Source organism: Lagenorhynchus albirostris, chromosome 7, assembly GCF_949774975.1.
Source record: "Lagenorhynchus albirostris chromosome 7, mLagAlb1.1, whole genome shotgun sequence".
In the NCBI taxonomy this organism is placed as follows: domain Eukaryota; kingdom Metazoa; phylum Chordata; class Mammalia; order Artiodactyla; family Delphinidae; genus Lagenorhynchus; species Lagenorhynchus albirostris.
The window spans coordinates 96948667-97020755 of NC_083101.1; the positions used below are offsets into that span (position 1 = coordinate 96948667).

Here is a 72089-nt window from a genome sequence, read left to right on the forward strand (position 1 = left end):
TGGCTGTAAATGCTTGGGTTTATTTCTGGGCTCTATAATCTATTCCATTGGTCTATGTGATTGTTTTTATGTCAGTTCCATACTGCTTTGATTACTACAGCTTTGTAATGTAATTTGAAATTAGAAGTGTGTTGTTTCCAACTTTGTTCTTCTTTCTCAAGATTGATGTGGCTATTTGGGTTCTTTTGTTGTTTCATATTAATTTTAGGGTTGTTATTCTATATCTGTGAAAAATGCCATTGGAATTTTGATATAAAGTGTATTAATTTATATATTGCTTTGGGTTGCATGGTCATTTGAAGAATATTAACTCTTCCAATCCATGAACATGTGATATCTTTCCATTTATTTCTATCCTATTCTATTCCATTCATAAATGTTTCATTGTTACTAGTGTACAGATTTTTATCTTCATGGTTAAACTTATTCCTAAGTATTTTATAATTTTTGATGTTATTATAAATGGGATAGTTTTCTTGATTTTCTTTTCAGATAGATTATTGTTGTTTTAAAGAAATACAACAGGTTTTTTTATGCTGATTTTTGTATCCTGCAAATTTCCTAGATTAGTTATTAGTTCTAACATTGTTATGGAGTCTTTAGGGTTTTCTACATATAGAATCATATTATCTGAAAACAGGGATAGGGCTTCCCTGGTGGCGCAGTGGTTGAGAGTCTGCCTGCCGATGCAGGGGACACAGGTTCATGCCCCGGTCCGGGAGGATCCCACATGCCACGGAGCGGCTGGGCCCGTGAGCCATGGCCGCTGAGCCTGCATGTCCAGAGCCTGTGCTCCACAGTGGAAGAGGCCACAACAGTGAGAGGCCCGCATACTGCAAAAAAAAAAAAAAAAAAGGGGGGTCATTTTATTTCTTTCTTTTAAATTTCATTGTCCTTTATTTCTTTTTCTTATCTGGTTGCTCTTGCTAGTATTCCCAGTAGTATGGTGAATAAAAGTGGTGAGAGTGGGCATCCTTGCCTTGTATGCGATCTTACAGCAAAAGCACTTAGTTTTTCTGCATTGATTATGATATTAGCTGTGGACTTTCTCTAAATGGTTTTTATTGTGTTAGGTAAGTTCCTTTACACTTATTTTGTTGAGAGTTTATATTATGTATGGAAGTTGAACTTTGTCAAAAGGCTTTTCTGCATCTATTGAGATGATCATGTGGTTTTCAACTTTTATTCTATCGACACAATTTATAATATTGATTGACTTGCATATGTTCAACCAGCCTTGCATCCTGGTATAAATCCCATTTGGTCATGCTGTATAATCTTCTTGATGTATGGTTGAATTGGGTTTGCTAGTATTGAGGGCTTTTGTATCTATGTTCATCAGAGATATTGGTCTATACAGTTTTTTTCTTGTGGTATCCTTGTCTGGCTTTGTTATCAGGGTAATGCTAACCTCATAGAATGAATTTGAATGAGTTCTTTTCTATTCAGTTTTTTAGAAGGGTTTGAGAAGAATCAATATTAATTTTTTGAATATTTTTTACATGTACCAGTGAGCCATCTGATTATGGGTTCTTCTGTGTTGGGAGGTTTTTGATCACTTCTTCAATTTCCTTATTTGTTATTGATCTATTCATGCTTCCTAGTTCTTGCCAACTTTCTATCTCAGGGACACATGGGATTTCCAACTATCCCATGGGTCCAGTCCAAACAGAGCACAAATATGGTGGTCTCACCTTGTCAGTGGTTTTATTATCATAACAACAGCATGACTATTTCAAGACCTGCTCTAGCCAGAAAAAAAAAATTTAGTGAAGCTGGGGGCACAGAGGTGGGGAAGATATAGGTGAAGGAAAATGGATCTGGAGTGGCACATGAGCTGGGTTCAGTACATTTAACCTATATTTCCACACTTAAAATGTAAATCCCAATCCTCTAAGTTGCTTGCTTCCTTCCTCCCTTTCTTCCTTCCTTCCTCCCTCCCTCCCTCCCTCCCTTCCTTTCTCCTTCTTTCTAGTATTTATTCACATCTCCATTTAAACAGGAAGCAGCTTGATAAGCAATTACAGTGGTTCCCATTCCCAGCCTCCTCCAACATGACACTTTGCTAAGTGTAAAAGTTTATTCAAAGTTTAAGTACCTTGCTAGTCACTAGTAGAAGGTCAACAAATAGTGACTAATTTTCATAGTCATATATTGATTACAAAAACATGTGACTATATAGGCTTTTGATGTACTCATCCTGTGTTCAAGCTCAATGGGGAAAAAAGAGTGAGAGAAAAGACAAAACTATCTAATTGTGTGAAGACTGCTGTCACAGCCTTTATTTGAAAGAAATGACTGTTTAAACTATTACCAAGACTGAACATTAATGAGTCCTATCAAATTTATTACAACTAAGAAAAATGTTTATGGTAAAACATACACAGAAAAGTCTAATAAATTAACTAGAAAAATGATGAAGGAGAGCTGTTATCTTCCAGAAATCTATTATCCAAGTAGATACAGAGTAAGAATTAGAAGATAAGAGATAAATTTTAAAATACCATAATTAAATGGAATATAATAAATCAGCTAAAACTTAAAGAATTTTGTTCTTCGAAGCTATTTTTTTATAATTCATTGTACTTTTCCTTCATATCAAGTACCACAAGTGGAGGTTTCAGTTCAAAATTGATAAGCCCATTTTGAAAGGGGCACACAATAAATATTTTAGGCTTTTCAGGCCACATACAGTCTCTAACACATGTTCTTATTGGTGCATTTCCTTATAGCCCTTTAAAATGTAAAAAACAATCAAACAAATAAAAAAACCTCTATCTCACTGAGTTGTACAATAATAGGTTGCAGGTCAGATTTGGCCAATGGACATTGTTTGCCAAACCCTAATTTTTAGTCCAGTAATATTTAATATAATATACTTAGGGTTAAGTCTTTTAGTTTGATATTTATTTTCCATTTGACTCATCTGTTCTTTATTTCTTTATTCCTCCTTCCCTGACTTCTTTTGCATTAATAGAGTATTTTTAAAAATATTTATTTATTTACTTATTTGACTGCCTCAGGCCTTAGCTGTGGCACACAGGATCTTCATTGCCACATCTTTTTAGTTGCAGCATACGGGATCTAGTTGCCTGACCAGGGACTGAACTTGGGCCCCTTGCATCAGGAGTGTGGACTCTTAGCCACTGGACAACCAGGGAAGTCCCAAGTATTTTTTTTTACCATTCTATTTTATCTCCTCTATTTAGAGTTTTAGCTATATATTTGAATGTTTTTCTTTTAGTGGTTTTCTTATAAATTTCAATATGCATCCTTGACTTTTTATCAACCTCTTAAATTAGTATTTTTATAACTTCTTGAACAATGTGCTAATTTTAATGCTGTTTTTGGTCATTTAAAAACTTCTATTAAATCATATGTTATCTCTAAAAGATATTATTATTTTAAGCAGTCAGTATTTTTTTTTCTATTTACTCACATAGATTTACCTTTTCTTGTACCCTTCCTTTCTTCCTACAGTTCTGTAGTTCCATCCAGGATCAATTTCCTTCAGCCTAAGGAAGTTCCCTTAATATTTCTTGTTAATATGGGTCTACTAATATAAATTCTCTCAGCTTTTTTTAATTTGAAAATATCTTTAGTTAAAGGCTCTTTTTGCTCAGCATTCCAGGTTGTAGGTTTGCCTTTCCTCTTCTCTTTCTTCCTTCCTTCCTTCTTTCCTTTCTTCCTTCATTTTTCAACACTTTAAATATATCTTTCAATTTTCTTCTGTATTCCATAATTTCTCTTGAAAATTCAGGTTTTAGTCCTATGGTTGATTTTTTTTACTGATAATGTGTCTTTTTCTTACCCCTCTAGCTGCATTTAAGATTTCCTCTTTGCGTTATTTTTTAGCAATTGGACTTTGATATGCCTACGTGTGAGTTTCTTTATATTAACCTGCCTCAGAATTCTCAAACTTCTTGCATCTGTAGTGTTTTAAAATGTAGATTTTATTATTCAGATATGTTGAGCCCAACAGAGAGAGGAATGATTGTCATTGAAAAGACAGTTTGTTACTCATAGTTCCCAAGAGGAGGAGACATGCCATGCCATGCAGGGGCCACATGGGAAAACATCAGGTTTGGTCAGGAGGGAAATGAGAGAAAAATATGGACAAGAGCTTTTATGGTGATTTCCATAGCAAGGAATAGGCAAGGTAGGGTAAGAAGAATTAGAAGTAGCTGGTTTAAATAATTTCAGTGGGCTCTACCTCAAAGAGATATCTGCACTATCATGTTTATTGCATCATTATTCATAATAGCCAAGATATGGAAACAACCTAAGTGCTCCATTGATGGATGAATGGATAAAGAAAAGTGGTGTTTATATATACAATGGAATAGTATTCAGCCTTTAAAATGAAGATTCTACCATTTGCAACATGAATAAACTTATAAGATATTATGCTAAGTGAAATAAGCTAAACATAGAAAGAAAAATGCTGTATGACTTCAGTTACATATGGAATCTTAAAAATAAATAAAATAAATAAATAAAAGCAGAGAGTAGAATGATGGTTACCAGGGGCTGGGGGTTAGGGATAATGGGGAGTTATTGTTTAAAGATGACAAAATTTCAGGATAAATAAGTTCTGGATATCTGATGTACAGCATGGTGACTATAGTTAATACTGCATTGTATACTTAGAGTTTGCTCAGAGAATAGATCATAAGTGTTCTCAACACACACACACACACACACACAATGGTAACTATTAAAAGGGATGGTTATATTAATTAGTTTGATTGTAGTAAGCATTTCATAATGTATACGTATATTAAAACATCATTTTGTATATCTTAAATACACATAATTTTTATTTGTCAATTATACCTCAAAAAAGCTAGAAAGAAATAATAAAGAGTTTGCCATTAGTATTTTTTAATGTAAAAATCATACTTAGCTCACGAGGCTATACAAAAACTTATCTTTTATAATCTGATCTGTTGTTCCTATTCTTTTTCCTCTGTGTGCTTCAGTTTGATATTTTCTATTGTTCTTTTTTTTTCAAATTTACTAATTCTGTCATCTGCTTCATCTGAGCTGCTGTTAAATCCATCCAATGAATTCTTAATTTCATACATTTTATTTTAAGTTCTAGAATGTACATTTGACTTTTTTTTATAGTTTACAGTCCTCTGTTAAAATTCTCCATTTTTTCCATTTATTTTGTCCATCTTTTCCCACTGTTCTCTTTAACATTATTAATAAAGGAAGTTAAATTCATTATCTGCTAACACCAACATCTGGATCATCTTTGAGTCTGTACTTATATTGCACATTTTTATTTCTTCCTTGTTGGTCACATTTTGCTGGCCATTGGGATTCTCATAAATTGTTTTTATGTACAGGACATGTTTACAAGACAGCCATAGAAACTGAAGATAACGTTAAGCATCACTGAGAGGGTTTACCTTTCCTCTGTTAAATGGATCCTAATAAAGAAGTGAGTTGAGTTGGTGCAGGGTACATTTTTAGTTAGATAAAGTGTCCACTACTTTGTGCATGCTTCTTAGACATTGTTCTTTCAAGTTCTTAATTAAGAATCTGGCATAAATCTGTCTCTGCAGAAGAGTGCAGGTGATTCTTGTTCTGTCCTTTGGAGATTTAAGTTTGTTTAAAATCCTACCCAGGCAGCTTCAAAATCTAGCAGATGCCACGTGGGGGAGAGTAGCCACATGGGTAATGCAAGACCCTTCTCTCTAGTACTGGAACAAGACAAGAAATTGTCTTCAAAATACTAGTAGATCATGGAGGATTTCACCTTGCCTTTCCACCTCAGTCTTCTCCCAGAGCATGGCACCCCTCCACCTTTGATTGGGAACCTGATAGATCTTTCACAACCTCAGTTCCCTAATTTTTGTCCATCAGGGATTTTGTGTTTACTTTTCTTGTCTTTCAGCTCAAAAAATTCAAAATATGGCAAATATCTTGAGGTGAGGACCTCTTGGGTTCTGTTGAAAGTTTTTCTGTAGTAAGACTTTGTCTCCTAAGCACCATGAGACTTCAGAAGATACTGCTTGCTTCCCAAGCTCCCCAGCCTCCTTGACCCCTCCAGTTCTTATGAAATGTCTCATTTGGAGAAGAGGCCTTGAGTTTGAGATTCTAGTCTGTCACACTAGCTCCCTAGACACCCAAAGTTCTCTTGGCTTTTATTTCACACAAGAAAGGCCCTGATGAATATTGTCTCCTTGACCAAACTCTAGCCAGGTTCCTCTGAGCTCTTTTTTAGCATCATTGTGAAACCACTAGGTGGCATCTCAGAGGGCTCTGAGGAGCTCTGGTCCTTTATGTCTCAGTGCAGAAAGAATTCAGTGAGAGGCAAAGTGATAGATAAGAAGTGATTTATTAGAATAGGATGCTTGGGAGGCTTACAAGCAGACAGGTGAGAAGATGCCATGCCCCAAGAACTTAGCTACAGGCTTATAATCAAAGGAAAAGTGGGGAGGGGGAAAGAACAACTTCCTCCTCATTCTTGCGTAGACATCATGCTTCCATCATCAGCTCGTCCTCCAGGTTGGACAGGGGAGTTTTCTTGTCCTTACTTAGTCAAGCCAGGACTGTCATGGCACTATGGAAAAATTATTTCAGGTCTCAGTGCAATGAAGGTCTTTCACTTTGAAAATTCACCTTTCCATAAATCATTGTTTTTTATGTGTGCAGAGAGCATGTCCTAGGGGTCATTAACTTACTGAGCTCACTGGGCAGGATGTGGGTCTCATGCCACCATTGTTTGATTGTTTTGAGGCATGTCTCATGCTTCTGCTGCATGGTTTTGTTACTAAGCAAGCCTGCTTGCTTTTGTAGTTAAGCAAACCTACTTTCTTAAGTGATTATTAACTTACTGTGGTCTCCCAAAGCCCCCTAAAGTTCCCTCTCTATCTACAATTCCCTAATGGGATTTCTGAGCTATCTGATTATTCTACTGTCCCTATCAATTGGTCATGTTCTCTACAGCACAATTTTAGTAAGAACCCTGCTAAGTCAGTTCATCCAGGATCCCCCACCCTCAATATCTGATCACCCTCAATAACCGATCACCCTCAATATACAATCAGGTTCTTCACTCTTACCATCCTTCAGGTAATGTTTGATTACCCTGACCTACGTTCAGCAAAGATCTCATTAGGTCAGTTTATGTTTCCTCTTAGTAATTTTCCATCCACTGACTTGCACTCTGCTTCTTGGCTATAAATTCCTACTGTTCCTTGTCATATTCTGAGTTGAACCCAATCTCTGTCTCCTAATGCAAAACTCCATAACAGTAGTCCCTATATCCATTGTCAACTTTAAAAAAAGTGCACAACCTAAAAGTTGAGAGCTATGTTTTATTCAGTGGACTTTCTGAGGACCTTAAGCCCAGAGGCAGCTTCTCAGATAGCTCTGAGGGACTGCTCCAAAGAAGTAAGGGAGGAGCCAGGATATATAGGGCTTTTTGCAACAAAGACCAGGTAGTCAGAACATCAAAAGATTACTGTTAATTAGAGAAAACAAGATATCTTAAGAAATTTAGCACTTTTTTATGTATGGGAAGATACAAGAGTCTGGGCTCATTGAAATCATTCCTTTGATATACAGCTTAGCTATCTAGGGCCAGTATCCTGTTTTTTTCCCATTCTCAGTCCCCTCAGGGTGCACTGTTGGGGGTGGCTGTAGTGGCTGATGGATTGGCAGTGGACAGGCCCTTTGTCTCCATCCTTAGTTCCCTCAGGGCTCACTGTCAAGGGTGGCTGCAGTGGCTTGATGGTCGCAACATCCTTTGTTTACTGATATGGCAGACAACATTTTTCATTCACACTATCATGACAGTCCCTTTGAATAAAGTATATCTTACCATTCTTTAACACATGTCTGAATACTTTTAACAGTCCTTTGTCTATATCAAGCCTCATATAGTTATAGAGACTTCGTATGTACATGATTAAATTTTATTTTTTCCTGTTACTCTGTCTCATATCAATTTAGTTCTTAGACCAGCCAGAAGATCCTAGAAGAGTGGAGGAAATATTTTTTCTCCCACACATTATTGAAAATCTATTTAAATGTTAATCTGTGAGGTAGATGTGAAGTAAATAGAATTATAAATCAGAATTGTTGTCTTCAGAAAGGATAAAATCTGATTTTTGCCACATGATTAATACACAGAAATGATATGGTATAGAATAGTATGTAGTCTACCCTAATGTCATATTAAATAGTTTGCCATGCTTGAAGAGTTTTATTGAGGGCTGTAAATGTGAAGGAATGTTACATGAAGAAGGTAACAGTTATCTAAGCCTGTAGTCTGTTGTCCAATAGAAACTGTGAATTAATATTTAGCATGCTGAAGATAACAAAAGGAAATTGTCACACTAGGGGTTTAGTCAGTGCCTTGAGGGGTATCTGGGACCAAGAGATATTGCTAATAAAAGGTACCATTTATTGAGAACTTTTCCCTGGGACATAAAATCTTGCAGGGGAGGGAGGGAGAGGAACACTGAACAATGGGACAATTCAAAATATTGGTATCTGTTGTTGAGAAAACAAATGACTCTACTCTGCATAAAATATCATTCCAGTTCTTTGTTTTCTAAAAAAAAAAAATGTAGGACGACAAAATTCAGTTGTAAGCAAATGTTTCTTCAAAATTATTTCTAATGGTAGATCAGTATATAATGTTTGCATGTAACTACAGAATAATTCTAAGAACAGAATAACATTATTATTACAAATTTTTCTCCATTTCTACCAATTTATTTACATGAAAAGGGATTCCCAATGCTTACACATATAAAATAAAAAGTAAAATTGAAGGTGAACTCTGAATCACTCTAGCAATAACTAACTCATACATATGTAGATTAAATTTTAAAACACCAATCCATGCACTAGAAACTGCTTTTCCAATGAAATTTTATTTCTATATTTTGCTGTTTATTAACATTTGTAATATATTTGCTTAACTCTATAATTATAATGATACCTCAATTCAAAATAAAATTTTATCCTGTGGAGTTTTATTTTCACTAGAAGTTAAGAAAAACTTAATTTCAAAAAATATATGTATTTCACAGAAAATTTTTTATGAAATGTGATCAATAAAATATATAAATCTCTTTCAGAATCCTTTGCTGACTTCTGAATTGCACATGTGTGAGCCAAGATTCCAAACAACCCAGGGATGATAGCTGGTAGGCATAAAAGAGCTATGTAAAAACGGACCCACAGATAATCCAGATGTTGGAATAAGCAGATGAAGACTTTCAAGCAACTATGAAAAACATGTTTAAAAATCTACAGAGAAAGATGGATATATGAGAAAAGAATAAGGAGTATCAGGGAGACAGGAAAACTGTAATAAAGAACTAAATGAAAATTTTAGATCTGAAAAGTCCAGTCTCATATAAAAGAACTGATTAGATGAGATTAATAAAAGATCTTATATAAAGAAGAAAGGATAAGTGAACTTGAAAACGAATTAGTCAAGATCATCCAAAATAAAGCACAGGGAGAAAAGTGATTTAAAATATTTGAGGACTTCCTTGGTGGTCCAGTGGTTAAGGCTCCATGCTTCCAACACAGGGAGCGAGGGTTCATCCCCTGGTCAGGGAACTAAGATCCCACATGCCATGAAGCCAAAAAATAAAAAGGTAAATAAAATATTTGAAATATCTCAGGGTATAGTATCAAGTAGTCTAAAGTAAGTATAAATAGAGTCAAAGAGGAAACATGAGTGGAAACACACAGAAAAAAGTACTTGAATATTAAACAAAAATTTTCTAAATTTGATTAATAGAGCAACTCACATATGCAGAAATTCCAACAAACCCCAATAAGAATAAATACTAACAAAGAAATTGTACTTTGGAACATCATATTCAAACTGCTGAAAACTAAAGATAAAGAAAAAAGATATGTTACATGCACAAGAACAGTGTAATAATGACAGCTTGTTTCTCATCAGAAAGAGTGGAGGGGAAGAGAGGGGAAGAGGAATAATATCTTGAAAATTTTGGAAGGAAATCATCAACTTAGAATCCAACAAAAATATCCTTTAAAATAAAGGTAGGACTTCCCTGGTGGCGCAGTGGTTGAGAGTCCGCCTGCCAATGCAGGGGACACGGGTTCATGCCCCCGTCCGGGAAGATCCCACGTACCACAGAGCAGCTAGGCCCATGAGCCATGGCCCCTGAGCCTGTGTGTCCGGAGCCTGTGCTCTGCAATGGGAGAGGCCACAACAGTGAGAGGCCCACGTACCACAAAAAAAATGTAAAATAAAATAAAATAAAGGCAAAATAAAGATCTTTTAAGATAAACAAGAACAGAGACAATTTGTTGCCAGCAGAAATACACTACAAAACATCGCAAAAAGCAGTTATTCAGATTAAAGAGAAATATTAACAGTTGAAAATTCAGATCTATGAAAACTAATGAAAAACACTGAAAAGAATGATCAATAAAACTTAAAAAGAAAACATAAATGGGCTTTACTAAATTTAAAAACTTGTACTCTGGGACTTCCCTGGTGGCACAGTGGTTAAGAGTCCACCTGCCAATGCAGGGGACACTGGTTTGACCCATGGTCTGGGAAGATCCCACATGCTGCAGAGAAACTAGGCCCATACGCCACAACTACTGAGCCTGTGCTCTACAGCCCACGAGGCACAACTACTGAAGCTCATGTGCCTAGAGCCCATGCTCTGCAACAAGAGAAGACACTGCAATGAGAAGTCCGCACATAGCAACAAAGAGTAGCCCCCTTTTGCTGCAACTAGAGAAAGGCTGTGCTCAGCAATGAAGAAAAAATGCAGGCAAAAAAAACACCAAACCAAACAAAAAAAACTTGTACTCTTAGAAAGACATGGTTAAGTAAATGAAAAATCATATACTGGAAGAAAACATTTGCAAACACATATCTGTAAAGTTTGTTTCTAGAATAATATAAAGATTTGTTAAAACAATAATCAGAAAACAAATGAAATTTGCTTTGAAAAATGGTGTTGAGAAAACTGGATAATCACACTTACCAAAATGAACACAAGATAGAACAGAAAATCTTAGTAGCTTCATGTCTACTAAAGAAAGTTAATTCCTATTTAGGAGAGAAATTATACTAACCTTATACAAATTCCCTTAGAATATAGAAAATGGAACACTCTGGGACTTCCCTGGCAGCCCAGTGGTCAAGACTCTGCACTTCCACTGCAGGGGATGCAGTTTCATCCCTGGTCGGGAAACTAAGATCCCATATGCCGTGTGGCACAGCCAAAACAAGCAAACAAAAAAACAGAAAATGGAACACTTCACAATTCATTCTATCAATATAAGAAAAGAGTACCCTGTTAGCAAAATCTGAAAAGAACTTTACAAGGAAATAAAATTACAGAACAATACTGGTCATAAATATAACTGCAAAAAACACTTTTAAAAATATTACAGCCCAAATGCAACAACATAAAAAAAAATTACATCATTATTAAGTGAGGTTCATTCCCACAAAGCAAGGTTGCTTCAACATTTGAAAATCAAAGTAATTGCTCACATTAAAAGAACAAAGGATAACAGTTTTTCGATTATTTCAGTAAGGGTAGAAAAAGCATTTGACAAAATTTAACATCTAGTTTATAAAATATTAACATACTAGGAATAGAAAGGAAGTTTTTCAATGTGATAAAGGCATCTGTGAAAAATCACAGCTAAAATTATACTTAATGGTGAAATATTGAAAGCTTTTCTCCAAAGACTGGAAATGCAAAGATGTTAGTTCTGTATTGAACGTTTATATTCCACATTTTACTAGACAGCCTAGCCAATGAGATAAGAAAATCAGTAGAAATAAAATGTATGCAAATTTAAAAGCAAAACGTACAGTTACCTTTACATGGAGAACCATAGGCAATCTCCAAAAAATTTAGCAAGATTACAAGATAACAGAGTAATATACAAAAATAAATAAATTTATTAGCTTCTACATCGTGAGAAACAATTGGAAAATGAACATTTTAAATACCATTTACAATAGCTTCAGAACATAAAATTCCTAGAAATATATGTTTAAATGTTTAAAATTGCCACACTTACTACACAGACAGAAAATAAAAAAAAAAAACTAAATGAATACAGATATATCATGTTCATGGATTCAAAGATTTGATATTATTAAGATGTAAGTTTTCCCAAGCTAATGAATATATTCAATATCATACAAGTAAAAATCCCAATATGTTCTTTTGTAGAAATTGACAAGGTAATTCAAGAATTTATGAGGAAAAGCAAAGGATCTACAGTAACAAAAACAATTTCATAAAAGAAAAACAAAAGACAACAAAAGCAAAAATAGATAAGTAGGACTACATCAAACTAAAAAGCATCTGCACAGCAAATAAATCATCAACAAAATAAAAGGGCAGCCTACCAAATGGGAGAAAATATTCGCAAATTGTAAACCTGATAAGAGGTTAATATCCAAATATATAAAGAACTCATTTAAATCAATAGCAAAGTCAATCTGATTTTAAAAATGGGCAGAGGATATGAATAAACATTTTTTCCAAAGAAGACATACTGATAGTCAACAGGTACAAGGAAAGGTGCTCAACATCACTAATCATTCAGGAAATGGAAATCAAAACCACAGTGAGAAACCAACTCACACCTGTTAGGATGGCTATTATCAAAAAGACAAGAAATAACGTGTTGTTACTTGTGAATGTGGAGTAAAAGAAAGCTTGTACACTGTTGTGAGAGTGTTAATTAGTACAACTATTATGGAAAGCAGTATGAACAAATTAAAAATAGAACTGTACCTTCCAGCAATTCCACTTCTGGGTGGAAATCAGAACACTAACTCAAAAAGATATATGTACCCATATGTGCATTACAGCATTATTTACAGTAGCTAAGACATGGAAACAACCTAAATGTCCATCAATGGATGAATAGATAAAAAAGATGTGGTATATAAATATACAATGGAATATTAGCCATGAAAAAATAATGAAATATTGTTATTTGCAGCAACATAGATGGACCTAGAGAATATCATACTAAGTGAGGTGAGTCATACGGAGAAAGACAAATATCATGTGATATCACTTATATGTGGAATCTAAAAAGTGATATAAATGTACTTATTTACAGAACAAAAATAGACTCACAGACATAGAAAACAAACTTATGGTTACCAAAGTGGAATTTGGGGGAGGGATAAATTGAGTATGGAATTAACAGATACACACCACGATATACAAAATAGACAAACAACAGGATTTACTGTATAGCACAGGGAACTCTATTCAGTATCTTGTACTAATCTATAATGAAAAAGAATGTGAAAAACATATACATATAATTGAATCACTTGGCTGTACACATCAAATTAACACAATATTGTAAATCAACTATACTTTAATTAAAAATTTTTTTAAAACTCAGTTTATCAGGGAACAAAAGGCAAAAAATTCTAGTTATAAAATAAATAATCATGGGGATGTAATGTACAGAATGATGATTATAGTAAATAATAGTTTATAATATTTGAACATTGCTAAGAGAGTAAATCTTAAAAGTTCTTATCACAAGAAAATAATGTATATGTAGTGATGGACGTTAACTAGAATTATTGTGGTGATCATTCCACAATACATACAAATATTGAATCCTTATACTGTACACTGAACGTAATATAAAGGTATATGTCAATTATATCTCAGTTAAAAAATATTTTAAAAATCCAAAAGTAAAACAAAAAGTGGGGGTGGGGGAGTGTGGTTAAAAATGGTCTGACAGAAACAGAATTGAAGAAGGAAAAATACAGATAGAGACAAGATAAAAGGGGATTCTAGGGGAAACGTAGAGGTTATGGAGATAAGATTTAAAATAAGGATAAAATAAGATAAAATAAAATAAAATAAGGAGAAAATATGAATGAGACATAAGAAAGTGTTGAAGAAGGAAAAAAGACAAAACTGGGTAATAGAAATTGATGAGACAGAGAGAGAGAGGAACAGAGGGAATACAGATTAAAAGCTTAAATGCAGGGGGGCAAATCAGAAGAATTAAAAGGCTGAAACTACTAAGTATGTTAGGAGATAGAGAAAAATGTTGAAGAAAAAAGATATCTAGAAAAAATGGGGCTTGGAATAAGAAAATTCAGAAATACATTTATTTTTAAAATTAACATATCATGTCTTGTAAGAAGAGTAAAAAAAGACTTTTTGCTGTTATTAAAAAATAATTAGCAAAGCATTGAGGCTTTGAGTCTTAGCTCCGACATGAATAAGTTCTGTGGCAACTGCTTGGTGGCTTGGTTTCCTCATTCATAAAGTGGAAGAGAATATTGGTTTTTTAAGGTCCTTTTAACACTAAAATTCAAAGAAATAAAACAATGAAGCAGAATTTTAAAAAATATGTAAAATTCGTGTCTGGAGTTCATTAAGTTTCTTTTATTGAAATTTAGAGGATGTTTGAAAAGCATTTCAAGAATATGCTCACAGATGCCATTTACAGTCTACACAGCTAGTGTGGTGATCCATGCAGACACACCCATAGACTTGCACATATAATTTAATTTTCTGGCACTGTTCTCTCATTGTACTGTGTATATTCCAATCTCTAAAGAGTCACATTTTCTCACTGGCTATATGCAGAGGATCAAGAAAAACTTTTGGGTCATTTCTGGGGTTTTTTGTCCATGCCGTAGGGCATGCAGGATCTCAGTTCCCTGACCAGAGACTGAACCCATGTCCCCTGCAGTGGAAGCTCAGAGTCTTAACCACTGGACTGCCAGGGAAGTCCCTTTGGGTCATTTCTAAGTTCAGAGTTGGGAATGGGGAATGTAACATATAGAAATGCATGGTTTCTTAACTGGAGATAATCGCAAATTGGGGGTAGGTGAAAGATTGATAAAGAGTCAGGAAGAACAAAGAAGAGACACAAGTTGAAGGAGTCATGGCTGCCCCTGAGTGCATATTTGCAAGTCTTCCAAGAACTTGACCAGCTCCCAAAATAATGGACATCTTTTTCAATTAAAAAAAGTTAGCTTTATCTTTTTCTTTGTTATTATCAATGCCTTTATAGTCAATTGCTCTTGAAATATGGTTGCAGGTAGACTCAGCAGGAAAAGTCAAAAGCATTACCTAAAAACAAAACAAAACAAAACAAAAAAACAAATCTTAAATGTCATGATTTCAAGGCTTACTGTAAAGTTACAATAAAGACAATGTAGTCCTGGCTTAAGTCTAGATAAATACATTTAAGAAATATATGGAGAATCCAGACATATATGGTCAGTTGATTTGCAACAAAGATGCCAAGGTAATTAAATAATGACAGGATACATGATGCTAAATAATGTAATATGCATATGGGAACACTAAAATTTGACCCTTACCTCATAAAAATTAGAGATCATAAACCTTAATAAAAAAGCAAAAACTATAAAACTTATAGGAGAATACATAGTAGAATATCTTTGTAAACTTCTAACTGGCAAAAGAGTTCCTCAAGAAGAAACAATTACAAAGAAAAAAAATAAATTGAACTTCATTGAAATGAAAACATCTGCTCTTCAAAAAAGACTGTTATGAAAATAAAAACGCACACCACAGAATGAGAAGAAATATTTGTAGTAAGTAAATCTGAAAATACTTATCCAGAACTCAATAATAATATCAACAATATGATTTTAAAAGAGGCAAAATACATGCGCAAAAGATATACCTATCATCAACAAGCATGTGAAAAACATGTTCAAAATCATAAATCACCAGAGAATCCTAAAGATGCTACCAGGAAACTACTAGAGCTAAGCAATGAATTCGGTAAATTTGCAGGATACAAAATTAATGCACAGAAATCTCTTGCATTCCTATACACTAATGATGGAAAATCTGAAAGAGAAATTAAGGAAACACTCCCATTTACCACTGCAACAAAAAGAATAAAATACCTTGGAATAAACCTGCCTAAGGAGACAAAAGACCTGTATGCAGAAAACTATAAGACATGGATGAAAGAAATTAAAGATGATACAAAAAGATGGAGAGATATACCATGTTCTTGGATTGGAAGAATCAACATTGTGAAAATGATTCTACTACCCAAAGCAATCTACAGATTTAATGCAATCCCTATCAAACTACCACAGGCATTTTTCACAGAACTAGAACAAAAAAATTTCACAATTTGTATGGAAACACAGAAGGCCTCGAATAGCCAAAGCAATCTTGAGAAAGAAAAACGGAGCTGGAGGATTCAGGCTCCCTGACTTCAGACTATACTACAAAGCTACAGTAATCAAGACAGTATGGTACTGGCACAAAAACAGAAATATACATCAATGGAACAGGATAGAAAGCCCAGAGATAAACCCATGCACCTATGGTCACCTTAGCTTTGATAAAGGAGGCAAGAATATACAGTGGAGAAAAGACAGCCTCTTTAATAAGTGGTGCTGGGAAAACTGGACAGCTACATGTAAAAGAATGAAATTAGAACACTCCCTAACACCATACACAAAAATAAACTCAAAATGGATTAAAGACCTAAATGTAAGGCCAGACACTATAAAACTCTTAGAGGAAAACATAGGCAGAACACTCTCTGACATAAATCACAGCAAGATCCTTTTGGACCCACCTTCTAGAGAAATGGAAATTAAAAAATAAATAAATAAATGGGACCTAATGAAACTTAAAGGCTTTTGCACAACAAAGGAAACCATAAACAAGACCAAAAGACAACCCTCAGAATAGGAAAAAATATTTTCAAATGAAGCAACTGACAAAGGATTATTCTCCAAAATATACAAGCAGCTAATGCAGCTCATTATCAAAAAAACACACAACCCAATCCAAAAATGGGCTGAAGATCTAAATAGACATTTCTCCAAAGAAGATATACAGGTGGCCAACAAACACATGAAAGGATGCTCAACATCACTAATCATTAGAGAAATGCAAATCAGAACTACAACGAGGTATCACCTCACACAAGTCAGAATGGCCATCATCAAAAAATCTACAAACAATAAATGCTGGAAAGCGTGTGGAGAAAAGGGAACCCTCTTGCACTGTTGGTTGGAATGTAAGTTGATACAGCCACTATGGAGAACAGTATGGAGGTTTCTTAAGAAACTAAAAATGGAACTACCATACAAGCCAGCAATCCCGCTACTGGGCATATGCCCTGAGAAAACTGTAATTCAAAAAGAGTCATGTACCACAATGTTCACTGCAGCTCTGTTTACAATAGACTGGACATGGAAGCAATCTAAGTGTCCATCGACAGTTGAATGGATAAAGAAGATGTGGCACATATATACAATAAACTATAACTGAACCATAAAACGGAACAAAACTGAATTACTTGTAGTGAGGCAGATAGGCCTGGAGTCTGTCATACAGAGTGAAGTAAGTCAGAAAGAGAAAAACAAATACCGTGTGCTAACACATATATATGGAATCTAAAAAAAAAAAAAATGGTTCTGAAGAACCTAGGGGCTGGACAGGAATAAAGATGCAGACATAGAGAATGGACTTGAGGACAGGGAGAGGGGAAAGGGTAAGCTGGGACGAAGCGAGAGAGTGGCATGGACATATATACACTACCAAATGTAAAATAGATAGCTAGTGGGAAGCAGCCACATAGCACGGGGAGATCAGCTTGGTACTTTGTGACCACCTAGAGGGGTGGGATAGGGAGGCTGGGAGGGAGGGAGACACAAGAAGGAGGAGATATGGGGATATATGTATATGTATAGCAGATTCACCTTGTTATATAGCAGAAACTAAGACATCATTGTAAAGCAATTATACTCCAATAAAGATGTTTAAAAAAAATCATAAATCACCAAAAAGTACAAAATACTACAACTATGTGGTATCACCATGGACACTTGATCATCTAAAACTGAAAAGACTGACAATATCAAGTGTAGATGAGGATATAGAAGAACTGGAATTCTCATAACTACCTGCTGGGAGTGCAAAATGGTGCAACCATATTCAAAACCAGTTTGGCACTTTCTTATAAACATACAACTTCCCTATGATCTAGCTCTTCTACTTCTAGGCATTTACCCAAGAGAAATTAAAATATACATACACAAAAAGACTTATACAAGAATATTCATAAAAACTTTATGTGTAATAAAAAAAACTGGAAACAATCCAAATGTCTATCAACAGGTGATTAGATAAACAAACGGACTCATATTTATACAATGAAATATTACTCAGCAATAACAAGGAACACATTACTAATATACAAAACAACATGCATAAATCTCAAAAATATTAGGTTGATTGAAAGAGTCATGAAAGAATGCATACTGTTTGATTTCCTTTATATAAAATTCTACAACAGGCAAAATTAAGCTATAGTGATATAAACGTGAACATTTATTCCCTGGGCTGGGAAGGAGGAATGAGGAAACTTTCTAGTGTGATGGAAATATTCTATATCTTGATTTTGGTGGTTGAAACTCATTGGTGAGGAGTGACATCAGCAAAATGGCAGACTAGGAAGCTCTAATTCTTTGCTCCCCCATGGAATCATCAATATATAATCAAAACTTTGCTAAAATAAACTTACACAGGCTCTGGAAAAAGATTAAAAATCTATAGCAATTAAGGAATATTGCCTTCTGGGGTGGACAGGCCAGATCAAGGAGGTATGAATTTGGATTGGTTGGTCTGCATTATCAAAGACATGCTCCCTTTGGTGTCCATTGCTATTTCTAAGAATTGGCTAGCACAAGGAGGGGCAGTCTCTTCCCAGCCAGAAAGGTTTTTTCAGATGTCAAATATCATAATATGTAGAAAATTAAAAATATATATGATGCAGACATCTACTGAACATTTCACCCAATGATTATAAGAATATTCATTCTTCTTAAGTGCACATGGACGATACTACAAGGTAGCCCATATGCCGGACCATAAAACAAGCCTCAGTAAATTTAAAAGGATTTAAAGTATACAAAATATGTACTCTGACCACAATGGGATGAAATTAGAAATCAATAACGTGGAGATTCAATGGATCCAGAATAACCAAACCAATGTTAAAAGAACTGGAATGTTCTTTTAACTAATGTTAAAAGAACAAAGAGAACCCACATTTCCTGATCTCAAACTTACTACAAAATTATGGTAATCAAGACAATGTGGTACAGGCACAAGGATAGAGATATAATTGATGGAATAGAATCAATAATCCAGAAATAAATCTTCACACTTAAGGTCAATTGATTTTTGACAAGGTTGGGAAAAGTCCAGTCTTTTCAACAAATGGTGCTGGGACACTGGATATCCATGGGCAGAAGAATAAACTTGGACCCCTGTTTATCACAGCATACTCAAAAGTAAATTCAAAATGGATTACAGATCTAAATGTAAGCTCTGGGACTTCCCTGGTGGTCCAGTGGTTAAGACTCGGCGCTTCCACTGAGGGGACATAGATTTGATCGCTCGTCGAGGAACTAAGATCCTGCATGTCATGCTGCGCAGCCAAAATGAAAAAAAAAAAAAAAGAATGTTAAGAAAAAAATTTAAAAAAAATAAATGTAAACACAAACTATAAAACTCTTAAAAGGATACAGGGGTAAAGCTTCATGACCTTGAAGTAGGCAATGGTGTCTTAGATATGCTACCGAAAGCACACATTATAAAAGAAAATATACATAAATTGGACTTCAACAAAATTTTTAAAAAAAAGCTTTGTGCATCAAAGAACACCATCAAGAATCTGAGGAGACAATCCACAGAGCTGGGAAAAAAGTGTGTAAAAGAATACAGAAAAAACTTTTACAACTCAATAATAAAAGACAAATAACCCAACTAAAAAATGGATAATAGATCTAAATACACATTTCTCCAAAGAAGATATACAAATGGCCCATACACACACACAAAAGGATGCTCAATATCATCAGCTATTAGGTAAATGTAAATCAAAAGCACAATGCGATATCACTTTGCACCAAATAGGATGCCTGTAATCAGAAAAAGAGATAATAAAAAGTGTTTGTCGGGGCTTCCCTGGTGGCGCAGTGGTTGCGAGTCCGCCTGGCAATGCAGGGGACGCGGGTTCGTGCCTTGGTCCGGGAAGATCCCACATGCCGCGGAGCGGCTGGGCCCGTGAGCCATGGCCACTGAGCCTGCGCGTCCGGAGCCTGTGCTCCGCAACGGGAGAGGCCACAACAGTGAGAGGCCCGCGTACCACAAAAAAAAAAAAAAAAAAAAAAAAAAAGTGTTTGTGAGTATGTGGAGAAATTGGAATCCTCATACATTATTGATTGGAATATAAAATTGTGCAGCTAGCTTGGAAAACAGCCTGGAAGTTCCTCAAATGATTAAACATAGGGTGACCATAGGACTCAGTTATTCTACTCCTAGGTAAAAACATATCCACACAAAAATCTGTATCCACGAATGTTCATAGCAGAATTATCCAAAATAGCCCAAAAGTGAGAACAACCCAAATGTCCATTGACTGATAAATAGATAAATAAAATGTGGCACATCCACACATTGGAATATTATTTGTCATTAAAAGGAATGAAATACTGACATATGATTCAACACGATTACAAAAGACCACAGATATTATATAATTCTACTTTTATTAAATATTCAGAACAGCAAATCTATACAAACAGAAAGTAAATTAGTGGCTGCCTGGGGCTGGGGAGCTTAGGGGAAATTGGGGTCGACTGGTTATAGGTTTAGGGTTTGTTTTTGAGGTAATGAAAATGTTCTAGAACTGATTGCGGTGATGGTTGCAGAACCCTGTGCATATACTAAAAGCCAATTGTACACTTTAAATGGGTGAATTGTATGACATGTGAATAATATCTCAATAAAGCAGTTTTTTTAAAAGAAGGTAGTTGGATAGGTGAGTAGGGGTTGGTTGAATGTAGCAGAATGTCACTGGAATAGGTAGAAAGAGCAATCATTGGAAGGTGGGTAGGACTCCAATATGAGTAGATAGAGGCAACAACAGTTCAGGTGTCAAGTGCTTGTAACATTAATTGTTAATATGTGAGCGTTAGCAATGGTTGTAAGGTGATCACGTGAGCATTTTAATGGGGAAAGAGAGTACTTATAGGGATATTCTGGTCAGTTCTGCTACTAGAAATCCATTTTAGTCTTAATGAATATTGGCTATCAGGAAGGTTTACTTCCTCAAGGTTTACACCAAGGTTTCTCAACCTCAAAACTATTGACATTTGGGGCTGGAAAATTCTCTGTTATGTAGGGTTCTATTAAGATGTTTAGCAGCATCGCTGGCTTCTACCCACTAGGTGACAGTAGCAACTCTCCCCTCCTCCCACTTATGACAATCAAAAATGTCTCCAGACATTGCCAAATGTCACCTGTGGGCAAAAATCACTCCTGGGTGAGAACCACTGATTTATATGTAGTTTGTTATAGGGTAGGGATAAATGGTATACTGGTAACTATTTAACAGCCAGCTCTCTTGAGGGAAAAGCCTTAGTTTGTACTGTTTGCCAATTTTCATTGTGTAAATACTACCTCAGTGGCTTATTTCAAGCTACAAATGTCATCAATCTGCTTGCAAAATTTCTAAAGATAATCAGCTTTAGTGAGCTGATAGAAGCCAGCTTTAGCACTTTACAGATAAGGATCTATAGTGCTTAAGTGAACAGAGTATTCCATCTCTATGAGACGGATGATGTCAATGAGATCCCTGGGGCCAGGGTCCTAGCAACCAGGAATAGGCCCGGAACTCCAACTTTTGTGGTCGCCTCCCCTTCCCGTGTGGATCTTGCCACCTATTCTCAATCTTCTAATCTTGATTAGGATCAAATTCTAATGAGGTTTACTTTCCCTGGAGAAGCTGCCAGAGCTGAAGTTTGAGGTAGAAAAGCCTTCCTTATTCAGGCAAGACTGAACGGATGAGACTGCTTATTTTTTCCTGGCCAGTCAAGCAGACATTTGTTTCAAGACCTCTAGAGAAAGCTGTTAATAATGTAGACTCAAGGTCCTGGCAGATTTATTGCATTGCTATTAGGTAATAAGTCCACTGGGCTGACTTTCTATAGCCTGAAATGGTCCAAAGAATGCCTCTAGGGTAGGGTATGTGCAGTAGGCTTGAGGTGGCTGTGTAGAAATTTACACAAGGCTCAATCAAATTTCTCTGTAGTGATAGGAAATATAGTAATTGATGTGTGAAGGCAGAGAGCAGAGTATTTTTAGAAATAATCCTGAAGGTCAGTTTGTGTGCTGGTTTTCCCAGGTGGTTCTTTGAGAATCAGGCTAGATCCAGGCAAATTCTCAATTCTGAGTATAATGCCTTAGCCTTTACAACCGTGAAGACTGTTCATATGTGACACTTTATACTATTATTAGCCTATTTAAATATCTTGAATGAAAGGTATTGGACAGCATACAAATATTTTTTGATAAAATAGTACTCTAACCTTATCATTGATGACAAAATATTCATGAAAATGGCCATTAGTTTTACACTAAAATATCCATTCAAGTAGGAGAAAAAAATCACCTATAAAATTATATGTTTCTGGGGCTTCCCTGGTGGCGCAGTGGTTGAGAGTCTGCCTGCCGATGTAGAGGACTCGGGTTCGTGCCCCGGTCCGGGAAGATCCCACACGCCGCGGAGCGGCTGGGCTCGTGAGCCAAGGCCGCTGGGCCTGTGCATCCGGAGCCTGTGCTCTGCAACGGGAGGGGCCACAACAGTGAGAGGTCTGCGTACTGCAAAAAAAGAAAAAAAAAAATTATATGTTTCTATGACATATCTAAGTCATATAATAATGGTAAGAAACCATGACCGTGTAAACACAAATGGTTATGACAACGCAAGCTGAGATCTGGATCCTCTTGATTTCATTCTGATTTCCTGTATTTACCTTTACCTTTTATTTGTGAATATCCCACACCACCATATTCAATTCATACATAAACTTCTTTAAGACTTAAGGTTTCAATTGATCCCTTTAATGCTGGCTTTTTTATTTAACTGTTTTGCCAAGGAAAATAGAAAATATGTTTTGAGATAAATGTAAACACATTGCAGTATATGCCAATTTTCACCTTTTAAACTTTTCCTTTCTTCTTCTGTTCAATCATTTGTTTACATGAATGTTTGAGTACCTACTCTGGTACCCAGTTCTCTGCTTGGTATTAAGGAGACAGAGGGTATGAATAAGATTTCATCCCCAACTATGCAAGACCACAATCTCATGCAATAGACAGACTGTAAATAATATCCTATTATATATATATAAATATATATAATATGTAATAATCAAGAAATGAGCACTATTTTGCAACACAAGGAAGTGGCAACAAACCCTCAGAGAGAAATCTGGAAACTCTATGAAGAAAGAGATACTTAATAGTCTGGCAGTTCCTCAGAGACTGAAACACAGAGTTAGTTACCATATGACCCAGCAATCCTACACTTCCAGGTATATCTAAGAGAATTTAAAACATATTGTTCACACAAAAACTTGTACACAAATGTTCATAGCAGCTTTATTCATAGAAACAAAGTGAGAAAAATCCAAATATACATCAACTGATATATGGATAAACTGGGTTACATTCATATAATGGAATATTATTTGGCAATAAAAAGGAATGAAGTATTGACTCATACTTCAACATGGCTTTACCCTGAAAATATTATGTTAAGTGAAGAAAGCTGGTCACAAAAACCACATATTATATGATTCCATATACATGAGATGTTTAGAATAGGTAAATCTATGGAGACAGAAAGTAATCTAGGGCTGGCTCTGGGTGAGGGTGGGGAGGGGAGTGACACCTAATGGGTACAGAGCTTCTTTGAGCATGATTAAAATGTTCTAAAATTGATTATGTTTACACAACTCTGAACATACTAAACACAATATAATTGTACAGCTTAAATGGATGTATTATATATGTGACATATCTTAAAAAAGCTACTGTAATATATTTGTAATATATGATATTAACTATTATACACAGCAAGTGCTATATGAGAGTTAGCTGATATTATTATTTTTTTATTTTATTTTTTATTTTTGGGTGTGCAGCATGGCTTGTGGGATCTGGGATGGAACCCATGCCCCCTGCAGTGGAAGTGCAATCTTAATCACTGGACTGCCAGGGAATTCCCGATTATTATTTTAAATGACAATTAAAACAAGACACCATTTTCCACTTTGTGGTTGGTAGAGATTAAATAGTTCAATAATGCACAGCAATGGCCAGAATGTCCCCAATCACCCAACTCTCCTACACTGTAGGTAGGAATGTAAATTTGTGCAATTTCATTAGAGAACAAGTATCTTTACTTATTAAAATAATAAATAGCCATATTTTTTGACTCAATGTTTTCAAAGAATTTGTCTTTGTTCATTACAACCTGGTTTATATTACCAAAAGACCTAAATAACTATTAATAGATGTCTGGTTTCATAAATGATGGTACAACTTACACAGCCATAAAAAGAAAAAAAAAAGGGGGGGCCTTCATCTCTAAGTCACATTATTAGGTGAAAGAATAAATTGTAGAATAGTGCTTACAGTGTGTTGACATTACTGCAAAAAAGCAAGTTGTGCATGTGTGGATGAATATACACATACATGTACACACATTTACAAACACATTTATGCAGGCAAACACATAGCCTTTTCTAGAAAGATACACATAAAAGGAAACTAGTTGCTCCTGGAGAGAGAGTAGAGGCTTGGAAGTCTGAGGTCAGAGAAAGACTTTTGTTTGACTGTACACACTTTCGTAGTGCTTGAAATTTTGTCTTTTGTGGTTTTACTTTGATCAAGAGTATATTACATTTTTAACTAAAGAGCTAATTAAAAGGAAGAAGAGAAATATATGAGGCCAGCAAAAAGTTCCAGTCAAATGAAGTTATCCTCCATTTCTCTAACCCAGATAGATTTGGCCTAACTAGATTATAGCAAGGAGGATGTGTGTGTGTGTGTGTGCGTGTGCGTGTGTGTGCACGTGCACAGTCAAGTTTCCTAATTACTAAATCTAGTGAAAATTCGAAATAAAAAAATATCCTGCTTTCTCCCCTATTTAGCACTAGATAATCTTTTATTCAGTGTTATTAATTCACCCAACAACTATTGACTAAGAGCTTCCTAACTTCACTGCACAGTTTGATGCTGTGGGAAGTACCACAGAGGTGAAAAGAGCAATAACTTCCTGCCCCTTACATATAATTTAACAAAAGAAACAAGAAAACCCCAAATAACAATATAAGAGCTTAAAGTTAACTCAAGTTAACTCAAGTCAATTCCAAGTCAAACCTCTTAAAATGGCTTTTCTGACACGTTACAGTATCACCAGGAAGTCAGCAGGGGGCACTTCAAACATGTCCACGCTAAGTCAAGCTCAGCTCATTTCCATCTAGGGCTTTGATGCTTTGTCTGAAGGTAAATGTGAAGCCCCCTGCATAAAACATTTGTGGTCTTCCATATTCAAGTCTCATAGAAAGTCTCCTTTGATTTCCTACATGGACTTAAGTTTTTAAGTTTTTTTTTTTTTTTCTCAGAGAAGGGAAAAAAAAACTACTTATAAACAAATATGGATTATAAATCTGTGGGTTATGTATGTGACATTCTTTTTAGTTTTCATGAGCTGTCTTCTAGGAAAGGCCTATATCCTTCTCTGCACTCCCCTGACCTGTTGTAGTTCCTCTGTGACAGAATTTGTCTCTCTGTCATGTTCTGATGTGCCCCCCTCACTGTAAAGCCTTATTCTAGGACATGTCATTGCAATGCATTGTCTTTTTCTTTTTCATTTTGTCTCTCTTTTTAAAAAAATTGATGCTGTGGGAAGGACCACAGAGGTGAAAAGAGCAGTACCTTCCTTCACCTTATGTACAATTTACGTAATCTTTATTTTCTTTCTTATTCAATCTTTTATTTATCTTACGTATCTTTTATTTCTCTTATTAACTTTATTTAGACAAAACTTATTTTAATTATTTTTAAAATAAATTTATATTTATTTATTTATTTTTGGCTGCATTGGGTCTTCATTGCTGCACATGGGCTTTCTCTAGTTGCAGCGAGCAGGGGCTACTCTGCATCGCGGTGCGTAGGCTTCTCATTGCAGTGGCTTCTCTTGTTGTGGAGCATGGGCTCTAGGCGATCAGGCTTCAGTAGTTGTAGCACACGGGCTCACTAGTTGTGGCTTGTGGGATCTAGAGCACAGGCTCAGTAGTTGTGGGGCACAGGCTTAGTTGCTCTGTAGCATGTGGAATCTTCCTGGACCAGGGCTCGAACCCGTGTCCCCTGCATTGGCAGGTGGATTCTTAACCACTGAGCCACAAGGGAAGTCCCTAGACAAATCTTTTAATGTTGATATTATCACATGATTTTTTTATTTCTCTTCATTTTTTTGGTTTGTTTTCTTGTGTGTTTGGAAGAGGGGAGGAGATGAATACCTCCAACTCAAGAAAACTAAAATCCTTAAAATGTATCTGGCTTATTTAACACCATATTTTTGTCATCTGAAGCAGTTCTCCCCCCACCCCACAATTTCTTTGCCGCCAAAGCAAAGAAAGTAACCTGCTCCCTTTATTTAAACCTGGTGGAGGAAGGAGACAGTAGCAAATTGGCAAAATATAACACTTATTTGTACTTTAACTTTTTTAGAACGTAACACCTAACTTTACCAGTGGAGAACTATATTCTGTCTGAGTTTAATCTTCCCTTGAACTGCTACTTGGAATTTCTTCAACATAGCTTTGCTGGGTAATGAGTAAAAGAAGAGGTCTGCAAGACCAACATCTCCACTTATCAACTGCCTCAGTCCCCAGGTTCCAGAGCTACAACCTCAACCTCATCCTCACCCTCACTGTCATATCATCTCTGTTCAGATTCAGATTGGGCTCCTCCCTCGTTTTAATGCTGGGATATAGGTGGGTAGCAGCAGAAAAGACTTCTGTGGCAATATTTAGTAAACATCTTGGTTTTGCTTTTATTAAGGTCAATAGATTTAAATTTTTTATAATTATGATTTTGTATTTATAAATTTTATTTGTATTAGCCATGCTTTTTTCTACATTAAATATAATTTTTTCGTTAGAGACCATATTCACTTCAGTACAGATGCTCTTTTAGAGCCCACTTAGACATTTCATCATACTAATTTAGCAAAACAGCCACAAAATAAAATCTGCACTTAACTATGCATGTAGAAAAAATATCTGCTTCCCAGCCTTTTCTGGTTTGCAATTACAGCAACATTAAAATATCACACATAAAATACATTTTTTGTTCTTCCTTTGGATCTCCAAAAAAAAAAAAATATGATTTGTGGTTACCTTTGTTTAATCTTCCTTGAGTTTCATAGTCCCTCTTCGGTACAGTGGGAATATCATTAAGTTTTGAAATGATTAAATGCAAAAAGGGATGGAAAGCACCCAGCCTGTGCAAATAGCAGATGACAAAAGATAGACAAGAAAGAAAGAAAGGAAGGAAGGAAGGAAGGAAGAAACTTCCTTACATGTGGAGTTCTGGAGTTTCTGGTCGTTTCTTCAGGTACGCCCATTTAACTTTTTACTTACAGTTTTAAGCTTATAACAGGAGCAAATGTCCTACCATAAGAGTACTTGTTTGTTAAACATTTATACAAAGCTTAGTATCTTTTAACCTGAAGCTTTTTAAGTCTGTTACAAGGGAAGTGTCAATCATGGAAAAAGTCAAGGCTCACACTATCCGTGATCAAATAACCTTGCTGAAGTTTGGGCGAGGCACTTCTCTAACGCACATGCAAGTCTGTACTTGGAGATCATGTGAGCCTCTGCAAGAGAACACAGGCATCTGATGCTCTGAGAGCAGCCAATCAAGAGAGTGCCTTGCCACCACACCCACCTGCCCACTGCTTGTCCCCGGGATTGGAGCCAATCTGTCTGCTTTTCTACCACGCTGAGCTGCTATAAGTGAATTCTTCCTGGAAATCTCTACAACTCTGATGGACAAGCAGTGTAACAGTACAGACCACTGCAAAATCTGTTTCATATTTAAAATAAAAATTACTCTAACTCTTGACTGCTCTGATTTTGTGTCTGGTAACCCGGAAAATCATTTTAAACATATAAGCATCACACTTCCCTTTAGCAATTACGTAAAATCTTCTTGCAGTTCTCTGAAAGGCACAGCTGTGCAGATTGGTTTGGTTCTCTTAACAAATGATATTTATGTGTGAAAATAGACTGCTTGTGTATTCTATATAAGATAGTAGACATTTTTGCACTTTTGTTTATATGTTATTTATACCTTGAGCACAGGCAATGCAAATGTACTCATCTTGTGTCATTTTTTAAAATTAGAATTTACTATAGAATTTTTGGAGGACTGCCACATCATAATTATTCATCTGCTGCTTGGTCTGTTCTGCTACTTCTGAAACTCTTCTGAGGGTTTAATTCTTGGCACATTTCAACATTCCTTTACATGTATTGTAGTATAGACTGCATGTGCACGATGTATTGTTTAATATTTGCAATACAAGACAAATTGTGCTGTGATATTTAACACAGTAGCTTAAAGATAGAACTCTATTCTGTAGAATAGCAAACTGAATTATTTGGGCATTATCAGGTATTTTGTTTTTGAGAAAAACTGAAAATATGAGCCTAGTTTAAATTGTATGGCCTTTCATCTTTCTAACATACAAATGTAGATTGTGTGTGTGTCTGTGAGGGAGGAGAGGCAGAGAGAGAGGGAAGGAAGGAGGGATGAGTAGAAGGAAGCATTAAAGGTATTCAGAGAAATAATCCAATATAGACAGTGAATTGGAGGTTTTGGTTTATGAGCCCATTACTCAGATGTAAAGTGGAGAGTATAGAGTTAATTATCCCTCCTGGCTAATTCTATACATTTAAAAAGATATTTGAAAGTATTCTCAGCATTTTGGCAAAAAAATGCAATATCCAAAGTGATTTTATTATTCTTAGTATTTTACTTGCATACCTCAATACATCTTTTTAATAGCTTTATTAAGATATAATTTACATACCATAAAGTTTGCCCATTTAAAATGTCCAAGTCAGGCTTCCCTGGTGGCGCAGTGGTTGGGAGTCCGCCTGCTGATGCAGGGGATATGGGTTCGTGCCCCGGGAAGATCCCACATGCCGCGGAGCGGCTGGGCCCGTGAGCCGTGGCCGCTGAGCCTGCGCGTCTGGAGCCTGTGCTCCGCAATGGGAGAGGCCACAGCAGTGAGAGGCCCGCATACCGCAAAAAATAAATAAATAAAGTGTACAAGTCAATTTTCTTCGTTTATCTACCCAGTTGTATAAACATCACCATAATGTAATTTTAGACATTTTCGTCACCATCTCCCTGAAAACATCTCCATTCTCCTCCCTCCCCTATTCCCCAGCACTAGGCAACTACCAATCTACTCTCTAAGATTTGCCTACTGGTGGATATTTTATATCAATGGAATCATAGGATATGTGTCTTTTGTGACTGGCTTCTTTCATTTAGCATAACAATATAGTTTTAAACTATTTGGCCTCAATATTCTGCCTCTGAGGATAAAATGTAATCTTTGCATTCCTTGATGAGTTTGAGGACTGGGTATAATTTTCGTGAGGCAGAAATTAGAAACTAGTTAGAGCAAGAGGACTTTCCACAGCCACTTGCCATTTTGCCGATGTTAAAATACCAGACTGTGCAAGTTCAAGCTGCAGAACAACGTGCGTTCATGGGTCCTTAGACTGACATTGTCCAGGAGAATTTGGGGGGCGGGGGGATAAACCAAAAACAAAACAAACAAACAAACAAAAAACACTGCAAGTTACAAAAAGGATCCATCAAAAGAGGAGTGGGATTCAGTGTTGACCAAAGGTAGTTTAACAACTTAACTTCCTTTCCTTGGAAAACTGGTGATTCCAGATTATTTCACATAAACCTGTGTTTGGTGCTTGTGCCAGGCACCCAGGAGAGCCAGACCCCTTAGGAAAAGCAAATAGGCCTCACAGAGAAAGTAAAATTTCCTTTCTGCCCTTTCCCCCTCTTCTTGCTGGCAGGGTTGATCCTCATTACAATTTGCTCAACTATTTGGAAGTGAATTTAGGACCCTCCCCCCAGCTTATGATTTTATAGCCAATAGGTGATGAGGTTTATTTGCATATTTCCAATCACATAAGCAGCCGTGGAGTGGAAACAGTGTCAGACTCAATTTCTCCTCCTCCTCTTCCTCCTCCTTCTCCGAGGAAACCTGCCACTTCTAGCTGTCCTGCCTCCTCTTTAAAGGGTGACTTGCCCTGCGCCAGACCGCTGCTCCAGCCTGCTCCCGCCTCAGACTCAGCCGGTCCATCCGTCTGTCCCCGCTCCAGCCGGGTGCCCTGTAACTCCCACAGAGGGACGCGCCCCGAGATGGAGAGCAAAGCCCTGCTTCTGGTGGCTCTGAGCGTGTGGCTTCAGAGTCTGACCGTCTCCCGCGGAGGGGTGGCCACCGCTGACAGTAAGTTTTGCGCGCAGACTCCCCTCCACTTGCAGAATCTGCTCAGCGGCCACTTGCACACGTTGTGAAGATGGGAAGGAGGAAGTAGGAAGGAGTTGCGATGCGCGCCGGGGACTCTCCTAGCCCGAGCGCTTGCCCCAGAAAGGGTCACCGGGGTGGGATCTGGAAGGGCCACGGAGGGAATTTTTCCTCCGATCTCTCTGGGGCGGCTCCCACTTCTCCTTTCTCTCTTTCCCGCGTTCCCGCGCTGTCCCCTCCACTCTGGCTGAGGCTGAGTTCCCGGCCGCCTGGGCTCAGCAGGGAAGGGAGCGGGGGGAGAGTGTGAGGGACGGGACCAGGGGGGCGGGAGGAAGGGCTCAGATGGCGGTGACCTGCAGCAACCTTTTCGCTCGGGGGGGGGGGGGGCCTGGAATGAAAGGCAAGGGAGCCAAGGTGACCCTGGCTTGGCCGCGGCCGCGGCTCAGTCCCCGTCATTGAGAGCGCGGTTAGAAAGTGGCCCCTTCTCCTGGAGAAGCTGGCCCGTGGCCGCGGGTCGCGGGGGGAGGTGTTGGCCGCCACTTAGGAGTACAGGACATTCTTGCTCTGCACGTGGAGGTGGGAGGAGAGGACGCGGGACGCGGAGTCCTGGGGACGCAGCGTCCTGCAAGAGTTGGGGCGCCGGGGAAGCTGTTTAACTTCGACTCTTGCACGCTCGGCTTTTCTTAGCGGCCAGCAAACCTAGCGAAGGGTTGACCCTCCTGAAAAACGTGGCAGAGCGACCAGCAGTCTGTGGCCGCTGACTTGGGGGTTGCCAGGTTTGCACTTGGCTACCCTTACCGTCCTGCGAGCTGAGCTCGGCTCCGGGCGCCCTGCCCCGCGGTGCGGTCGCGAGCACTTGGGGTTTCTTGGGCGCCGCCGGGAGGCCACTGGCTGAACCCCAGTTACCTCTCACCAGGGTTGAGGCTTCGAGGCCGGATGTGCATTTCTTTATTGCAGGGAAGGTGAGCGCCCAGCCCGAGACCTGCCACAGTAGAGGCAGCCTGTGTAACTTGAACCTTGGTTCAGTTAACACACAGCAGCAACTGAAAAGGCAACTGAAGCAAGTCATGCAAGGAGGCAACATTTTCTTTTCTCTTCCTTGGTGGACTTGCAGTTAGGGCGGTGTCCTTTGGTTGTGCTTTCAGGCGGCGCGGTCTGCAGTGGTTCACGTTATAGTCGAGTTTGTCTCTGACTTTGGTTGCTGCTAAACGCTTGTTTTATTTCAGCACTAAGTTGTTCAATTAGAAAGTCTTAAACATCTCATGAAGTAGCATGTGCCGCTGGATAGTGTTTTACACGGTCCAAGAAAAAGGTTGGAACAAACTCCAAATTCTTATTTACAGAGTAATGTTACTTAGACTAAAAAACACACACAAATAAGTGTCATCCACAGATTGAGTTTTTTCTAGACTCCCTGAGAGATTCAGGACCCTAAATTCCCGGGCTAGTCAGTGGTCACCTCTCTGGGTTTTGCTTCCTCAACTCTAAAATGAGGAGTTTGGACCAGACTCAAATTCTCTTAGACCCCTCCAGATGTAGAGAACAAACTTATGGATACCAAGGGGGGAAGTGGGGATGGGATGAATTGGGAGGTTGGGATTGACATATATACAGTCCTATGTATAAAATAGATAACCGATGAGAACCTACTGTATAGCACAAGGAAGTCTGCTCAATGCTCTGTGGTGACCTAGATGGAAGAGAAATCTAAAAAAGGGGGTATATGTATACGTGTAACTGATTGACTTTGCTGTACAGCAGAAACTAACACAACAGTGTAAAGCAATTATACTCAAATAAAAAATTCTAAAAAGCGTTCTCTTAGACCCCTCTAATTCTTTACTCTTTGATGTAAATGGATACAAGTGATTAATGAATTAAATTGGATTTTAATCAACACACGCTTTTCATGGCTGTAAATGCTTTGTGAGGGAGGAATCATTTTGAAGTGGACTTGAAATTAATCCTTCTCATCCTTCCCTCCCACTCTCACTCTACTGCCCCCTCACCCCCCTCCCCTTTATATTGTGCCTCTCCCAACACAGCAAATTTCTGCCCCCTTTATCCTCCAAATGAATTTAGGTAGGAATGTAAGAAATTCAGAGTAGAAAGGTACAAGTGTGAGGGAATGGCAAGCAGCACCCCCTCTGGGCTCTGACTTTACTTATTCATTCTCGATTTCTAGGAAGAATATGAGGATACAGGCACTGCTCTCAGCTCTTTGCTCTTGGAGGCACCACAGTCTCTGCGTGGCCCCATTAGGAAATTTGAAGAGTTCAGTAGCTGCAGTTCTATTTGACTGGCCATAGTGAATTTCTAGGCTAACATCTGAGTTAAACATGTTGGGTGATGACAGCAAAGTAGCAGGTACCACCTCAAGGGGAGCAGAGCTCAGCAAGAGAGTGATTGATGAACAGCTGTATGGAAAGGTGGGAGTCAGGCACTGGGGAAGACTGACAATGGGAAATTTTCACTTTCTTTCAGGCAGTGTATTTTTAGCTCAGCCCTCCTTTTTTGCTTTATTCTGGGAAGAGAAATTGGGCTGCACATTTTACGGCCACTATTTTAGCAAACACTTTTTTCTATAAAAATGAAAAGTAAATCAGCTTGTTAGGTAAGTCAGGCACATTGTTTACATTGGAATATCTGAAAACCTCAATTAATTCAGTCAGATAACATCACTGATTACCCCCCACCCCACCCCCATTGGTTTTTTTTCACTTGTTTTTTGGCATTCTACAGAAGCTGCCAATGACTGTGACCATCAGCCTCAGAGAGGAGGTGAATTACTGATGAAGTTCTTTAGGAGTGTGTGTTTTTGTGTGTGAGAGAGAGAGGAAAGAAAAAGAGAGAAAGGAAGTAGAAACTTCTAAGAGAATTGCATTATAATTGAGCTCTTGTATCTCATGTCTTCATATAAATGTTAATCTTATTTATCTGATAACTGTGAACTGCCTTTAGAGTCTCTTTCCTGGGATGCTCAGTGTTCCTCCTATAATGTACCCTCTATAAATGTACCTTTAAAGTGCTTTGACTTCTCAGCCTAATTTCATTCCTGTGAGTTATTATCCATATTAAGATAACTCCTTGTCTTTGTTTATACACATAGATTTTTAGCTATCTATTTAGGAATTTAGGGATAAAGATAATATCAAGAAATGCATTAACTTGTAACTTTCCTGGTGCCCCAAAATCTCTCCCCTTAGTGTTTGATAAGAACAGGTCTGATGGTGTGATGTTACTGATATGATAAGCCAAATTCAGAATAGGGGCCCTTATAAACGGTTAAACCTATGCACCTCTCCCCTGACACACACTATTCTAAGGTGGCTTTAATTTCTAAGGGGATCTGGTGAAAGGTCCTTCTCCCCTTAAAGGGCTAAGGGCAGAGTCACTAATATCATTTCCATGTATGAAAAACAATAATTTTTTTAGCAACAGTTGAGCCAAATCAGTTCATCTGCCAGCCAGGAGCAATCCCAGTGTATATATTAGGTCAACTAAACATACTCATAATGACCCATAATGAATTGATGACCCATAAATCAGGGTCCATCCTTCTCCCTAACTCTTCCTGGCCTAAGTAAGTTGTGTTAGGGCTGGTGGATGTTTGGAAAGCACACTCATCTTTAGAATGCCAAGACATCCTTGAGGGGTTGGAAACACCAGTAGTGTGGAAATACCTGTCAGAACGCCAAAGAGAGGGAAAGACTGACTAAACACCAGTAACATTTATGATTTCATATAAAGAACAAACATAGAATTGAAAACATCACGTGGCATATAGAGTGGTATTATTTTCTTGTCAAAGGCTTCATTATGTTTTCTGTAACTTAAAATGAAAAAAAAAATTCCATGAAAAGTGAAACAAAAGTTTCCAAATACAAATTTGCTTGAGAATGTATGAATTTCCTATCATTTTTCTTTACAAGTGATGTACCCAACAGAAAAGGTTGGTTGTGGGAAACTGGAATCCTGCCTTAATAATTTCAAAGAATATTCTTAGTGATTTCAAAACCACCAGCAATACCAGAGCCACCGTGTTGCACAATTCTAGGAAAAAATAGAATAAAAGTGACTGGTATCCTCTGGAGTTATGCAAGGCAATAATCTTAAATATCAGTTTGGCAAATAGGTAGTGGGCAAGATCTGTCTGCCAGATTGTTCAGAGTATTTCTGCTTTAAAAAGCTTGCTGATCGAATGTGTTAAAATAAGACTGTTATGAGAGGAAACATGAGTTATTTGATATAGAGCAAATATATAGAGGGTAAAGTTAATTTAGTTTTCAATTTTCTAAAGCACTTTCTAACAGTAAAAGAACTTCTTGGGCAGAATCTGAAAGTGGAATCAGATTAAAAATCTATAATTTTTTTCGACCATCAAATAAATTATTAGGCCACCAGAGTGCTTTCTGGTTAGGAAGGAAAAGGAAAACCCACATCTTCAAATGAGTTGAGAGGCAGAGAATATTCTTGATTAATGAATGGATTTCAAGTGAAATTTTACTATATGGAAATGAAAAAAAAGCTTTAAATATCAATAGTCTATCACAGTCTTTTATTTGAATAAATCTTCTTAGTATGTTTAGGTGCTAGAGGTGTGTGTGTGTGTGTGTGTGTGTGTGTGTGTGTGAGAGAGAGAGAGAGAGAGAGAGACAGAGACAGAGACAGAGACAGAGACAGAGAGATCAACTTGTTACATATAATGAATCACTTGCAAGCAACCACACTATTGTTTAAGGAATTTTGGGAAATAATTAAAAAGGAGAATGCTGGTCAGTCCTCAGAAAGTTATATGATAAATTTGATTCAAATGCCTGTACTTTCACTGTACTATATCATTCTTATTTTAATTTTTGGTCTGACTTTTGCAAGGTTATTTGAAATTATGGATTTTCAACTTTTGTGAAAAGGAAGAAGGTTTAGATTAAGAAATTAGAAGTATTTCTAAGCAACCTTAGTTATTTACCTTTTGAAACTTTTAAATAGCCAAATCTAAAATGTATAAGTTACTACCTTCTTGTAGTGAATGGATAGGTTTTTTGACTTCTTTTTTACTTGACCAGAAATTAGATAACTTCTTAATGTAACTTCCCTTTGGTGTGCTTGCTTTATAAAAGAGTTTGATTTTATTTGCAATACAATTTACTTAAAGTGTTCACTGTGATATTATATGTACTACCTACAAATACCCTGTGAACATTTATCAACATTCAGAAGTATTGTCCAGAGAGTCAAAAAATAGGCCAAAGTTCTCTTTCTCTCCTGACTCACTTTGGGATTAACCATGAAGAACCAAAGTGGATTCTTTCCAAAACCACCTTTGCTACAGTACTTTAGGCAAGGACTTTGTGTGGAAGACTGTAGAGACAAAATTGAGAAAAGAAATACTGGGGGGAAGAATTAACCATAACTCACACATAGCACAGATATTTCTGAACAACCCGCTAAAGGATTTTTAAGAACATTTTAAAGTGATGCATCTTGCCATGCTGGTGGGAATGATTCCATACAAAAACTTCCCCATGTTTCCAACTTTTCTTCTTTCTAAAATTAAAAAAAATAATGCCAGTGAAAAGGAAACAACCTTCCTTCAAACAAACCTTATTGTATCATATTTTGCAGGAAGACAATCTTTTGATGTAATCAGAGATTTAAAGAGGGTGAAATCATATATGAAGTAAGTGGAACTACACAACACAAGCGCCCTGAGACAGTGTTCTCTAGAAGAACTACAACCAAGAGACCTGGGTTCTGGTCCCTACTCTCTCTCCCACTATTGGCAGCATAACCTCAGCTAACTCACTTAAATTCATATTTTGAGAGAAGATTAATTAAGGAATTCCCAAATAGAAGTTGTCTTACTTGAAACTGTATACACCACACACACACACCCCTTGACTGAAAAAGGGCTGAAGAAAAGGATGGAAGACACAGAAGAGGTCAATATTACTTAACTCAGTTATTTTAAGGCTGTCTCTGTCAACTTTGAGCACCGCTGAAGGATCAGTCATTCTCTTTCAATCCACATTAAGTTTTTGTTTTTTTTTTTAACTTTAGAAACAAAAATAGCATTGGTGGTGTTTTGCTTGTGAATCTAAAACATATCAGTCCAGCAAGTAAAACAACCGTCTAATTAAGCTCTTATCCAATTTTTCCTTTTCAGGAATTACAGGAGGAAAAGATTTTATAGACATCGAAAGTAAATTTGCTCTCAGGACCCCCGAAGACACAGCTGAGGACACTTGCCACCTCATTCCTGGAGTGACAGAATCTGTGGCTAACTGTCAATTTAACCACAGCAGCAAAACCTTTATGGTGCTCCATGGCTGGACGGTAAGAAAGGCTCCTTAGGAAGGAGCTGAGTGGCATGAACCAAGCATTCTGATTGTCTTGCCCCAGTTGTTGGGAGCCCAGTGATGGGAACCCAGTGATGGCTTTGCTTTAAAACTTGAGTAAAGACAATTCTGGCTCGGGGTGGGGACTGAGGAATCTAAAGCCAAAAGTTCATGGGTACTTCCTCTGGACAGTGCCAGCCTTCATTGTACCACGGTACCTAGCTGTGACCTTGGACCAGCCATTCCCCTGGGCCTTTGCTCAAGTACAGAGAAGAATATAGGTTACCATTTAGAGGAGACAATGGAAAACTGGCATGATCCTGATTCGTCCAACACTTCGCCAAAGTCCTTTCCTAAGGAAGATAACCTGTAAGGGGGAGGAGAGAGCTGGAGTGGAGGGAGGAGGTGCTGATTCTGGTTCTGCTTTGCCATTCTCCGGCTCTGTGATGTGGATCCAGATACCTCTTATCCCTGGGCCTCAGTTTACTAATCTGTAAAACAATGAGATTAGACTAGACGTCCCTCCACTTTCAACATTCTCCAGTTGTAAACTTTTGGGAGCTTTACTTGAGGTTAAAGAGGGCTAGCCAGGGAACTGTCAGCAACATGATAAGAATGTGAATAGATATGCTAATTAGTCACTTTATATGGTATAGTTCTTACTTAACTACTTTAGCTTGTTTTCAATATTTTCATTCCTTAGTGAGCATATTTTACTGTTTATTAAAAAGGACTTATATAAAATTGATGGTTAAAGAGATATCTTTCCATTGTGTCAGAGCTTGTGAATAAGGTAATAGACACTAAATTCTAATGAGATGAATTAGCTAACGATTGATACTTCCAGTCCTGATTTCTTTTCCTACATAAGTGCCTTTGTTATTGACAGTCTAGGACAATTGCTATAACTTTTATAGAGATGAAGGCAACTAGTAACAGAATTCACAGGGATGTTTATTTTAATAAAATACATCTATTTACTAGAGGTAACACAGTAAATTACATATCTTATGATAAAATTACATATTCAAATTCCTAACATAGATCTTTTTATATTTTAAGAGGTTTAAATAGGAAAACATAATCTTTGGTGATTTTAGAGACATTTTAGTTGTATGTAGTCTTGGCTGTTAATACTTTTCAAAAAAGTTTAAGCTTAATAAACATTTATATGACAGAAATAAATTGAATATCTCAGGCATCTCAATCTTATCCCTGAGAGAATTTTATAATTTAAGAATATTTGAAAAACATTTCCTTCTCACATTAAGATGACACGACTCACCTAGTATCAGTAGATAGCACCAATTTCTATCATTAGCTCTACTGCCCAAAAAGCCCACTTATATTCTTCACATCATATGTCCTGACTTTTTTGAGTGCCTGGGCTCAGAGGCTGGGCCACTGGCTGTGGGACTGAGTTTCATCGTACAGAGCTGGTCGGTATGTGCTATAACTCATCCAGCCATGCTGAATAACCGATCTCAGCCATTTCAGTCAACTCCCTGGCTGGTTCAGTGGGACCACCTGGGGCAGGTGGCAAGGAGAGCTTCAAGTTCAGCTGTATGCCTAAGAATCAAAGCCTTTAAAAATTGGTACTGATTTAAGGAAGCACAGAAGAAAAAATTAGGAAATAATACCTTTTCAGAATTGAAGAAGTTGGGTCCTTGTTTTCCACCCCTTTGTTGGGGTTACTTATAGCAGTGTCTTATGTTAAATTAAAAAAAGAAAGAATTAGATTGGTTGTTAGGCAGTTACTAAAAGTATCATTCACTGTAGGAGTATGTTGGGTTCCTTGCCCTTTGACAGATTACCTAATTTAGAAACACTGATAGTACAGAAAAACTTAAAACAGGGGCTGAGAGCAAATGAGATTTTCCTGCCGTGTCTGAGGTAAGCTGCTCAGCGACTCAAGGGCGTAGGACTAGGGGAAGTGAGGAGGTTCTGCAGCTTTGTTCTGCAGCTCTGACGAACCTGAAAGAATGCTTAGCATGCAGTGTGCACAGGACACCTGCCAGAAGGCAGTCAGACACAGCTGTCCTGGAGCTTGGCCACCTGCTTGTGTTTAAGTCCAGGGTTCTCATTGTGGTGTTGGATATCCTCACCCCTGGCTGAGAGGAGTGATTAACATTGCATTCTGAAGAAATGACATCATCCTCTCTCAAAAGGCAGCTGCAAAGGGTGGCCAGCCTTCAACCTCTAAGAGAGGAGAAAGGGAGGCAAGACCAATTCCTTAGGGGTTTTTTTTGCTGGGTGGGCATTCCAGCTGGTTCCTCCAAAGACCCAGGCTGTACCCAGGCTTGAAGCAGCCTCACTGAGACATGTTCAAAGAAGACTTAAACATGTTCCTAATGGGCTCACATCACCTATGTGCTTTTTCTTTTTTGTTTTCTCCTCATGCTGGAAATAGATTATAGAGATGGCATTTGATCACTGCAAGTAGATTGGGAACCAAAATGGTCACAAGAAGAAATTTTGGAGGTGGAGCGTAACTTCCGGGTCATCTGATTCTGACCGCTTTGTTTTATAGGTAGCCTAGTAAGGTTAACACAGTGCCTGTGTTCATAGAAGTAATCAGTGGAAGAGCTGGGATTGGAACCAAGATCTCCTGAGTCCCAGGCTTGCTTTTTCCTTCCACAGAGCACAACAATTTGGTTAAAAATTGTGCAGTTAGTGTCAGGAGTGAAGAGAGAGCTCATGTTTTAATGTTTTAGCCTAGAAAATAGACTAAACAAAATGGAAGCATAGATTTAAAAGATCAAAGTTTTAAATGAAGTCCCTTGGTTTGGGAATTTAAGAGTCTTATTTTTGTCTATTGGCATTACTCTAAGAAGAATATAGGTTTTACGAGCTTCCCCTTAAAAGCTGCCTTAAACATGGATTTCAGAATCTTTTCCTGTCGAGTACATAGTTGAGTAACTTTTACTGAGGCTACAGTATGATCTGCTCTCAGGTAATATTAGGAGTGGATAGATTTGTGGATTTAAAGTAGGTTGTTGCTGTGTACAGGCTCCTGGCAGGAAGGCATGGAATTTTATCATCTGCAGTTTTTTAGTGTGTTTCGATTATTTTAAAGTAAACATCTTTGCAAAGATGTTCAATGTCTCTTCTTTGACAGCATAAGTCTTTTGACTTTGAATTTGGGGGCTTTTATCAACAAGGAGCAAAGAATTACAGTTGGCAGTCTGCTTATCTCCAAAACAGGACCAATCTAATAATTTGGGAAATGCAATTATTAAGCCTCATTAATTTGCACTGTGATAATCAAGAATTTGAGAGAATTGTGAAAAAGTCTGAACTGAAACTAATAATTTTCTTATGTATGAAGAGATTGCTAAACAAAGTTACCTTCTGTTGGAATAGATTAGTATGTTTAAAACTATTTTTTTCATTATCACATCAAATGTACGTAAATGACCCTTTATAAGAATAAAGGGCATTCACATCTCCCAATTAACTTATTAGCCTAATTGAAATTATTTAAACTAAATTTCTTTTTTTTAAACTAAATTTCTTTTAAAATCGTCTGTAATTCTGCTGCAAATTTTTAACTTATTCAGATTGATTTTTCCTTTTAATACTATAAATTATTGAAGTTTTACTGAATTTATAAAATATGCTTTTAAAATTGAAACCTCAGTCTGCCATTCCTGAGCTCAACACAGTCCTTCTTTGGGGTACACAAATTTGCCTCAGAAGGGTCAGGCAGAAGACTCTGAATACTCTTGTGGTTTGAGTTTTGTGTCTGAGCCAATGGGCTTCCCATGGGTTTGTTTCTTTTTTCCATTTAATGTATGTGTATTGGGCTGACATATCTATAACAAGTTGTAGGTGGATATTTTAAGAATGCCGGTATCATCCTCTTCAGGTGACAGGAATGTATGAGAGTTGGGTGCCAAAACTCGTGGCTGCCCTGTACAAGAGGGAACCGGACTCCAACGTTATCGTGGTGGACTGGCTGTCACGGGCCCAGCAGCATTATCCTGTGTCTGCGGGGTACACCAAACTGGTGGGACAGGATGTGGCCAAGTTTATCAACTGGATGGCGGTAAGACTGGGGGAAGGAGCCTTGTATGTCCAAAATAGATCTCTTGGCTACAGCTGAATTAATGACTGGTTGTTGCTCTTTTTCACTTAGATATAGATATTTTCTGGGTCAACTCATATCTTTAGAATAAGCCTGGACATTATTTTCTGACTAAAAGCATCATTATGATAAGAATGATAAAGCTATAAAGCCCATAAGGCGTAGTCCTGCCCTGCCCTGTCCTTTGATATTTTCATGGTGAATGGATTTGCTGAGACCAAGAACTAAGTGGGCAGAAGGGACAAAAGCTTGTTATTTCAGGGCAGAGAGGAGACGTCATGTTCACCCAAATCCTTCCCTCCCAGTTGGCTGGCACATGGAAATTTTATCTAGGGTTTGACCTGTTAGAATATCAATCTCTTTGACAAAAATATTAATAGTACTTATTCCTTAGTGTGGATTAAGGATCCAGATTTTTGTTGAGGGTTAAGGGAGTGATGGAGATGAACTAGGGGAAAATGGCAGGAAAAGTCTGTAGGATATGAGGTGCTGAGAGTCAGGAGTTTTACTCCCTCTGGCTCTCTGAGGCCATTCTCTGAAAATTACCTTTGGAAAGTATCTCGGGGTTGAAAGGAAGCTAATACTCTCACAGGACCAAATTATTTAAGTCAGATGCTTGGAGGTAAAAAATAAGCTGTTTATTGGCTGCTCATTAAAAGATAAAAGTTCTTTTCTTGACTCTTTTGCTAACCAGGAGAGTGAATTTGGACAAATCAGATCACCTTCCTGGACCTCAGACTTCTCATCTGTTGAATGAGGAGACTGGACTCAACATGTCTGTGGTCCTTTCCCCTGTAATATTTTCTGATTTTAAGTCATTGCTTGGCTAACCTTAAAGAATAAAGTGATGCAGGGTATTTAGAGTAGAGAATAATGAGTTAAATATATATTTGTATATGTATGTATCTATTCAATATATATACAAATATCTATATATAAATATACACATATACATGTATTTTCAGATGTATGGAAATTCATGTTTCCATACATTTTTATTTCAGATGTATGGGAAAACTTTCTAATTTAAATATGTTATTAAGGAAAGAGAAAATCTCAATACTATAGTATATGTTCCTCTCATCTGTAACAAGAAATTAAAATAAGTAGAATTAATTTTCAGTATTGCCTATATTTTCAAAACAATATATTTTATTTATTTATTTATTTGGTGGGAATACTATTAAACTTTTAGCAGTGATATTTTGCAAAGAACTCTAAAATATCAAATACCTTTTTCTTTTCTTCTTCCAAAGGATGAATTTAATTATCCTCTGGACAATGTGCATCTCTTGGGATATAGCCTTGGAGCCCATGTTGCTGGCATTGCAGGAAGTCTGACCAATAAGAAGGTCAACAGAATTACTGGTAAGAAAGCAGTAGAAGAGAAATGGTGCAGAGTTAAGCACAGAGAGCCCAGTGGTGTCTCTGAGAAACCCATTTCCCTCCTCCCTCTGCTCTGTGCTTTGATAGTTTATTGCACACACATATGTCACCTCTCACATCAACACTGGGAAAAATGAAAAAGGACCAACACCAGAGGCCATTTGGAAAAAGGAGTCTTGTCATCTGGGCCAATAGCAATTGGTTGTTTGGCCTGTGTAGAGAGGAAGAAAGAGCCTAGCACTATATAAACGCCTTCTAACCAGGCTCAGAAATAATTTATTGATACAAAAGGGAATCAAGTCATACTGAGTGAAAATTGTTATTTAATGGCTAGTTTGAGAAACTCAAATTTTATTTGAGAAGGAGTTAAGCTGCTTTTATGAATCTCAGTAATTTAAAAATCCAGTCACTATAGAATAGGAGGTGCTAATAAGAATCTATGTGGCTGCCATTTACATTCAAACGATGAACAATGGAATGATAAGGTGATATTGGAGGAGACTAAAACTAATGGGAATTTAAAAAGCTCTGAGGACTTTTTGTTTTCCCACTAAGGCCTAGATCCAGCTGGACCCAACTTTGAGTATGCAGAAGCCCCAGGTCGCCTTTCTCCAGATGATGCGGATTTTGTAGATGTCTTACACACCTTCACCAGAGGGTCGCCTGGCCGAAGTATTGGAATTCAGAAACCAGTAGGGCATGTTGACATTTATCCTAATGGAGGCACTTTCCAACCAGGATGTAACATTGCAGAAGCTATCCGTGTGATTGCAGAAAGAGGCCTTGGAGGTAAATATAATTTAGAAGTTAATTAAATGTAAGTTTTCACCTTAACTCTTACTGACCAAGTGTCCTACCCATTCTCCACAAGTACATAGTTTGAATACACACATTTAGACTTTGAAGAAGTCTGTCACATTTAGCATGACCACCTCAGAGGTTCAGTACTTCCTGTGGTCAGAGAGACATTTCATCTTATATTGTAAACTACACTTATATTGTAAACTACTGCACTTGCAGTAATAAAAGGAAAAAAAACATGGTGAGATTTAGACAAGAGAACTGCACTGCCTTTGAAAGTGTTATCTGGCCATATGCTAAACTTTGAATACAGCTGCAAAACAAGTAGACTTATTCTGAATTTTACTAAAAGTAAAGGACATGTTAATTAGTCCAAATTTCTTTTGTCAGCCTTTTAAAGAGATGTACAAATCAGAAAAAAATCGCCATTCCCTAAGAATAAATATTCCAAATTTTTAAGAAGAAAATACAATTTAATATTAGTTTTTAATATTTACTTTAATAATCATGTTAGCTGTGTTAATTTTATGATTTGTTTTAAGGGACCTTTGCATATCTTGTGGACAATGGGACCTACCTGTAGTCAATATGCTCAGGTGTTTGGGGCATATATTATAGAATTTACAGCATAATGTTACTAATTTCAATTGTTATAAAGCTTATGGTAATAGCTGCACGTTTATGACATTGCTGATTATTTCTATAATTCATTTAATGTAAAAATCATTAGCAGTGACACACCCCTCAATTATACATAGTATCAATATCTATGATAAAATACTATTAATTTAACAATTATGCCTGCCCTTTATGATGTGGTTTCTAGAGTTATGTTTCTAGAAGCATTTAGAAGTATTATATGCTTTCAATATAAGAGAAAGTTGTGATAAACTGGGGGAAATCAACTTCTATCTTGGATGTCTCTTATTATAGCTTCATAAACATACTCACAAATGGAGACAGCAAAAACATCAAAAGTTCCCTATAAATTTGCAACTTTGGCACTCTTGGGGGTAGGTGAGAAGCTGCCGCCAAGAGTACCTCCTTCAATAGGACCTACAATCAAGGGGGTCATTTTATTCTAACACCACACCTCAACTATTTTAGACATGCAAGACGAAACACTCATTGTGGACTGTCACAGAGTTGAAATGTTCTTTGTGTCTCTTTTGCCCCAGATGTGGACCAGCTAGTGAAGTGCTCCCACGAGCGTTCCATTCATCTCTTCATTGACTCTCTGTTGAATGAAGAAAATCCAAGTAAGGCCTACCGGTGCAATTCCAGGGAAGCCTTTGAAAAAGGGCTCTGCCTGAGTTGCAGAAAGAACCGTTGCAACAACTTGGGCTATGAGGTCAATAAAGTCAGAGCCAAAAGAAGCAGCAAAATGTACCTGAAGACTCGTTCTCAGATGCCCTACAAAGGTAGGCTGGAGACTGTTGTAAATAGGAAAATTGATTTGATCCTATTTTTCTTATCATGCTTGTTGCATCACATGTACTGATTCTGTCCATTGCAACAGAGATGATAAAACGATGTTGCTAAACTCCGATCCCTCACTTGTGTTTCTGTTGGTAGAGAAGGAGTTGTACTAATCCATTTCACTGAAGCTCCTAATTCCCATTGCCAGTAAGACCCAGGGCACAACTGCACTGCTCTATGCAGCAGCCCTGCTTGCCACCATCCTTTGTACTTGTGACCATTAGCATGGACCACTGCATCAGCACCAGGCTCCAAGTTAATCTGAAACCATTCATCCAGGGTCAGCAAACTATGGCCCATGGGCCAAATCCAACCCACCACCTGCTTTTGTAAATAAAGTTTTATTAGAATATAGCCACACTAATTCATTTCTGTACTGACTAAGGCTGCTTTCATGCCTCCACAGCAGAGCTGAGTAGTTGGGATAGAGACTATTTGGTCCCACAAAGCCTAAATTATTTACTGTCTGGCCCTTTATAGAAAAAGTTTGCAAACTCCTAAAGTCTGCTTTCAGTGAAGGCAAGAACCACCTGTATTTGAAAATATAACTATTCCTGGGAGGGAAGTCTATACCAGACTTTCTAAGATATTCCCATCTTGTCATGAATTTGTTCACAGTTGAATTTCAAACTTGGCAGCTTGTTCAGAGCAAGGCCTGCAGGAATTGAAGGGAGACAGGAAGAGGAGATAATCAGATAAATCTAGAGAGAGGGACTAATATCAGAAAGGCTGGTTTATGTGGAGTCCAGGTGGAAATATGAGGGAAGAGATGGCATTGAAGAACAGTTTCCCAGGGTAAAATATATCTGATAGAGGCACCCATTTTTAAGGTGGTTTGTTAGAATCTAGGGGTGCATTTGGTGGTCCAGAGGTTTGGAGCATCTATAATTCAAGGAAATATTTTAAGCAATGAGGGAATCCTTAGTTTCCTTGACTTTTCAGAGTAGGGAAGTGTGTGTCAGGTATAGAGGAGACCATAATCTTCTGAAGAATTGGGCAGGGCTCACTCATCCCCAGCATCCTGCCTCAGTGTTCTCCGGGGACACTTCGGCAGTCAGACTTCCCTTGCTCTGGTCTGTGGCGATGCCTGCAAGGGCTCCATTTAACCCAAACTCTTTCTCTTCATCCTTTACAGCTGTGTTGCAAGCCTGCTGCCTTTCCTATCCCTTAACGTCTCCCGCATCCCATCTACTCAGGTTTTTTAGTTGAGATGGGGAGAGTAGGAGGAGGTGTGGAAGTTTAAGTACCTGCTTCTGGAGGCTCTCTCTAATACAGAACACTTTAGGAACTGGCTCTCTTTACAGCCTCACTGGTGACTTAATGAAATAATGTTATTGTGGGCCTATTATTTACTGACTGTGTGCTAGACAGTGGAGAATAGAAGGTACACGTGACCCTCTGAACTGAAGGAGCCTACATACAGGGTAGGGAGATCAGACATACCCAAGAAACATGAAGAAACATGGTCACATACAGTGACAGTAAAAAATACCAAATATGCTTGTTCCAGATGCTAAGGGACAAAACAGCCAAGGAAAGGTGGAGTTCATAGTGAAAGCTTCATGGGAATTTTGGCCTCTTGGTTTGATCTTCCTAGTACCCCATCAAAGTTGACTACTTTCTGGGTTGGCTTTAGCAATTCAGATACACCTGGATTCTTCCTATCCACTACAATCACACTTTAATGCAAGGGAGTAGAATTCAAATTCTGAATTTTCTAGTAGTGAGCACTGTACAGACATGAAGAAATCTTTCCAAGCCACACATAATTATAGTCATGTATGAGCACTTCCTGTTGATCATTAGTAAGATACTTACTGTCTGTCGTTCAGAATTGCCTGCTTATTTGGGCTGTAGTGTTCCATAAAGACTGATCAGAGGTTGTTCTGCTTTTCTCTCTACAGTCTTCCATTACCAAGTAAAGATACATTTTTCTGGGACTGAGAGTGATACACACAACAACCAGGCCTTCGAGATCTCTCTGTATGGCACTGTGGCCGAGAGTGAGAACATCCCTTTCACCCTGTGAGTAGCCACGGAACATGACCTCCAGCATGTGGGTTTATCATGGCACTGCTTCCTGTTCTAATCATTGGTCTGAGGAACAGAAGAGGCATAGGACACCTAGAAAAACACATATTTAACAGAAAAATTTTCAAAAAGCTATATGGCAAAAGATGTTCATTGCAGTGGTACATATAGTAGCATAAATTAGAAGCAAAGCAAGTGTCCAAAACTGAGGCAATGGCTAAGTGAATTGTGGTTTAACAAATCAAGAAAATCAATCTAGCCTCTATAAACTGTGATTATAGAAAACTAGGTAAAACATGGCAAAAAGTGAAAGATAAAATATGAAGTGAACAAAGAAAGAAAAGGGAATTGTATTATGTACACTATGACTGTAACAAAGAACACGTTCACATATCAATACAAATTGAAAGTGACTATATGAAAATGAAAATATCTCTAAATGGTGGACTTATGGACTTTTTTCTCTTAAGAATTATATTACATAGTTCATATTGTTAGGATAAAAGTTGGAATACATTAAAGGTACACATTAGTGTAGATATCGTTTAAAATACACTAAATGCCATTGACATGCATCTTGCATATTTTGTTGGACATTTTTTGCATTTGAAAAATATTCCCCGAACAGTAAAGCTATTTATATCTTTGGAGGAAGAAAAAGGAAAAAAAAAAAAACCCTGCTTTCCAGAACTAACCAAATATGTTGATTTTTTATTCAGGCCTGAAGTTTCCACAAATAAAACATACTCCTTTCTAATTTACACTGAGGTGGATATTGGAGAATTGCTAATGTTGAAACTCAAATGGATCAGCGATTCATACTTCAGCTGGTCCAACTGGTGGAGCAGCCCCGGCTTTGCTATTGAGAAGATCAGAGTAAAGGCAGGAGAGACTCAAAAAAAGTAATTAAATTTATTTTTCTCCATTCATTTCTTTTTAAATGGTTATTTTGCCTTAATCTCTAGCCTACAAAGGTAGCTCACATGTTTTTTTCCTTCTTTTTTCCTTTAACATCTTTATTGGAGTATAATTGCTTTACAATGTTGTGTTAGTTTCTTCTGTATAACTAAGGGAATCAGCTATATGCATACTAAATCCCCATATCCCCTCCCTCTTGTGTCTCCCTCCCACCCTCCTTATTCTACCCCTCTAGGTGGTCGCAAAGCACCAAGCTGATCTCCCTGTGCTATGCGGCTGCTTCCCACTAGCTATTTTACATTTGGTAGTATATATATGTTAATGTTATTCTCTCACTTTCTCCCAACTTACCGTTCCCCCTGCGCATGTCCTCAAGTCCATTCTCTACGTCTGTGTATTTATTCCTGTCCTGCCCCTAGGTTCTTCAGAAGCATTTTTTTTTCTTTTTTTTTAGATTCCATATATATGTGCTAGCATATGATATTTGTTTTTCTCTTTCTGACATACTTCACTCTGTATGACAGACTCTAGGTCCATTCACTTCACTACAAATAACTCAATTTCGTTTCCGTTTATGGCTGAGTAATATTCCATTGTATATATGTGCCACATCTTCTTTATCCATTCATCTGTCGATGGACACTTAGATTGCTTTCATGCCCTGGCTATTGTAAATAGTGCAGCAATGAACATTGTGGTACATGACTCTTTTTGAATTATGGTTTTCTCAGGGAATATGCCCAGTAGTGGAACTGCTGGGTCATATAATACTTCTAGTTTTAGTTTTTTAAGGAAACTCTGTACTGCTCTCCATAATGGCTGTATCAACTTACATTCTCACCAACTGTGCAAGAGGGTTTCCTTTTCTCCACACCCTCTCCAGCATTTACTGTTTATAGACTTTTTGATGATGGCCATTCTGACTGGTGTGAGGTGAACCTCATTGTAGTTTTGATTTGCATTTCTCTAATGATTAGTGATGTTGAGCATCTTTTCATGTGTTTGTTGGCAATCTGTATAACTTCTTTGGAGAAATGTCTATTTAGGTCCCCTGCCCACTTTTGGCTTGGGTTGTGTGTTTCTTTGATATTGAGCTGCATGAGCTCCTTATACATTTTGGAGATTAATCCTTTGTCAGTTTTTTCGTTTGCAAATATCTCCCATTCTGAGGGTTGTCTTTTGGTCTTGTTTATGGTTTCCTTTGCTGTGCAAAAGCTTTTAAGTTTCATTAGGTCCCATTTGTTAATTTTTGTTTTTATTTCCATTTCTCTAGGAGGTGGGTCAAAAAGGATCTTTCTGTGATTTATGTCATGGAGTGTTCTGCCTATGTTTTCCTCTAAGAGTTCTATAGTGTGTGGCCTTACATGTAGGTCTCTAATCCATTTTGAGTTTATTTTTGGGTATGGTGTTAGGGAGTGTTCTAATTTCATTCTTTTACGTGTAGCTGTCCAGTTTTCCCAGCACCACTTATTGAAGAGGTAGCCTTTCCTCCATTGTATACTCTTGCCTCCTTTATCAAAGATAAGGTGACCATTTGTGCACGGGTTTATCTCTGGGCTTTCTATCCTGTTCCATTGATGTATATTTCTGTTTTTGTGCCAGTACCATACTGTCTTGATTACTGTAGCTTCGTAGCATAGTCTGAAGTCAGGGAGCCTGATTCCTCCAGCTCCATTTTTCTTTCTCAAGATAGCTTTGGCTATTCAGGGTCTTTTGTGTTTCCATACAAATTGTAAAATTTCTTGTTCTAGTTCTGTGAAAAATGCCATTGGCAATTTGATAGGCATTGCATTGAATCTGTAGATTGCTTTGGGTAGTATAGTCATTTTCATAATGTTGATTCTTCCAATCCAAGAACATGGTATATCTCTCCATCTGTTTGTATCATCTTTAATTTCTTTCATCAGTGTCTTATAGTTTTCTAAAGACAGGTCTTTTGTCTCCTTAGGCAGGTTTATTCCTAGGTATTTTATTCTTTTGGTTGCAATGGTAAATGGGAGTGTTTCCTTAATTTCTCTTTCAGATTTTTCATCATTAGTGTATAGGAATGCAAGAGATTTCTGTGCATTAATTTTGTATCCTGCTACTTTACCAAATTCATTGATTAGCTCTAGTAGTACTCTGGTAGCATCTTTAGAATTCTCTATGTATAGTATCATGTCATCTGCAAACAGTGACAGTTTCACGTCTGTCTTTTCTGATTTAGATTCCTTTTATTTCTTTTTCTTCTCTGATTGCTGTGGCTAAAACTTCCAAAACTAGGTTGAATAATAGTGGTGAGAGTGGGCAACCTTGTCTTGTTCCTGATCTTAGAGGAGATGGTTTCATTTTTTCACCATTGAGAACGATGTTGGCTGTGGTTTGTCATATATGGCCTTTACTATGTTGAGGTAAGTTCCCTCTAAGCCTACTTTCTGGAGGGTTTTTATCATAAATGAGTGTTGAATTTTGTCAAAAGCTTTTTCTGCATCTATTGAGTTGATCATATGGTTTTTATTCTTCAGTTTGTTAATATGGTGTATCACATTGATTGATATGCATGTATTGAAGAATCCTTGAATTCCTGGGAAAAATCCCAGCTGATCATGGTGTTTGATCCTTTTAATGTGCTATTGGATTTTGTTTGTTAGTATTTTGTTGAGGATTTTTGCATCTATGTTGATCAGAGATATTGGCCTGTAGTTTTCTTTTTTTGTGACATCTTTGTGTGGTTTTGGTTTCAGGGCGATGGTGGCCTCATAGGATGAGTTTGGGAGTCTTCCTCCCTCAGCTATATTTTGGAAGAATTTGAGAAGGATAGGTGTTAGGTCTTCTCTAAATGTTTGATAGAATTCACCTGTGAAGCCATCTGGTCCTGGGGTTTTGATTGTTGGTAGATTTTTAATCACAGTTTCAATTTCAGTGCTTGTGATTGGTCTGTTTATATTTTCTATTTCTTCCTGGTTCAGTCTCAGTAGGTTGTGCTTTTCTAAGAAATTTTAAATTTCTTTCTGGTTGTCCATTTTATTGGCATATCGTTGCTTATAGTAATCTCTCATGATCCTTTGTATTTCTGCAGTGTCAGTTGTTACTTCTCTCTTTTCATTTCTAATTCTGTTGGTTTGAGTCTTCTCCCTTTTTTTCTTCATAGGTCTGGCTAATGGTTTAACAATTTTGTTTATCTTCTCAAAGAACTGGCTTTTAGTTTTATTGATCTTTGCTAGTGTTTCCTTCATTTCTTTTTCATGTATTTCTGATCTGATCTTTATGATTTCTTTCCTTCTGCTAACGTTGGGTTTTTTTTTTGTTTTTCTTTCTCTAATTGCTTTAGGTGTAAGGTTAGGTTGCTTATTTGAGATGTTTCTTGTCTCTTGAGGTAGGATTGTATTGCTATAAACTTCCCTCTTAGAACTGCTTTTGCTGCATCCCATTGGTTTTGGGTCGTCTTGTTTTCATTGTCATTTGTTTCTAGGTATTTTTTAATTTCCTCTTTGATTTCTTCAGTGATCTCTTGTTTATTTAGTAGCATATTGTTTAGCCTCCATGTGTTTGTAATTTTTAGTTTTTTTTCCTGTAATTGATATCTAGTCTCATAGCGTTGTGTTCAGAAAAGATACCTGATATGGTTTCAATTTTCTTAAATTTACCAAGGCTTGATTTTTGACCCAAAATGTGGTCTATCTTGGAGAATGTTCCATGAGGACTTGAGAAGAAACTGTATTCTGTTGTTTTTGGATGGAATGTCCTATATATATCAATTAAGAATATCTTGCTTAATGTGTCATTTAAATCTTGTGTTTCCTTATTTATTTTCATTTTGGATGATCTGCCCATTGGTGAAAGTGCGGTGTTAAAAGTCTCCTACTATTATCGTGTTACTGTCGATTTCACCTTTCATGGTTTTTAGCATTTGCCTTATGTATTAAGGTGCTCCTATGTTGGGTGCATAAATGTTTATAATTGTTATATCTTCTTGGATTAATCGCTTGATCATTATGTAGTGTACTTCTTTGTCTCTCGTGATAGTGTTTGTTATAAAGTCTATTTTGTCTGATATGAGAATTGCTACTCCAGCTTTCTTTTGATTTCTATTTGCATGGAATATCTTTTTCCATCCTTTCACTTTCAGTCTGTATGTGTTCCTAGGTCTGAAGTGGGTGTCTTGTAAACAGCATGTATACGGGTTTTGTTTTTGTATCCAGTCAGCCAATCTTTGGCTTTTAGGTGTAACATTTAATCCATTTACGTGTAAGGTAATTATCAATATTATGTTCCTATTACCATTTTCTTAATTGTTTCAGGTTTGTTTTTGTAGGTCTTTTCCTTCTCTTCTGTTTCCTGCCTAGAGAAGTTCCTTTAGCATTTGTCGTATAGCTGGTTTGGTGGTGCTGAATTCTCTTAACTTGTGCTTGTCTGTAAAAGTTTTAATTTCTCCGTCAAATCTGAATGATATCTTTGCTGGATAGAGTAATCTTGGTTGTAGGTTTTTCCCTTTCATCACTTTAAATATGTCCTGCCACTCCCTTCTGGCTTGCAGAGTTTCTGCTGAAAAATCAGCTGTTAACCTTACATGGATTGCCTTGTATGTTAACACTAACCCTTGCTGCTTTTAATATTTTTTCTCTGTATTTAATTTTTGATGGTTTCATTAATATGTGTCTCAGTGTGTTTCTCTTTGGATTTATTCTGTATGGTACTCTCTGTGCTTCCTGGACTTGATTGACTATTTCCTTTCCCATGTTAAGGAAGTTTTCAAGTATAATCTCTTCAAATATTTTCTCAGCCCCTTTCTTTTTCTCTTCTTCTTCTGGGACCTCTATAATTCAAATGTTGGTGCAGGTCTCTGAGACTGTCCTCAATTCTTTTCATTGTTTTTTCTTTATTCTGCTCTCTGGCAGTTATTTCCACCATTTTATTTTCCAGGTCACTTATCCGTTCTTCTGCCTCAGTTATTCTGCTATTGATTCCTTCTAGAGTATTTTTAGTTTCAGTAATTGTGTGGTTCATCACCCTTTGCTCTTTAGTTCTTCTAGATCCTTGTTAAATGTTTCTTGTATTTTTTCCATTCTGTTTCCAAGATTTTGGATCATCTTTACTATCATTACTCTGAATTCTTTTTCAGGTAGATTGCCTATTTCATCTTCATTTATTTGGTCTTATAGGTTTTTACCTTGCTCCTTTGTCTGTAACATATTTTTTTGTCATTCCTTTTTTTTTTTTTTTCTCTTTTTGATGGGTGGTGCTGTATTCCTGTCTTACTGGTTGTTTGGCCTGAGACGTCCAGCACTTGAGTTTGCAGGCAGTTGGATAGAGCCAGGTCTTGTTGCTGAGATGAGGACATCCAGGAGGCCTCACTCCAATCAATATTCCCTGGGGTCTGGGGTTCTCTGTTAGTCCAGCGGTTTGAACTCGGAGCTCCCACCATAGGAGCTCAGGCCTGACCTCCAGCCTGGGAACCAAGATCTCACAAGCTTTGTGGCATGGTTAAAAACAAAAAAAGAAATCAGAAAGAAAGGAAGGAGCAGTACCATATCAAAGGATAAAAAAAATAAAATTAGAAAGATAAAAAATATATTAGGAAAAATAAAACTATAATGAAACAACTGCAACAAGGTAAAATAAAACCACACAGAAGAAAAAAAAAATCCTTGGCTATGGGGGTGGAATTTAGGCAGGGGGTGGAACTTAGGCAGGGGCGGGGTTTTGGGTAGGGCGGTACCTAGGCTGGTGGGGGACTGACGCTTGAGCGTGGGGTGGGACCTAGGTGGGGTGACGTTCAAGCGTGGGGGCGGGGCCTCTGCCTAGGAAGTGCACAGAAGGGGAGAGGCAGCACATTGGAAGGAGGGCCTCTGGAGTGTGGGGTTCTGGAGTTTGGAGGTAAGACCCTGAGTGAGCATGTGTGGGTGGGGTTTAGGCTGAGCACGTTGGAGGGGCCCTCAGAGTGTAGAGGTGGGGCCCTGGTTGGGGGTGTAGGGGTGGGGCTCAGGTTCTGTGCGGCAGGAGGGAGGCTCCAAGGGCAGAGGATTAGGCCCGCAAGCCCAACAGGCTTCCCATTTTCTAAGTGGACAGGGAAAGCACTGCCTGCGTTCCCTTCCATTCCTTCACGTCCCACAACCACCGTCTCCCCCAGGGTCTCCCCCACCCCACTGGACCCTCTAACTGTGGGTGGGTCCTATGGTGTAGGAACTTCTCCCCTCCGCCAGCCGCCCCTCAGGGGTGCCGGAGGTCCGGCCTTTGTTTTTGCTCCCCCTTCTCACCCTCCCACTCCCTCAGGGCCAGCATGGCTGGAGGGGGCCTTGGTGGGTAGAGGATCAGGCCCAGGATCTCAGCAGGTTCCTCGGGGTCCAAGTGGGCAGAGGAAACCTGGCCACACTTCCTTTTGATCCTCTGCCCCCCAGTGGTTCCCCAATTTACCCCTTTCAGCGTGGGATCCCTTCCCCTCCCCCAGCCGCCCCTCAGGGGCACCAGTCCCATCCCGCCTCCACTTCTCATCCCCCTTCACTCCCCCCATTCTCCGTGTTTCTACCTGGTCACTGGGGGTTCCTCCAGTCCCCTTACGTGTCCGTGGTCCCCCATCGGTGCCTGGTAGGTGCCCTAGTTGTGAGGAGACGCGAATTCCGCGTCCTCCTAGTACGCCATCTTGACTCCGCCCCTCCCGACTCCGCCCCTCTCCATTCATTTTCATTCACTCTAATGTTATTACCTAGAAATAGTATTTATGGAGCCTCCAATGTTCAGGTGAAACTTTAGTAAGCTTTGTCTTTAAAACTACATTACCTAGATAATTACACCTATCATTTTTTAGGTGTGTTATTTTATTGTCATACTAGGGAAGTAATGGTATCTCTGCATTTTATGGAAAGAAAACCTAAACTCTGAATTGCCAGTCATTGAGTGAGAGTTGAGATTAGAAGTCAAGAATCTCAGCTTCTCATTTAGCACTGATTCTTGCAAGCACAAAACAGTTAGTTATGCAGAGAACCTCAGAGATGCCACTTGGACATTCAAAGATTAAAACTAACCTCTTCAAGAAGGACAAGATTCCAAGATAATCTCATCCTCTCTTCCCAACCCCACTTCACATAGATAAAATGAATTGCATAGAGAGCCCCATAAGATTTAAAATTTTATACTAAATGTACAGGGATTTTGCAAACTGTAGTATACTATTATTGTAAATAAAATGACTCTTTAAATTAGGATTGATAAGGAATTCTCTGGTGGTCCAGTGGTTAGGACTCAGTGCTTTCACTGTGGAGGGCCTGGGTTCAATCCCTGGCTGGGGAACTAAGATCCCCTAAGCCATGAGGCATGACCAATGAATAAATAAATAAGTGTTGATAATGTATTTCTCTTTTGTCATTTTCTTTTATAACCAAAAGGGGGGAAAAGAGGTTGTGAATGGAGAGGCTATACAGAGTATTTGTTTTTCCAGCAGGGCCAGTTGAAGGCTAGTTTGTGAATTCCCTAATGCAGACACTAAGAAGTGGTAAAATTGATCTTGTATCATTTTTTGGTGAAAATATTGTGATTTTAAGCCTGTTCCAGGCTGTCTGTGCTGTCTGTATGCCTGTCTGCACTGATGAACTAGCTTTACTGCTGGACAGTGGGTTAAGCCCTCAGATAACCCTCTGATTCGGATGTGTTGCTGACCTGAATGGCCTGAGTATAAACAGGTAATTATTGGAAATATCAAAACAATCAGAACGATTATGTAGGATTCAAACAGCCCTGACTGAACCATTTATTTTTGAACATTTTTATTGTTCCAATATGGTGTGCTCACGTCCATTTTCTTCCACAGGGTGATCTTCTGTTCCAGGGAGAAGATGTCTCATCTGCAGAAAGGAAAGTCACCTGTGATATTTGTGAAATGCCATGACAAGTCTCTGAATAGAAAGTCTGGCTGGTGAGCATCATGGGCTAAGGCTGTCTGGGTATCTTGAACTTGCTCTCTGAGGGATGCTGCTTCATGCATTGCCCTTCACCCCTGCACTAAAGGCTTGGACTGAGTCTTGTGATCAGAGCCTTCGGGTGGCCTTTCTCAGGCCTCCTGCATACACATTAGACCTGTGCATTTGCTTTCGGCAGTACTTCCTCTATTTTCTTTTTCTTTCTGTTCTTTCTGCCAGCTCTGACCTTCACCCCAGGTGCACTTTTTAGATTTTATTTTACATCTTGAACTACCACAAAATCTTCACTTCTGCTTTTTCCTGTACTGCCCCATTTACAGACCCTATGTGCAGTGGATACAACACAAGTTAGTAGCCGTGATTGCGGCTGTGGGTGCAGCTCCTCCCAGGATATACCCGGGGGAGCAAAACATCAGCTGCAGCCCGAGTCCTCCTTGATTCTCCAAGTGCCAGCAGATTCCAGGACAGAGAGCCAAAGGGGCAGCCACCAAGCATCCATCTCAAAACCCCCAAAGACGGAAAGCTAGTGGACTTAGAGTTTAGGAGATGGTTCTCTTTTCCATCTCAAAACAACTGCCTGGCTCTTTTCTACCTGACCTTTAAGGCTAATCCACATGGCAGCTGTCAGCTGAATCATTCCAGAGTGTCAGTACTAAGTAGAGACTGAACATGTGACCTTCCCCATCCCCTCCTGAATTCCCAAAGTGTGCCACTTTCATTCCTCCACTCATTCCGCTGCCAGAAGCCAAGTGCTGATGGCTTATAGGTATAAAGGGGGAAAGCTTAGATCATATCATATTATATCATAGAAGCCAGTGACATAAGAAACAATGGGAAAAGTTGGTCACGACATCATCTGGAAATAGAAAAGCCAATTGCTTTCGGTTTGTCTTCTCCCAGTTACATTTATAGACGAAAGTACAGAATAAGAATTTTCTAATCAAACAAAGTATATTAAAGACCCTAATGTGGAATATCTCTATTATTTTTAATTTCCATTTTATAAGATAGTTTATCCATGGATAATTATGGATTTTGAATAGATTAGAGAAAACAGGCAAAAAGATAATAAAATCATTGTAACTATCACCCAGGGACAACCCCCAACTAGCATTTTAATTTATATCCTTTCAGACTTTCTCTATGCACATGTAATATTTATATTTTTTTACATAATGGCATTATGACATATGTACTTTGAGTGACAAGATGAAGCCATCTGGATTGAAAACATTAATGTAAGAGCACTCAAGATAAACTTGAAATAGAGACTAGTTACTGGTATTGAGCCAGGGAGAATAACTGAATATTTATCTAAGTGGAGACTTCTACTAAGAGCTTCATTGCTTTGTTTTTCCTCATCACAAATCTGAGGCAATTTCACACTTGCTTTAACTCTTTGAAAGGAACTCCTATATGAAGTTTTATACATTGCTTTTACGTTACCTGTAAACATACACAAACACACCTCTGCATACATTCTCTCCAAATCATCCACAACTCTAAACATATAATGTGAATTTAAAAACAAAACTCGAAAAGTTAGGAAATAACTCCAGCTGTTTATAAAGTATTTCTGGTCGTATTGGTCATATTATTTATATAAGTTATAAGACTTTATCTGAGATAGTTATGATACATTCCTCATCTGATTATAAGACTACTGGAACAACATATATTTAGAGAGCTTTTTTTTGTTTTACATCTGATCTTTATCTAGGAGGTAATTATGAATCAGACTAATAGCCCTCTGCAGTTTGTCGCCTCTGTGACTAAATTAATCAATCAAATAAAAGCTTCTCTTTCTCTCACTTTCTGATATAACTCATTAGAACGCTCAAGAAAAGAAAAAATAGATATTTTATTTAACAAGTTTTAGAAGTAAGCAATCTTCCTAAATTTTGAAATCATTTGGTTCAGTCTTCTGAAAATGATACTGCTTATCAGGACATGGCTAAGTATATATTAGAGTGTCTTTTATTGCTATGAGCCTGCCACTTCCTCTGATTCAGTTTATTCTCACAACCTTTGTTCTGAACTTCCAGGTGACTACTTTTTCACCATGAAAGTAGTGGGGGGAGGGGGGAAGGGTTATAAAACACTAAGCAGGTAATAAATTGCCGTTCTTCCTCTGTTTTCTCTCAGAAACTGGGGAAATCTACAGAAGAAAGAACAGCCTATGAATTCTATGAAGAATGAAGTAACTTTTACAAAAGATGCCCAGTGCTTTGGGTGGTTAAAGGTGGACTTTCCTGAGTATTAATCCCAGCTCTATAGCCTTGTTAGTTATTTTAGGAGACAGTCTCAAACACTGAAAAGTGGCTAATTCAATTTGAGGAGTAGAGTGGCCAAATAGCACATCTTTCAACATTAAAAAATAGCAGATATGAAAAGCACTGCCTTCTGTCCTTTGAGAAAGAAATAAGAATTGTTTGGGCTCATGGTAAAATAATCAGACCTCTTCATATAGTAAGTTTAGCCATAGCCTAAAATTGATTAGAACCTCGCATTTTAATTGGAATTCTGCATTTTCTAGACTGATAACCTTTTCAAAGTTTTCTCCAAGTCTAAATACAGAAAGTGATTTTTTGTGGCATGAGTTGGACCCATTTACTTATCAGTCAAAATACCTACTTTCTTGGAATGATTCTCTTGCCATTGGGGTGTAGCCCAGGAGTTAACCAGGAACTAGTGACTTGGAGAGAGGAAAGGAGAATAGAGTTGATAAAGCACTAAAGCTTTAAATACTCCCTGTGGTTGGTTGCATCATAAAAAAGTTACAAATTAAAGGACATATAATATTGAGATCAATTAAATCTTAATAGGCTTTACTGTTTATGGCTTAGTCTTTCCCCTTCCTTTTCTTGCTTTATCTCAAGATTATATTTTAACAAATTTCCCTGGATAGGCGTTTAAAATGAGCCTGTTATCATCAGCTTACACATAATTTTAACTACAGAGAAAGAAAATGAAACAATAATTTTATTATCAGATTTTCAAAATTATATTCATTGATTTGATGTCCTGTAATATATGATGGTTACTATTTAATTTTAGGCTTATTTCAGCCATGCTTCAGTCAGACTTTGAGCATGTCTCTTTCTTCCCTAATTTTGATAAGAAAATATGTGTTCAAGGTCAAATTTTGCATCATGCAAACTCTTACAAATTTTAGACAAGGATTGTTTTTACTAAGTAAAGAAATAGAAGAGTTACAGGATATATTCATAGGCAGTGCTTAAAACCATCGTGGGCAGTTAAAAGGATCCTCCATTGTTATAATCACATGGAATATCATGAGAGTTGTTGTTGTTTTTAACAACTAGTCAAGAGTGAGTGAACAATTATTTATAAACTAGATCTCATATTTTCAGAATGCTTTTCTATATATTATTATAAAATGATAAAGAAGTCAAATATCTCAGAGGCTATTGCTGGGAATCCAAACTGTGAATGTGTGTGGGTGTCTGAACACATATTCACATATGAAGCCCCACATGTATGATTATTCCTCAGCGTGGCTTGGAAGGTAAATGATCAAGAGATGTATTGGAACATATTGGAGTAGAAATTGTTCCAGTGGTGCCAGAACTTAAGCCCTTCATCTGAGAAATATGGTTTTGCCTGTACAAAATAAGATGAATGTTGTGATTGACATCAGCCAGCTTGGAATGAATTCTCTCTAAAAATAAAATGTTGTGCGACATGTTGTTGGCATCACCCTTTGTTGTTAATTCATTAATTCTCTGGATTTGGGTTTTGAGCAAGGGTGCCTCAACTTTAGAAAATATGAATCAAATCAGTGTATGCCCCTGGGAACTCTGGCTTCTACAGACTTCACTATATATATCAGCAATGCTTTCGCTTTAAATGTTATTTATTAGCTGTAAATATATGTGTGTATGTGTAAAGGGAGTTTGTACATATTGGAAAGGTCGTTGTGGCTATCTGCATTTATAGCTGTTTGGTGCTAACTTTGTACATGTCTTTATCAGTGACAGTCTCACTGAGCAAACTTACTCTTATGAAGTAATACAATAAAATGGGCTTAACAAAACACAAAACTTACTTAACTATGTGAAGAAATGGAATCTGCTTTTAATAAAATTTATGAAATTTTATTACAATACTAAGTCATTACTTTGTATCATTTAAACCCCTCCAAAAAGAAATTTATTCTTAGGGCAGATTCATTAAGCAAATTTTTACTGAGTAATCCTATGTTTAGTAAAAAATATAACTTCTAAAAATTACAGTGCATATTATATTTTATTTTTTATATTTACATGTGTACAAAGTCTTAGAGATCCTTTAAATTATAGAGAAAAATGATACAGAATTTTTCCTAAAAAAATACACAGAACTTTCCTTGCCTGCCAGATACTTTTTCACAAGTAAAATGTTAGATTAATATAAAAATATCTTTCACCATTTTCTGGAATAGTGTTTCTATTTCTGAGGTCTGACCATTAGCTACAAAGTCAGTGGCATTTGTGCAATAAAATGAATTATTTGGGATGAGAGGGTGCATTTTTAGACCTTTTCTTTGAATTGTCTTGATAATGAGAAAGAACAACATACAGGGTCTTCCCTGGTAGTCCAGTGGTTAAGACTTCACCTTCCAATGCAGGGAATGTGGGTTTGATCCCTGGTCGGGGAGCTAAGATCCCACATGCCTCACAGCCAAAAAACCAAAACATAAAACAGAAGCAATATTGTAACAAAATTCAGTAAAGACTTAAAAAAGAAGGGGACTTCCCTGGTGGCTCAGTGCTTAAGAATCTGCCTGCCAATGCAGGGGACATTGGTTCGAACCCTGGTCTGGGAAAATCCCACATGCCGTGGAGCAACTAAGCCCATGCACCACAACTACTGAGCCTGCACTGTAGAGCCCACGAGCCACAACTACTGAGCCCGTGTACCTAGGGCCCTTGCTCCTCAACAAGAGAAGCCACCGCAGTACGAAGCCCGCACACTGCAAAAAAGAGTAGCCCCCGCTCGCTGCAACTAGAGAAAGCCCATGTGCGGCAATGAAGACCCAACACAGCCAAAAATAAATAAATAAATTAATTAATTAATTAAAAAGAAAAAGAACAACGTATAGCCCATCCATGTAACTAAGTAAGGATTGGTTCTTAGAACAATCAGTACTTCTTAGTACTCCTGCATCAATTTCTAGAGCAGGGATTGTCCTTCCGGGACTCAGAATAGCTTGCAATTAGTTTGACTTCCTGGCCCACACGTTCTTCATTTAAAGAGTTATGGATTGGGCTTCCCTGGTGGCGCAGTGGTTGAGAGTCCACCTGCCGATGCAGGGGACACAGGTTCGTGCCCCGGTCTGGGAGGATCCCACATGCCGTGGAGCGGCTGGGCCCGTGAGCCATGGCCATTGAGCCTGTGCGTCCAGAGCCTGTGCTCTGCAATGGGAAAGGCCACAACAGTGAGAGGCTCGTGTACCGCAAAAAAAAAAAAAAAAGTGTTATGGATTATATATTTTGTTTTTCTAGTTAACTTAAACTAAAATAAGTATGGTTTTATAAAATCTGTAATGACTTCTTAAGAAATTTGGACAGTTAGTTACTAATGTTCTAGACACAGCCTCTGTTTTGTTCATTAGTGAAAGTCTTTTGGAACACAGAATTATTATATCTGAATGACACCATCCAATAAGGTATGCTTATCAGCTACTTCTGGGATAACCCAAGCTTCTAAACTACCTTATTAGCATTCAAACTGTGCCCACTTAACTTCAGAAATGCAGTATCTGTACCTGGTTGTTCTCATTTCCACTCTTTAAGTGTCAAATGATTAAGGAATACAATCAATAATATTGTAGTAACTTTGTATGAGAACAGATGATTACTAGACTTATCATAGTTATCATTTCATATTGAACCTGGAGTTCAGCTGAGGGTTCCCCTTGAGTCTTTGGCTGAGTACTGGTCATTGTGTATATATGTGTGTGTGGGAGTGGAGATAATGAACTACCAAAGGTTCAGGAAAGAACCATCCAAAAGGAGTAGAGAAAATAGTACCTATATAGTTCACACAGAAATAAAATAGTGCCTGTCTCCAATTTACAGACTAGGAAAACCTCATAATTAGTGAGTTATCAAGTAAAATACACAAAAGGGCTTTGCCTTGGTAGTTCAACAAAAATAGCTCTAAAATAAACACTTCACTGGTCCTGTCAACACAGCTTAAAAGCAAGACCCAAAGGCTAAAATTGTTTCTAAGAACCTGCATCACAGAACAAGGCTAAAGAATATTTATAAGAATTTTAAGCATCCACCAAGGCAAAATTCACAAATGTACCTGATCAAAATTATCAAGAATGCAAAAGGCAGAAAAACATGACCCGTAACTAAAAAGAAAAAAAAAATTAATCGAAACCAGCCCAGATGATAGAATCTATAGTTTAGGACATTAAAACAGTTATAGGGCTTCCCTGGTGGCACAGTGGTTGAGAGTCCACCTGCCGATGCAGGGGACACGGGTTCGTGCCCTGGTCTAGGAAGATCCCACGTGCCGCGGAGCGGCTGGGCCCATGAGCCATGGCCGCTGAGCCTGCACGTCCAGAGCCTGTGCTCCGCAACGGGAGAGGCCACAACAGTGAGAGGCATGCATACCGCAAAAAAATAAAAAACAACAAAACAAACAAAAAAACAGTTATAATGACTACATTTTATGTGTTCAAAGAGCTACAGGTAAGATTGAGTATGTTAAGTATAGAAACATGGAAGCTTCTTTTAAATAATCAAATGTCTAGGGATGAAAGCTATAATGTTTGAGATGAAAAATAAACTGGATGGAATTAATGACAGCCTAAGCATTGCAGAAGAAAAGATTAAGGGATGGGAAGACACACTGTACAAAATGAAAAAGAGAGTAAAAAGTACCAAAAATTAAAGCAGAAGTGTCCTATTATATGTGTAGTTGGTGACTTTGAATGAAAGCAGGGGTTCTTAAGGAACAGAAAAAAATATAAAATGAAAAAATGGTAGAACATTTTCAAATCTGATGAAAACTATAGATCCATAGATCCAAGAAATTTAATGGAACCCAGAACCCAGAAAAATGTAAAAGCAGCTAGAGAAAAAAGATTATATATGCACAGAGGGAGAAATATAAAGATGGAAGAATATTTCTTGTTGGAAAAAATGCATGAGAATACAAGTGAACAACGTCTTTAAGTACTCAAAGAAAAAAACCTGTTGCTTAGAATTCTATACCCAGTAAAAATGTCTTTCAAAAACAAAAGTGGAGAAAAAAGAGTTTTTCAGACATACAAAGGTTAAAATAATTCATTAACACCAGGTGCACACTACAAGAAATGTTAAATATTCCTTAGGTGGAAAGAAAATAGTACCAAATGGAAATAAGGATCTACACAACATAATGAAGACCACTAGAAATAGTAACTGTTTGGGTAAATAAATAAGATTTTTTTTCCTGTTATTTAAATGTATTTAAACAATCATCTGGTTAAATCCAAAGTAACAATAAAGAATTGTGGGTTTATCACATATGTAGAAATAAATAGTTGACAATAGTCCAGAGGCTGGGAGGGGAGAAATGAAAATATTCAATTGTAAGGCTATAATGCTATAAGTAAAGTTGTATCATATAACATCATTAGAACAAAAACTGTCATAAGTTAAAGGTTTACACCATGAATAGTAAAGCAAGGAATAAAGTTACAAAACAGCTAATAAACCAGAAAAGGGAGATAAAATGTTGTAATAAACTTAATCCAAAAGAAGAGAGAAAATGAAGAAAAGGGATACAAATAACATATGGGACAAAGAGAAAACTATTAGCAAGAGAATACATTTTAACTACGTCAAGAAAAACATTAACTGTAAATGTCATAATCACACCCCCCAATAAAAAGCAGACATCATCAGAGAGAATAATAACAGTACTGAGCGTCTAGAACACTCATACTTTACTAGTGGGAATGTAAATAGTATACTCACTTTGGAAAACAGTTTGGCAGATTCTTAAAATGTTAAACAAACATCTACCATATGATTCAGCCTATACATTCCTGGGTATTGACCAAAAATAAATGAGAGCATACGTCCATACAGACTTGTACATGAATGTTCATAACAGATATATTTGTAATCACTATAATCTGGAAACCACCCACGTAACTATCAACATGTGAATATATAAACGTAGTGTGGACTACTGATACACCTAAGAACATGGATGAATCTCAAACTAATGATGCTGTGTGAAAGGACACACAAAATAAGAGTGCATAGTGTATTACTTCATTTACATAAAATTCTTGTAATTTAAAATTAATCTGGAATGACAGAAAGCAGATTAGTGATTGCCTGAAGAATGAAGGAAGGGAGGACTAGAGAGAGAGATTATAAAGGGACCTGAGTAAATATCTGGGGTTGTGGATATGTTCATTATCTTGACTTTGGTGATGGTCACACTATCACAACCCTTATTAAATTGTACACTTTAGGACTGTAGTTTATTAACGTCATTTATACTTCAATACTCTTGTCAAAAACAAAAGAGAAAAGAAGCTATATAATATTTACCCATGGACATATTAAAAGTCATTTTATTTCTTATAGAGATCCCCATACTCCTGGGGCCAAAGTGGTCTTTAACTGAAGAAGTCTTACAACGCTCTCTTTGCTCCAAGGATACTGTCCCCAATTCTTGCAACTTTAATGCAACAACTTGTCTTAGAGAGACGACCATGCCTTAATTCCATCATGCTCAGTAATTTTGTTTTCCTTGCTCACCAATGAATCTCAAGATTCTTAGGTTATTTATCATCTCCTGACTCTCATTCCCTCGTGACTCTGTATAGTCCCTAACCTAACTCTGTCTCCCACCCTTCTCCAACCCCACACACCCTTCCACAATTTCCAGTTCCCTGACCAAGGATTGAACCCGTGCAGTGGAAGTGTGGAATCCTAACCACTGGGCCTCCAGGGAATTCCCCATCTTCTGGAATTCTTCATTCGTCACTAGCAAAATCCATTGTATACACATGTTCTTGTCTGAACATAATCTTTACCTTCTTTCTCTGAGATTGGCTGTCCCTTGAGAATACCTCTTTCCTGTAGCCTTCTTTAAGGGTAGATAGTTCTTTCCTCTTTTATCACTTGACCTGAGAGTGAGGTAGATATCCTTCTTGTTCCTCCTTGCCATTTTTATACCATTATCCCTTCCTTTTTCCTCAAACCCCAAGTTTGCTAAAGCTCATACCAACAAACTCATTATCTTCTATTTCTCTTTGTTGCAGATATCTACAACAAAATAGCTCTTTGTTCTTCCTAATCAGCATTTTAACACCTGGCTCACTCTCTCTCCCTCCAACACTAGTCCTATTATTATTCTTATTGATTTCAGTATCCACGCTATGGCAAATTTTATTTTCCAAAGATGGCTACAACAATATCTTCCATTCGACACGTTCTTCTGCAATGTTACCTTGCCACCGCTTTCAAGAGTTAGAATCTATTCCCCACACCCCCTTGAATCTGTGTGGGCCCTGAGATTGCTTCTACTAACACAATATGGTAGAAATAACACTGTGCCAGTTTGGGTGTAACCCTTCACTGGCTTTGTAGTTTCTGCTTCCTGCCTCTTGGGACACTTGCCTTTGGAACACAACACATGTGATGTAAGAAGTCCAAGTTACATGGAGAGACCATATGTTGGCACTCTGGTCAACAGCCTAGCTGAGCTCCTGGCAAGCAGCCAGCACCAACTGTGAGCCGTGTGAAGGAGCCATCTTGGATTTCCACACAGTTGAGTGTTTAGAAGACTGTAATCCCAGCTATTACCGGGAACTAACCACAGTACTGTGAGAGATAATACATTGTTGGGACATCCCTGCTGACACAGTGGTTAAGAATCCACCACAGGTTCGAGCCCTGGTCCAGGAAGATCCCACATGCTGTGGAGAAACTAAGCCTGTGTGCCACAACTACTGAGCCCGTGTGCCACAACTACTGAAGCTGGTGTGCCTAGAGCCCCTGCTCCACAATAAAAGCCACCACAGATGAGAAGCCCGCACACCACAGCAAAGAGTAGCCCCCGCTCGCTGCAACTAGAGAAAGCCCATGCTCAGCAATGAAGACCCAACACAGCCAAAATAAAAAAAAATAATAATAATACATTGTTTTATCTAAGTTTTGAGGAGATGTGTTATACAAAAATAGATGGCTAGGACATATACAGATGATGTTTCCAATATTATGGGCTCATAATTTCTTTACGTCCTCTCCTCCCTGTGCGTCCTGTGCACATAATCTTGTCTCTCAATCTACTTTTACATAGACTTCCTGAGTTATATACTACATTATGTCATTACTAATAACTCATGAACTCCATTTCAATTTCTCTCCTCTTTGACCACTACTACTGCCACTACTACTGGTTAATTAATTTAATCCAACAATTCCTCAAATGGCCTAGAACCTCCAATTCATTGATTTATCCATCTCTTGCTTCCTTACATATCCTCACTTTGATCCTTACTCAGCTTAGATTTCAAAGCCCAAGGTCATTATTACTCCACTGCCAAAACTCCCAAGGTCCTTGCTCCTCTCTCCCTGAATTGAACTTTCCAGGGCAAAACACAAACCTTGAACAAATCCAAATCATCACTTTCTCAATGACTGCATCTGAACAACAGAATGTGACTGGAAACACACCAATGCGTACACATGCACACACACACATCCTGCTGACTCTCTCACTTTAAATCTGTCAACACCTCGTTCAGATGGTACCTTAGAACTGCCCAGGAATCCTCCTACATTTATAAACATTCTTTTACTCTCCCAGATGATTATTTCACCTCCAACTTCCGATAACTCCTTATCACTCCTTAGTCTCAGAGGATGGCTTAGCTTCTGATTTTACTGAGAATGTAGAGGCAATCATAAAGAGAATGTCTATGTGCTCCACTCCTAAAGGTACCAACTTCCCTGCTCCATATACTATGCTTTCCCTTCAGATAAAAAAAATGTTTTCCCTGTTCCTATCTAAGGCCAATTCCTGCACAGATTGATTGTACAGGAGAAGAAATTCCTTCTTTCCTACTCAGACATTGTTCTAAAGTTGTCCCTGTTCAATCCTGCCTCTCAATTTTTCCTTCTGTTGGGGCCCAGGGTAGGCCACCCTAAAATGTGCCTCAGTTAGCATATTGCTTATTTTGAATTAAGCTACTTAAGAAATGGCCAATGGAAGAGTGACACTCTGACACTCTTTTCTGTATCCTCAAAAGCAGGAAATAAGTCACTCATGCAAAAGGCACTCTCCCTGCATCTGGAGGTATTAGGATACCCTTCTCACCAGAGATAGGAAATTCAGGCCGAGAAGCCAGTATAAACCTTTTACTTCTTAAATTTACTACCCTAAGCCTAAATTCTGTTTAGATTCTTCATTAACTGAGTACTCCAAACCTAAGTTTCTTTGTCCTGTCAATTTTTCACCCGTTTATTGTTTCTTTGTCTAAAAAGTATAAAAGCTGTGGCCACTTCTTAGGTCCTACTTCTATGAGACTTCCATTTGCATGCATTAACATTTGGTTCTTTTTCTCCTGTTAATCTGTCTTGTGTCAATTTTATTATTAGTCCTGCCACAAGAATTCAGGAGAGGTAGAGGGGGAAATTTCCCACTCCCCAACACTTTCTTAATGAATCACTCTATCAGCATGCAAGCATGCTGTACTAGTTTCTACTTAAAAACAAAGCAAAAGCCTCTTGATCCCACATTCATTTCCAACTACCATTCCATTTATATGTTCTTTACAGCAAAATTGCCTGATGTGTCTCTACTCACTGTTTCTACTTTCCCTCTCCAATCTCAAAGTCTAATGAAGCTGTCACTTTCACTCTACCAAACTTACTTTTGTTAAGGTTATTGGCAACGACCATGATGCTAAACCCAATAGTCAATTCTCCTTTCTCCTCTTACTTGACTTCCTGGCATAATTTGATCCAGCTGGTTGCTCTTTCTTCATAACACTCCCATTGATCTCCAAAACTCCACCATTTGCTATCCTTCCCTCTGATTAGCTATTCCTTCTCAATTTCCTTTGTTAGTTCCTATTCATCTTCTTGACCTGTAAAAGTTTAATTGCCCCAGTGCTTAGTCTTTGACCCTGTCTTCAAGATGATTCTATTTAGTTCCATGGCTTTAAACACCATTTACCTGAATCAAAAATTTACATCTTCAGTCTGAACCTCTCTTCTAAATTCCAGACTTTTATATATCTAATTGCCTATTAAATAACTTCATGCAGAAATTCTCAGTTATAAAAAGAAGTTCTAGAGATCTTCAAGATGGCAGAGGAGTAAGACATGGAGATCACCTTCCTCCCCACAAATACATCAGAAATACCTCTACATGGGGAGCAACTCCTACAGAACACCTACTGAACGCTGGCAGAAGACCTCAGACTTCCTAAAAGGCAAGAAACTCCCCATGTACCTGGGTAGCACAAAAGAAAAAAGAAAACACAGAGACAAAAGAATAGGGACAGGACCTGAACCTCTGGGAGGGAGCTGTGAAGGAGGAAAAGTTTCCACACACTAGGAAGCCCCTTCACTGGTGGGGACGGGGGGGTGGGAGCTTCGGAGCCACGGAGGAGAGCACAGCAATAGGGGTGCAGAGGGAAAAGCAGAGAGATTCCCGCACAGTGGATCGGTGACGACCAGCTCTCACCAGCCTGAGAGGCTTGTCTGCTCACCCGCCTGGGCGGGCGGGGGCTGGGAGCTGAGGCTCGGGCTTTGGAGGTCAGATCCCAGTGAAATGACTGGGGTTGGCTACGTGAACACAGCCTGAAGGGGGCTAGTACGCCATAGCTAGCAAGGAGAGAGTCCGGGAAAAAGTCTGCAACTGCCTAAGAGGCAAGAGACCATTGTTTCAGGGTGCGTGAGGAGAGGAGATTCAGAGCACCGCCTAAACAAGCTCCAGAGACGTCCATGAGCTGCGGCTATCAGCACGGACCCCAGAGACAGGCATGAGACGCTAAGGCTGCTGCTGCCGCCACCAAGAAGCCTGTGTGCGAGCACAGGTGACTATCCACACCTCCCCTCCCGGGAGCCTGTGCAGCCCGCCACTGCCAGGGTCCCGGGATCCAGGGACAACTTCCCCAGGAGAACACTCTTCGCGCCTCAGGCTGTTGCAACGTCACACCGGCCTCTGCAGCTGCAGGATCGTCCCGCATCCTGTACCCCTCCCTCCCCCTGGCCTGAGTGAGCCAGAGCTCCCTAATTAACTGTTATTTTAACCCCATCCTGTCCGAACGAAGAAAAGACGCCCTCAGGCGACCTACGCCCAGTGGCGGGCTGAATCCAAAGCTGAACCCCAGGAGCTGTGCCAACAAAGAAGAGAAAGGGAAATTTCTTCCAGCAGCCTCAGAAGCAGCGGATTAAATCCCCACAATCAACTTGATGTACCCTGGCTCTCTGGAATACATGAATAGACAATGAATCATCCCCAGATGGGGAGCAACTGTACACTTGGGGTTTGCTTTCTGCATCTAATTTGTTTCTGGTTTTATGTTTATCTTAGTTTAGGATTTAGAGTTTATAATCATTGGTAGATTTGTTTATTGATTTGGTGGCTCTCTTCCTTTTTTTATATATATAGATATATATATATTTTTTTGTTTTTCTCTTTTTGTGAGTTTGTATGTGTATGCTTCTTTGTGTGATTTTGTCTGTATATCTTTGCTTTTACCATTTGTCCTAGGGTTATGTCTGTCCATTTTTTCTTTGTTTTTTTTTTTGTTTTTGTGGTGCACGGGCCTCTCACTGTTGTGGCCTCTCCCGTTGCAGGGCACAGGCTCCGGAAGCGCAGACTCAATGGCCATGGATCACAGGCCTAGCGCTTCGCGGTATGTAGGACCTTCCCAGACCGGGGCACGAACCCGTGTCCCCTGCATCGGCAGGAGGACTCTCAACCACTGTGCCACCGGGGAAGCCCTTTTTTTTTTTTTTTTTTAAGTATAGTTTTTAGTGCTTGTTATCATTGGTGGATTTAGTTTTTGGTTTGGCTGCTTTCTTCTCTCCTTCTTTAGTTTTTCTTAATTACTTTTTTATTTTAATAACTCTTTTTATTTTAATAACTTTCATTTCTTTCTTTCTTTCTTTCTTTCTTTCTTTCTTTCTTTCTCTCTCTCTCTTTCTTTCTTTCTTTCTTTCTTTCTCCCTTTTCTTCTGAGCTGTGTGGTGGACAGGGTCTTTGTGCTGCAGTGGGGTGTCAGGCCTTTGCCTCTGAAGCGGGGGAGCTGAGTTCAGGACATTGGACACCAGAGTCCTCCAGGTTCCACGTAATATCAAACAGCAAAAGCTCTCCTAGAGATCTCCATGTCAACCCTAAGACCCAGCTCCACTCAATGACCAGCAAACTACAGTGCTGGAAACCCTATGCCAAACAACTAGCAAGACAGGAACACAACCCCACCCATTAGCAGAGAGGCTGCCTAAAATCATAACGTAACAGACAGCCCAAAACACACCACCAGACATGGTCCTGCCCACCAGAAGGACAAGATCCAGCCTCATCCACCAGAACACAGGCACTAGTCCCCTCCACCAGGAAGCCTACACAACCCATTGAACCAACCTTAGCCACTGTGGGCAGACAACAAAACAATGGGAACTACGAACCTGCAGCCTGTGAAAAGGAGACCCCAAACACAGTAAGTTAAGCAAAATGAGAAGACACAGAAACACACAGAAGATGAAGGAGCAAGGTAAAAACCCACCAGAACAAAGAGATGAAGAGGAAATAGGCAGTCACCCTGAAAAAGAATTCAGTGATGATAATAAGGATGATCCAAAATTTTGGAAATAGATGGAGAAAATACAAGAAACGTTTAACAAGGACCTAGAAGAACTATAGAGCAAACAAACAATGATGAACAACAGAATAAATGAAATTAAAAATTCTCTAGAAGGAATCAATAGCTGAATAACAGAGGCAGCAGAAGGAATAAGTGAGCTGGAAGATAAAGTAGTGGAAATAACTTCCACAGAGCAGAATAAAGACAAAAGAATGAAAAGAATTGAGGACAGTCTCAGAGACCTCTGGGACAACATTAAACACACCAACACTTGAATTATAGGGGTCCCAGAGAAGAAGAGAAAAAGAAAGGGACTGAGAAAATATCTGAAGAGATTATAGTTGAAAACTTCCCCAATATGGGAAAGGAGAGAGTCAATCAAGTCCAGGAAGCACAGAAAGTCCCATACAGGATAAAAGCAAGGAGAAACATGCCAAGACACAAACTAATCAAACTATCAAAAATTAAATACAAGGAAAAAATATCAAAAGCAGCAAGGGAAAAACAACAAATAACATACAAGGGAATCCCCATAAGGTTAACATCTGATCTTTCAGCAGAAACTCTGCAAGCCAGAAGGGAGTGGCAGGACATATTTAAAGTGATGAACAGGAAAATTCTACAACCAAGATTACTCTACGCAGCAAGGATCTCATTCAGATTTGATGGAGAAATTAAAAGCTTTACAGACAAGCAAAAGCTAAGAGAATTCAGCACCACCAAACCAGCTTTACCACAAATGCTAAAGGAACTCCTCTAGGCAGGAAACACAAGAGAAGGAAAAGACCTACAATAACAAACTCAAAACAATTAAGAAAATGGTAATAGGAACATACATATCAATAACTACCTTAAATGTAAATGGATTAAATGCTCCAACCAAAGGACCTAGACTGCTGAATGCATGCAAAAACAAGACCCATCTATATGCTGTCTACAAGACACCAACTTCAGACCTAGGGACACATACAGACTGAAAGTGAGAGGATGGGAAAAGATATTCCATGCAAATGTCAATCAAAAGAAAGCTGGAGTAGCAATTCTCATATCAGACAAAATAGACTTTATAAAATAAAGACTACTATAAGAGACAAAGAAGGATACTACATAATGATCAAGGGATCAATCCAAGGAGAAGATACAACAATTGAAAATATTTATGCACCCAACATAGGAGCACCTCAATATATAAGGCAAATGCTAACAGCCATTAAAGGGGAAATCAACAGTAACATAATCACAATAGGGCACTTTAACACCCCACTTTTACCAATGGACAGATCATCCAAAATGAAAATAAATAAGGAAACATAAACTTTAAATGATACATTAAACAAGATGGACCTAATTGATATTTATAGGACATTCCATCCAAAAACAACACAGTACACATTCTTCTCAAGTGCTCATGAAACATCCTCCGGGATAGATCATATCTTGGCTCACAAATCAAGCCTTGGTAAATTTAAGAAAATTGAAATCATATCAAGTATCTTTTCTGACCACAATGCTATGAGGCTAGATATCAATTACAGGAAAATATCTGTAAAAAATACAAATACATGGAGGCTAAACAATACACTACTTAATAGCCAAGAGGTCACTGAGGAAATCAAGGAGGAAATCAAAAAATACCTAGAAATAAATGACAGTGAAAACATGACGACCCAAAACCTATGGGATGCAGCAAAAGCAGTTCTAAGAGGGAAGCTTATAGCATTACAATCCTACTTCAAGAAACAAGAAACATCTCATATAAACAACCTAAACTTACACCTAAAGCAATTAGAGAAAGAAGAATAAGCAAACAAACAAAAAACAAAGTTAGCAGA

General features: G+C 38.1%; 1 protein-coding gene across 1 annotated transcript; it reads left to right on the forward strand.

Annotated features, from left to right (window-relative positions):
* Positions 1–30160: 30160 nt before the first annotated feature.
* Positions 30161–59539, forward strand: LPL (lipoprotein lipase). Its single transcript, XM_060155562.1, has 10 exons — positions 30161–30462; positions 36647–36816; positions 40687–40866; positions 42162–42273; positions 42847–43080; positions 44271–44513; positions 46476–46596; positions 47322–47504; positions 55304–55408; positions 57558–59539. Coding segments are annotated over exons 1-10 (1437 nt in total). The 5' UTR covers positions 30161–30374; the 3' UTR covers positions 57559–59539.
* Positions 59540–72089: the final 12550 nt, after the last annotated feature.

Coding starts and splice junctions, on each gene's coding strand:
- LPL (XM_060155562.1), top strand. CDS start 30,375: ATGGAGAGCAAAGCCCTGCTTCTGGTGGCTCTGAGCGTGTGGCTTCAG. Junction 44,514..46,475: donor TTCTCAGATGCCCTACAAAG/GTAGGCTGGAGA, acceptor TTCTCTCTACAG/TCTTCCATTACCAAGTAAAG. Junction 46,597..47,321: donor GAGAACATCCCTTTCACCCT/GTGAGTAGCCAC, acceptor TTTTTTATTCAG/GCCTGAAGTTTCCACAAATA.